Raw genomic sequence first — 72,089 nt, forward strand, 5'->3', positions numbered from 1 at the left:
TATTTTTAAGGAAGAACTACAGAAATTTCTTGATGCAGTGTTCGTATATCCCATATCTAATAGTGAATGGGTCTCTCGTTTGGTGCTAGTGCCAAAGAAAAATGGTAAGTGGAGAATCTGTGTCAACTATCGGGAATTGAACAAATCCACTAAAAAGGACCATTTTCCTTTACCTTTCATAGATCAAGTGTTAGACGGTCTGCCAGGGAAAAAAAACTTCTCCTTCTTAGATGGGTTTAGCGGGTACAATCAAATTCAAATAAGCCTAGAAAGACCAAGATCAGACCACTTTCACTTGTCCTTGGGGTACCTTTGCATATCGGGTCCTTCCTTTTGGTTTGTGAAATGCTCCAGCCACTTTCCAAAGAGAGGTATTGAGTATATTTTCTGAATTGTTTCATGATGCAGTAGAAATATACATGGATGATTTTACTCCTTATGGCTCTGACTTTTAGAAAGCTTTATCTAACCTATGAAAAGTTCTAGATAGGTGTATTGAGATGAACTTGTCCCTTTGTCCAGAAAAATGTGAATTTTTTGTGACTGAAGGAACCGTGCTAGGTCATGAAATATCTCATCAAGGACTGCAAGTGGACCCCAACAAAATTGCCATCATCCAAAGAGTGAGAGATGTTAGAAGCTTCCTAGTCTTAGCTGGATATTACATGAGATTCATTAAAGACTTCAGCAAGATACCCTCTCCTTTGTTTGGCCTCCTAGGCAAAGATGTTGAGTTCATATGGTCAAAAAACTATCAAGAAGCCCTAGATACCTTGGAGAGCAAGCTGGTGATTGCCCCGATTCTTAGAGGTGCAAACTAGGCCCTACCCTTTCACATTCACACAAATGCTTTTAACAAAGCAATAAGAGCAACCTTAGGACAAATTTATGGAAAGTTACCTTATGCCATATACTTTATAAGCAAGAACTTGTCAAAGGCAGAGTTAAACTATACAATGACCGAGAAGGAACTCCTAGCTGTCATCCATTCCTTAAACAAATTCAGACATTAAATCACCGCTTATCAAACCTTTGTGCACACTGACCATGCTACAATTAGATATTTAATGAACAAACCATATGTAAATGCTCTCATTATTAGATGGTTTTTTTTACTGTAGTAGTTTGATCTGACCATTATTGATAAGCTTGGTAAAGAGAATGTTGTTGTTGACATTTTTTCTAGAGTAAATTTGCCTACAGTTGAAGAAGGGATAGTGGGTGACCAAATGCTAGATGAACACCTATTTGCTATACCAGTACTCTCTCCATGGTTTTCTAATATAGCAAAATACTTGGTTTCAAGACATTTCTCACCACACCTATCCTCATAAGAGAAGAGCAATATAGTAAGGAAAATCGCCCCTTTCACCTGGATTGTGTTAGAAAATTATATATTACGGAGCAATGGAACACATAAAATATTGCAAAAATATAAACACAGAAAACACACAAAACAAGAGAGACATAGATATACGTGGTTCACCTAGTTTGGGCTACATCCACCCCGAACAGCCAGTCCTTCCTTTCTATTATCCATCAAAATGAAGAGACACAACCTACAGCAAATCCGCTGTAATATCCTCTGTTTTCTCTCACAGTCTCACCTCTCTGTTTCTCGCTCACAGAATACACATCTCTTACACAGCCTCAAATACAATGCCCTCATGCAAAGAGAGGGGTTGCCTTCTAGGGTAAAAAACCCTAAACTAAACATAAGTTCTACTGTCAGATCATCCACCTAATGAACGACCCAAATTGACTAGAAATTACGATACTTTTACAAGGCAATTTTACAGTTGTTTTTAGCTTCAGGGGCGCTTCCCTCGAAACCGCCCACCAGGGGGGGCTCCCAAAGGTCGCAGCTGCCCCCCCTGGACCCCCCCTGTAGCGAATATTTTACGGGTCGCGTTTACGCCCCCATTTTGAACTGGGGTCCAATGTGGAAATACATTTGAACATAGAAGATAATCAGGCTCCACACCCAACAATCTCCCACTTGGAGACTGATTGTAGCAACTCCACTGTTGCTCCATTTGCTGGACAATGACTCCTCTTTGGACCTGGTTGTTTCTCATCTTCATCGTCATCCTTGAAGACCAATTGAAACTAAGCATATTCTCAGTTTCTCCCTGGTTACAACTTTTGTTAGCATATCTGCAGGATTCTGGCTAGTGTGTATCTTTTCCAACTTCAACTCTCCATCTTCCAACACTGATCGTATGAAATGGTACTTGAGCTATATGTGTTTAGTCCTGGAATGAAATGCTGAGTTCTTTGCAAGATGAATGGAACTTTGTCTATCAGTGTATAACGTGCCCTTATCATGCTCCTTACCACATTCACCCATAAACCTTTGTAACCAAATCATTTCTTTACTAGCCTTTGTAGCAGCAACATACTCTGCTTCTGTTGTTGAAAGTGCAACAACACTTTGGATTTTTGAAACCCAACTGACAGCTGTTCCTCCAACAGTAAATACATATCCTGTAGTTCTCCTCCTGTTATCTCTGTCACCTTTCATATCTGCATCAACATATCCCTGTAGGGAAATGTTTGAACCACCAAAGCATAATGCTTGATTTCTGGTACCTTTCAAATATCTGAGAATCCATTTAACTGCCATCCAATGTTCCTTTCCTGGATTGTTCATGTACCTGCTTACAACTCCCACTGCATGTGCAATATCAGGCCTTGTGCAGACCATTGCATACATTAAGCTTTCAACTGCTGATGCATATGGAACTTTAGACATATAATCCATGTCTCTTGGGTCTTTGGGCACATTTCCTTTCTAAGCTTGAAATGGCTAGCAAAAGGTGTACTAACTGGTTTTGCATTGTGCATGTTAAATCTTTTCAACACCTTTTGTATGTACTCATTCTGAGACAATGTTAATTTACGATTTTTCTTGTCCCTAGTTATTCTCATACCAAGGATTTGTTTTGCAGCTCCCAAATCCTTCATTGCAAATGTATTTGCCAATTTTCTTTTGATCACATTTATTTCCTGCATGTTAGATCCTGCAACAAGCATTTCATCTACATACAATAACAATATAATATAGCTACCATTATTTTTCTTTTTCAAATAAACACAATGATCAGAGTGACATCTAGTATAACCTTGTTCATGTTGAGCCTCAAACCTGCACCTTCCTATACACCCTCTCAGCCTTCTTTTTCCACTTACTTCATCCACCAAGCTATTAAATCATTGCATTATAGTCTAAAAAGAGCTTTTTACATGGTTTTCTGACTATGCTTATGACTGTTGTTTGGTTTATATTTTTGTTCAGGCAGCTGCGGAAACTTGTCAGTTTCCACAGCCAGCACAAGTTTCCGTAGCCAGCACAGGATTCTGCAGCTATTTTGTTAAAATCTATGCTACAGGTGTCCTATGAAGAAATGAGCCACATGGGAAGGCTACAGGTGACGGGTACATGGAACGAGTCCCTTCAAATCAGCCAAATCATCCATAGAAGGTCACGATCAATAAGGGTCAAAGGCAAAGCAAACCAAGGAATTTAGCGGTGGCACATCTTTGTTTTGAGCACGTGAACGTTTACGTGGCACAGTCCTCAGCCCACGAAGACATCGGCACACCTGGAGATCATCCCCGTAACCTGAATCCAACAACTACCACTCCGAAGATTTGATAGACATGATGACAGTTACGCTAGATCTCGGTTGAGGAGATCTACGTGTCTTTGGCAACACAGTTAATAGCATAGGATTCAGTTAGTTAGTTTTAGCACTTTTTCATTATAAATAACACGTTGATGAATGTTGTGTAAAAGCTTTTGCGATGTAATTTTTGGAACTATTTCTATTAGCACCCCACTTTACTTTGTTTTTTATATGTTGCTGCTACTTTAATACATGAGAAGACTACTTTGCTGAGCTCGTTCTTGTGACTGTTCGTTGACTGGCTGAGGTGGCAGAGGGCCCCTGCGCACTAAAGCCCTGTATAGTTGTCATTTGATTTCATTATGTTTCTGTCTTCATAATCATTAGCTTGTATATAACATGTTGTTTAGATGTTTTTAAATTCACTACTGTTTACATGCTCACTTCTGTTTTTTATAGCTGTCAGCTGATCAATGCTTTTCTGCAGGTTTTCTTAGGCAGCCGGGAAAATTTTCATCTTTTTGATAACTATTGACATATGAGATCATCTTGTCCTTCCTGCTAACTTTCATTTTCTGAAGTTTAATTCCATCAATGTTCTTTTTCAAGTTGTGATTTGCTTATTTATTTTTTTGTTACTTGGACATCATACTACTCATCAGTTTATGGTTTCTTTCTATAGTCAAGTGACTCTATTAGTAAGAAATCAAAATATTACTTATTGTAGTGTGATTTAGTTATCATATTGCTTAAACTCATTCATGATTGCTTCCCACAAGGTAGATTGAGCTGAAGGGTAAAGGATCAGAAGAGTTGAAGTAGTGTGATTAGTTTCCTTTCTGCAATTTAGTTATCATATTGCTTAAACTTATTCATGATTGCTTCCCACAAGGTAGATTGAGCTGAAGGGTAAAGGATCAGAAGAGTTGAAGTAGTATGATTAGTTTCCTTTCTACAATTTAATTTCTTGCTATCTAGATATCATATTGCTTGACTTGTTCATGATTTCTTCCCACAAGGTAGATTGAGCTGAAGGGTAAAGGATCTGAAGAGTTGAAGTAGTGTGAATTAGTTGCTTTGCTTTTAGTTTGAGTTGCTTTAAGTTCAGTTTTTACTTTCTTTTTCATTCAGCAGCAAGGATACTCGGCCATTGTCATTAGTTCACTGTTTAATACATTTACTTCCTCTTAAGAATTGATTTCATTACAATTGTTTTAAAGCTTTCTTTTTGAGAACTTTGAAGTTTTGGAAAATCACTGTAGAAATCACCATCACCATCCATACTTAACTTTCATTTTCACCATCACACATTAGGGAAATATAAATCCAAAAACAAACTAAAAAACTCAAAAACGACAAAAGACTAAGGAAATGGTTGTCTAGTACATATAGTACACTTCACTTCGTCAGTTTACGAACCCCGGATTGACATTTTAAATAGCAATTTAGAACACACTAAATTGACCAAACATTTTGGCGCTGTTGCCGGGGAAGTGAAATTAGGTAGCCAATTTCTTAAAAAAAAAAAAAAACAAGAAAATTTCAAGGAAGAAAAATTGATAACCTCTCAAAGTATGCTCCCCTCTTGCACTTAGTGTGATCTGGAGGATCAGAAAAGAGAAAGTTATTGGTTTAATAGTTTCTTGAGTATGCTCTCTTCTTGCACCTAGAGTGACCTGGAAGATCAGAAAGAGAATTATTAGCCCGACTTGAAGAAAAAAATGACATGTATAGAGCAAGAGACTCTAGGGGAAGGTTTTTAGCTAAAGCCAAGAGTTCGATTTTTACAACTCCTTCTACTTCAAGGAATAGACAAGAGACACCTCCGTCATCTCCAACCTACACTCCTAGCCCTAGGATTCCTGGAATTCAAGAGACAGTAGTTGACTCTCCCACACCATCCATTGAATCTGAATTAGGAATAGATCCTTTCTTTTCTTCTACAAGGAGACACATTGTAATTGAAGAAGTAGAATCACCTGAGGAAGAAGAGGGAGAAATTATTCCTCGTTCGCCCTTAGTAGAGGAACCAAAGGACTCTGAAGTCTCTGGGGAAACTATCATGACAGAAGAGGGAGTAAACGGATTTGGTAGAGGTAGAGGTAGAGGAGGAGGAGGAGGAAATACTGGAGGAGTTAGAGGCAACAATGGGGGAAATAGGGATGGAGATAACTCATTCGGATTTCCTATAGTCGATGAGGATTCTCGCGCAACAATGAGAAATATTTCACCATCTGTCCTCCCAAACTTTCATGGGTTAAGAAATGAAGATCCTGAAACATTTCTATTTGAGTTTGAGGTCGTGTGTCGAACCTATGATTATCTAGAAGACTCTCAAAAACTCAAACTGTTTCCTTCAACATTGGAAGGAGCAGCTTTGAAATGGTTCATGGGATTACTCACTCAATCCATTAGGACTTGGAATGATATGAAACAAACATTTTTGGATAGATACTTGGAATATTGTATGCCCACCAATCACAAGGATTAGGTATTCAAAATGGTACAAAAGGAAGATGAAAACTTGGAGGATTTACTTGAAAGATTTCAATACAACCTGAAAAGAGCAAAAATGAGTAACTTAGATGAGGAGACCTTGAAAGCCCTTCTATTAAAAGCCATTAGAGATGAATGGATAGATATTTTGAACATGATGGGAAAAGGAGACATATCTCAACTTCCACTTCATGATATAGCAGAACTGTGTGTCCATCTCTCAAGAGGAAAATCTAAAACTGGAAAAGGGCCTAGAGATCCTTCTCTCATCAGAGCAAACAAATCTGCAACTGGATCAGTAAGTAGGGCTGAGATTGGCAACATGCTTGATGAATTCAAAATTGATATCTTAGGGAGTCTTAGTGAGCAACTAGACACTCTTAAGATCCACAATAAGCAGAAAGCAGAAGCTGAAGCTTTAGCCATCTTTTGCCCAAAATGTAGAAAAAACCATGTTCTCAGGGAATGTCCCTTAGATGCAAAAGTTGTAGAAACATGTGTGATCTGTTCAGAGAATCATGGGACCAAGGATTGTCCTTCAATTCCTCGGCTCAAAGCTGTCTTTCAAGAAGATCCAAATACAATTGAGTCTCTTTGTTTTGTTGCAAGGAGAGCTTGGCAGGGGCAACAAAATCAAGGGTTTGATAACTCTATGAACTTTCAACCCCCACCAAATTGGAATCCTTGGCAACAACCTTGGTCCCAACCTCAAAATCCTTTTCAATCATGGGTACAAGGTATGCAAAATCCTTATGGGAGATTTGCTCAATTTTATCAATATCCTCCATCTTTTCAAAACCAACAAGCTCCACAACTTCCAAATCAAAACCCACAACTATCATTGCCATATCAACAACAACAACAACCCTCTCAACAAAATCCAAATTCTCAACTCTCGCTTCCATTCCAACAAAAGTCAAATCAACTTCCTTCTCAGCCATTGCCAAACCCCAATAATAAAAACCCTCAAAATGCTTACATGATAGAAGGTCAACAATTTCCTGCCTATATGATTGTTCCTCTCAATGATGTACAACTCAGATCTGGTAGAGTTCTAGATAAACCTTCTATAGATGCCCAAAATCAAAGCATTTCTGAGGAAGAGTCTCTTGAAGCCAATAAGGGTTCTGAAGCATCTCTTCAAAACCCAAACACTCAGAAAGAAAAAGAAAAAGAGCTAACCCCCACAACTCCTATAGTTGAGCAACCTGCATCTTCATCCACACCTCCTTTTCCTGAAAGATTACAAATTGACAAAGGGGTGGAAAAACAAATCTTGTTTCCTGACTATAATTTTCTAGATGAATTGAAGAAAGTTTGTATCAAGATTCCCTTGTTACAAGCCATTAAAGAGATTCCTATTCTAGCAAAAACAATAAAGGAGTTGAGTCTTAAAAGACCAGGAAGGAAACCTAGAGACACAAGAAGAATCCACCTGGTAGGGAAAATTGCAGACATTATGATGGGAAAAATTACTATGCAGAAATATGTAGATCTCGGTAGTCCAATTGTCAAAACACATATCAATGGGGTTGAAATTCCAAATACTTTGATTGATTTACGGGCTGCTATCAACATTATGAGTAGACAGACTATGGAACAGCTCAAACTTCCTAATCTTCTCTTTACACCTACTTTACTGCAACTTGCAGATCGATCAATTATTAAACCAGATGGTGTATTAGAAGACATTCTAGTCTCCTTAGACTGTTGGGAATATCCAGTGGATTTCATGATTTTAACTCCCAAGAGTAATTTAGGAGGACATCCTCTCATCTTAGGAAGACCTTGGCTAGCCACAGCCGATGCTTTCATCAGTTGTAGGTCTGGGGACATGTATATTTCTGATGGTAATTCGACAAAGAAATTCAATCTGTATCCTCCAGCAAAAGCAATTACATAAATAGGAGATAATGAGTGGGTTGATGATGAAGATACTATACAACCTGTCTTTACCATATCTAAAGTTAGTGAAGATAGTCAAATTCTGAACACATTCAAAAATTTTGAAACATCTTCAGAATATGACCACACACAATTTCAGTTAGATTCCAACATTGAGTATCTGTCATCTAGACAAATGTCTCTTTTCTCTATGGAATAATTTGGTAGTTCCGCCATTGAGATCTTTCCAGGAAAAACATTGAATATCAACAAATATTTGGAAAGATCACAACAGGAAGAACTAACCAAAATCTTGCAAAAACATTCTACTGCACTTGCATGGGAGTATATCGATATGAAAGGTATTGACCGTAAGACTTGCATTCACCACATCTACATTGAGGAAAACAGTAGACCAATCAGACAACCTCAGAGAAGGATGAATCCAAACCTTAGGGAGATAGTGAAAGAAGAGCTCCAAAAGTTACTTAATGTGAACTTCATTTATCCAATTTCAGATAGCCGATGGGTTTCTCCTTTGGTTATAGTACCTAAAAAGAATGGTAAATGGAGAGTATGCATTGATTACAGGGAATTGTACAAAGCAACTTTGAAGGATCACTTTCCTTTACCCTTTATCTATCAGGTATTAGATACCTTAGCAGGCAAAAAGTATTTTTCATTTTTGGATGGTTTTAGTGGTGACAATCAGATTCAGGTAGCACCTAAAGATCAGGACAAGACCACATTTACCTTTCTATGGGGAACTTTTGCTTACCGAGTACTTCCTTTTGGATTATGTAGTGCACCCGAAACATTTCAAAGGGCAGTACTAGGAATATTTTCCGATCTAATCCATTATTGTGTAGAGGTTTATATGGATGATTTTACAGTTTATGGTAATTCATTTGAAGAGGCATTAGAGAATTTGGAAAAAGTCCTTATAAGATGTAAAGAAACAAACCTATCATTAAGTCATGAAAAATTCTTTATGATGTTTACTGAAGGGATTGTTTTGGGAGATCATATTTCAGGAGATGGGATTAAAGTTGATAGATCAAAAGTTGAGGTCATCTCCAAGTTTCCTATTCCAAATTGTCAAAAAGATGTTAGAAGTTTTCTTGGATTTACTAGATACTATAGAAGATTTATTGAAAACTTCACCAAAATAGCATCTCCACTCTTCTTACTTACAAAAGACTGTGAATTCAAATGGGATCCTAATTGTCAATCTGCATTTGAAACTTTGAAAACAATAATATCTGAAGCACCCATTTTGAGAGGTCAAAATTGGAAACTTCCTTTCCATATTTCTACAGATGCTTCAGATACAGCTCTAGGAGCTGTGTTGGGACAAAAGGATTTAGTTCCCTATGCCATTTACTACACCAGTAAAAATTTGACTCCCACTGAGTTAAACTATATTGTGACTGAGAAAGAGTTCTTAGCTGTTGTTCATGCAATCAACAAGTTTAGACATTCTATAACAGGCTATGAAACTGTTGTCCATACTAATCATTCTGCAATTAGATATCTCATGAACAAACCTGTTACTAATGGCAGAGTTAAAATATGGCTTTTACTTTTACAAGAATTCAATATTACTGTGTTGGATAGGCCAGGGAAACAAAATAAAGTAGTTGATTTCTTGTCTAGAATCCAAAATACTAACGAAGATTCTCCTGTAGAGGATAAGTTTCCAGATGAATATTTGTTTGTAGTAACTACTAAGACTCCTTGGTATGTAGATATTGCTAACTACTTGGTTACAGGCAAGCTACCTCCACATCTATTTCCTGGTGAAAAAAGAAAAATTATTCAGGAAAGCTCAAGTTATTCATGGATTTCTAATGAGTTTTTTAAAACAGGGCTAGATTGTATGATCAGAAGATGTTTTCGGGAAGACGAAATGCCTGACATCCTCAAGGCATGTCATGATGAACCATGCGGTGGACACTTTGATGAAAAAAGGACGGCCTATAAAATCCTTTCTTTAGGATATTATTGGCCTTCCCTTTTCAAAGATGCAAAACAATGTCAGAAGGTGTGACAGCTGCCAAAGAGTTGGGAGACCGACTCTTTCGAATGAAATGCCATTAAAACTACAGGTACTCATCGAACCCTTTGAAAAATGGGCTTTATATTTCATTGGACCCATTAATCCACCATCTAAACAAAAGAAGTATATATTGGTATGCATTGATTATGTCACTAAATGGGTAGAAGCTAAAGCATTGCCTTCTGCCACTGAAAGTTCAGTTGTTCAATTTCTTTTTGAGGATATTTTTACTCGTTTTCGTGTCCGGAGAGAAATTGTGACAGATCAGGGAAGTCAATTTACATCTAACTTGATGGAGAAGCTGAGGGAAGAATACAAAATCAAGCACAAAAAATCTACTCCTTACCATCTGCAAGCAAATGGGCAAGTGGAATCTACAAACAAAGTTCTTGAGAATATCATCACCAAAACTGTTCACCTACACAGAAGAGATTGGGCAAAAAGGCTCCCTGAAGCCTTATGGGCCTATAGAAATACATGGAGGAACACAACAGGACATTCTCCCTATGAACTTGTTTATGGGAAAGAAGTCCTGCTCCCCATTGAGTTTCAAGTCAAGACTTTCAAGATGGCAGTTCAGTTGGGGATGAATCTATCAGAAGCCCAAAAGCACAGAATGGAGCAGCTGAATGAGCGAGATGAGACCAGACAAGATGAAATTTTAAGGACTGATCTAGTTCAACGTCAAAGAGCTAAGTGGCATGACAGATATATCAAGGAGAGAAAGTTTCAGGAGGGAGATTGGGAGTTACTGTTTGATTCCAAGTTTAAAGACTTCAAAGGAAAATTTCACACTCATTGGCTTGGGCCATATGAGATTGACAAAGTCTTTAACAATGGAGCGGTAAGAATCAAGACCATTGGTGAGTTTCAAACTCCTCTCATTTTGAGTGGCCACCGATTGAAAATTTATCATAAGCCACTCTCAAAAGAGGAATTTGTCAAAATGTTTCAAGAGAATTCTGCAATAAGGCTGGTGGAGAAGAATCCTTCTCCCCCATCAGCCTAGCCTTTGTTTCTTTCAACTAAAAAAAAAAAAATCATATAGGCCTGAAAACCAATCATAGATTGGCAGTCTTATATAGAAAATATAGAGTGAAAATCAGGGACACCTGACACTATATTTTCCAAAAAAAAAATTCTCCTCTCCTTCTCTTGCCATCTTCACTCCATCTCATTTGCCATTTCACTTCACCTCCATCTCATTCTCATTTCCATTTCACTTCATTCCACTTCATTTTCATTTCATTCCACTCATTCCATTTCACTCCATCAATAAAAGTCCCTTCCAGGATTATTTTCATTCAATTAGTTCTTCTCTAACTATCTTTGTGCAGTTAAGGGGGTGCTGTCTCAGTTTCCGCAGCTGGAAATCGTTTCCACAGCTAGAAGCAGTTTCCGCAGCCAGAAACAATTTCCGCAGCCAGCATCACTCTGCTTTCAAAATTCACAGTCAACTCTTAGTGCCATAATCATGAAATGCAGGTGTAATTGAGCTAAAGACATGGGGCATCTCCAAGACATCAAAGAAGAGCAATTGGTTAGAAGCCTTGAGCTAGAAATGACAAAGTTTCCAAAGGTATGATCAAAAATCTTTATCAAATAACAATACAAGTCATAATTATGCATAGTTATTAAACCATAACAAGTTCTACTATGTGCAATGATTTGATAAGATAGCTCCACTACCACTCCTATTCCACGATATCACTCCACACACCTTGCATTCATTTCTCCAACGGTCTCATGATTATTACGAGTTTAAACTCAATACTGACTGCACTTCTATTTATTACCCGTACTCTTCAGACGTGACCTATTGTGTTACGACTCTTCTTAGCCGTAATTTCCGCAGCCGTCTGTTGAGACGTGTAAAAATTTCATACACAGTCACCCGATTAGAAAGAATCCCACCGTTATTCCACTCGTTTACCACTCTACTAATACCATACTCCTCGCATGCATCCACATTTTAAACTTGTTCACTGCTGCTCACCTTCTGTTCCTCCGGTAATTTGAGTACTTCCATTCCCTGTTCTCCATTTCCGACTGCAGTCACTACAGTCATCCTAAAACCCCGACTGCAGTCACTACAGTCTATCCTTAACCCTGTAACAGAGCCGTTTTTTTTTTGAACCCTCACACGCAGAATAACTCTCAGTTGGAATTTAAAACAGCAGATGGGAAAATTACTGAGAGCTGAGCCAGAAGGACCAAAATACTTGGAGGGTTGTCCTCAAACTAAGGAATTGTTGAAGAAAGCCAGATGGCTACGATTTATCCAAAAGTTTAAAGGGCATAACAAGGAGGTGATCAAAGTTTTTGCGCGGTCTTTTGATGGACAAACAATGGAGATTGGAGACCTAAAGTTTACAGTGACTGAGGCCACAGTAGCAGCTGCCACAGGCCTACCTCAAGAAGGTGAAAGGTGGTTTAAAAATAGAAGTGTGGACGATCAAATATGGAGAATCATGCTACAAAACCAACGTATGGATACCACCGTATTTACAAGAGGCATCCCTGTTCATGCACTAAAAGAGGAATGGTCTAGTCTACTGTTAGTCATCCAGAAATTTATCACGTGTGAAGGTCGTTTTGGTTCTATGTATATGTATCATGCCAGACTGATGATGAATTTCATAGAGGGTCACACTCTTAATTTGCCTCATTTTCTGCTATTAAGTTTGAAAAAGATGAGTTTTACAGTTCAAAAACACGTAGGCAACATTGAACCTCATCTTTACCATCATGGATTCATAAAAATTCTTATTGAGGGCCAGTTAAAGAAAAATAAGGATACTTGGGAGCATTTCTTGACAAGGAACTACTTCCAAGAGCCGTCTGAGGCCTCTGGAAGCAGTCCACCAAATATTCCAAGGAAAAGTAGGAGGAAAGAAAAGAAAATTACAGTCCAAGACTCCCCTACAATAGAAATTCAAGAAACTGTCCAAAAAGAAGAAGAAGATAGAGCTAAAAATAAGAAACAGAAGAAAGAAAAAGGCAAAAGAACCATTCAAGAAGTCTATCCATCCCCTGAGCAATCCATAGAAGAGGATTATCAACCTCTATCAGAAAGATTAGTACACCTTCAGGCTGCTGCTATAGCCAAGAGAAAGAAAAAAGGAAAACATAGTGCACAAGAGAAGAGTATTAGTCCATACTTAAGGAGGAGCACTAGGCTAAAAGGGAGAGGGAATAAAACCCAAGAAAAATAGTCTCACTTTATTGATTTAGGTGAAGAGGCACTTGAGAAATCTCCAGCTCAACCAAGCATTGAATCAAGTCCTCCACGTGAGGAAATCCCTTTTCGGCCGGAAAGAGAGAGCAGTGTTCCTCCTCCACCAGATTTTGAGCCTAGTTCGAGAAAGACACCTAAGGTAGATCCTAATCAACAAGATGTATATAACTACCTGGAATCCTTAAAACAATCAGCTGCAGGACCGAGTACCACTTTGCCACTTGATGCACAAGTTCAGTCTTTGAAACAGGAAGTATTTGAATTAGAAGTCCTAAATAGGCATATCAAATAGGAAAATGAAGCACTCAAAGAGCAGAGTAAGGTAGACAAGATTGTCCATGATAACACTATGCTCCATTTAGGACTGTGGTAAAAGAAAAATAGGAGGCTGAAGAAAAAGTGCAAAAAGTTAAGCAGAGCATTGATTAATCTCAAGTTCAAATGTCTAGTCAGGAAAACAAGGATGATGTTAGCATCAAAGAAGAAGAAAAGAGGGCTAGATGTCCTTGCAGAAGCCTCAGAACATATGGATTAGAGGGAAATAACTAAATTTTGGTTGCATGAGGACATGCAACACCTTCACAGTGGGGGTATGTTGAGCCTCAAACCTGCACCTTCCTATACACCCTCTCAGCCTTCTTTTTCCACTTACTTCATCCACCAAGCTGTTAAATCATTGCATTATAGTCTAAAAAGAGCTTTTTACATGGTTTTCTGACTATGCTTATGACTGTTGTTTGGTTTATATTTTTGTTCAGGCAGCTGCGGAAACTTGTCAGTTTCCGCAGCCAGCACAGGTTTCCGCAGCCAACATAGGATTCTGTAGCTATTTTGTTAAAAGCTATGCTACAGGTGTGCTATGAAGAAATGAGCCACATGGGCAAGCTACAGGTGACGGGTACATGGAACATGTCCCTTCAAATCAGCCAAATCATCCATAGAAGGTCACGGTCAACAAGGGTCAAAGGCAAAGCCAACAAAGGAATTTAGCGGTGGCACGTCTCTGTTTTGAGCACGTGAACGTTTACGTGGCACAGTCCTCAGCCCACGAAGACACCGACACACCTGGAGATCATCCCCGTAACCTGAATCCAACAGCTACCACTCCAAAGATTTAATAGACATGATGACAGTTACGCTAGATCTCGGCTGAGGAGATCTACGTGTCCTTGGCAACGCAGTTAATAGCATAGGATTCAGTTAGTTAGTTTCAACACTTTTTCATTATAAATAACGCGTTGATGAACATTGTGTAGAAGCTTTTGCGATGTAATTTTTGGAACTGTTTCTATTAGCACCCCACTGTACTTTGTTTTATATATGTTGCTGCTGCTTTAATACATGAGAAGACTACATTGTTGAGCTCGTTCTTGTGACTGTTCGTTGACTGGCTGAGGTGGCAGAGGGCCCCTGTGCACTAAAGCCCTGTATAGTTGTCATTTGATTTCATTATGTTTCTGTCTTCGTAATCATTAGCTTGTATATAACATGCTGTTTAGATGTTTTTAAATTCACTACTGTTTACATGCTCACTTCTGTTTTTTATAGCTGTCAGCTGATCAATGCTTTTCTGCAGGTTTTCTTAGGCAGCCCAGGAAAATTTTCATCTTTTTTATAACTATTGACATATGAGATCATCTTGTCCTTCCTGCTAACTTTCATTTTCTGAAGTTTAATTCCAGCAATGTTCTTTTTCAAGTTGTGATTTGCTTATTTATTTTTCTGTTACTTGGACATCATACTACTCATCAGTTTATGGTTTCTTTCTATAGTCAAGTGACTCTATTAGTAAGAAATCAAAATATTACTTATTGTAGTGTGATTTAGTTATCATATTGCTTAAACTCATTCATGATTGCTTCCCACAAGGTAGATTGAGTTGAAGGGTAAAGGATCAGAAGAGTTGAAGTAGTGTGATTAGTTTCCTTTCTGCAATTTAATTTCTTGCAATTTAGTTATCATATTGCTTAAACTTATTCATGATTTCTTCCCACAAGGTAGATTGAGCTGAAGGGTAAAGGATCAGAAGAGTTGAAGTACTATGATTAGTTTCCTTTCTACAATTTAATTTCTTGCTATCTAGATATCATATTGCTTGAATTGTTCATGATTTCTTCCCACAAGGTAGATTGAGCTGAAGGGTAAAGGATCTGAAGAGTTGAAGTAGTGTAAATTAGTTGCTTTGCTTTTAGTTTGAGTTGCTTTAAGTTCAGTTTTTACTTTCTTTTTCATTCAGCAACAAGGATACTGGGCCATTGTCATTAGTTCACTGTTTAATACATTTACTTCCTCTTAAGAATTGATTTCATTACAGTTGTTTTAAAGCTTTCTTTTTGGGCACTTTTAAGTTTTGGAAAATCACTGTAGAAATCACCATCACCATCCATACTTAACTTTCATTTTCACCATCACACATTAGGGAAAGATAAATCCAAAAACAAACTAAAAAACTCAAAAACGACAAAAGACTAAGGAAATGGTTGTCTAGTACATATAGTACACTTCACTTCGTCAGTTTACAAACCCCGGATTGACATTTTAAATATCAATTTAGAACACACTAAATTGACCAAACAGTGCAGACATAAACTTGTCAAATTTTAGATACCACTGTCTTGGAGCCTGTTTTAAGCCATACAAGCTCTTCTTCAACCTGCACACTAGTTTCTCCTTCCCTTTCACTTCATATCCTTATGGCTGCTGCATATATATCTCTTCCTCCAAATCCCCATGGAGAAAGGTTGTCTTTACATCCAACTGCTCAAGATGCAAATCTTCAACTGCCACTAGACTTAAAATAGTTCTTCTGTACAAACCCCTTCACCACAAGTCTAGCTTTGTACCTCTATTTTTCTCCATCTTCTTCCTTCAGCCTGTAAACCCATTTATTCTTCAATGTAGTTTTTCCTGTAGGCAACCTGACTAAGTCCCAAGTCTAGTTATGCATTAAGGAGTCCATCTCTTCCTCCATGGCTACCTCCCACTTCTTCCTGCTTTCAACCTGCATTGCTTCTTCATAACATTTGGGTTCACCAGAATCAGTCAACAATAAATAATATAATGAAGGACAATATCGTTCAGGGGTCTACATATCCTGGTAGATCTTCTAACACCACTTTCAGGTGTTTGGGGTGCCTGTTGTTGTTGTTGTGGTTGTTGATTATTATTATTTTCAGGCGCCTTTACTTTTTCAGTGATTTCATCAAGAACTGTGTATTCCTTGTTTTCCTTTTCCTCTTTCTTTTCCTGCAACTGATCCTTATACAAGACATTTTCATTGAATATTACATCTCTGCTCCTAATTATTTTATGATTTTCGTAATCATATAAGTGATAACCAAAATCAGTAACACCATATCCAATAAAGGTACATTTCTTTGACTTTTCCTCAAGCTTTGTTCTATTTTCTTTATCAATATGGACAAAGGCCTCACACCAAAAAGGTTTTAAAATAGAGTACTTTACATTTTTACCTGTCCATGCTTCCTCTAGAACACCACCATCCAAGGAACTTGAAGGCCCTCTATTTATTAGATAAACAACGGTATCTATAGCATCTGCCCAAAACTGTAAAGGCAATCCTGCATGCAATCTCATGCACCTTGCACACTCCATGATTTTTTTGTTCATCCTTTCTGACACACCATTTTCTTGTGGTGTTCTTGGAACTATCTTCTCTCTGTGAATTCCATGCTCTAAACAGTACCTATCAAACTCTTTGCTGCAATATTCACCTCCATTGTCTGATATAAGACACTTCAATTTCTTTCCCGTCTCAATCTCAACTAAAGCTTTCCATTTCTTGAAAGTATCAAATACATTAGATTTATTCTTAATACAATAAATCCATGTTTTCCTAGTTGCATCATCAATAAAAGTAACATAATAATGAGAGCCATCGAGAGATGATACATGAGCAGGTCCCCATACATCTGTATGCACAAGCTCTAATTTTTTGCTCTTCTTTTCTTTCCCAACTCTGAGAAATCTGACTCTCTTCTGTTTTCCATAAATGCAGTTCTCGCAGAAGTCCAAATCAACATTCTTCAAGCCTGGCAACAAATTCCTTGAGTGAATAATCTTCATCCCCTTTTCAGTCATGTGTCCGAGCCTATGATGCCATAACGCTGCATCTGCACCTTTGGAAGTTAAAGCATTAACAGAGTTAGAAATGTCATTGCATAAATACAATGTACCAACCTTTTCTCCTTTTGCTATTACCAGAGCTCCTTTGGTGACCTTCCAAGATTTATCTGTGAAAGTTGTCACACAACCTTCATCGCCTAACTGCCCTGTTGAAATCATATTTTTCTTTAGATCTGGAACATGCCTTACCTCCTTTAGTAGCCATTGGTTTCCATTCTGCTGTTTTACAAGAACCTTACCCATTCCAACAATTTTACAGGGTTTATCATCACCCAAACGAACTTGTCCAAAATCTCCCTTAACATAGTAATGAAAGTATTTCTTATCAGGCGTGGCATGGAATGAGGCCCCTGAATCTACCACCCAGGAATCGGTAATATTTTCGAAAGAAAGAATCAAAGCATCTTGTAACACATCACCTTTCACATTTGCTTCATGATTGTTTTCTCATTGTGCATCTCCTTCTTTTCCCTTCCGAGATCTACAGTATTTCTTTAGGTGTCCTTTCTTTCCACATTTCCAGCACACTATCCCTGATCTGGACTTGGATCTTCCTTTCCTTGATTTACTGCGATATCCTGAGCTCTTTCCTCTTTCCATTTTTCTTCCCCTAGACTCTGCACTCAAAGCATTACCCAATGTCTCACCGGAGCTTTTCCGTCGCATTTCCTCGCTAAGGATAGCACCGACAACATCATCAAACTTTAAAGTACTAGATCCAGACACAGAGTTACTAATGGCCATTACTAAACCATTCCAACTTTCTGGTAATGAGCACAAGAATAACAAAGCTCTAACTTCATCATCAAAGTTTACCCCTACAGAACATAACTGACTTGTAACAGTATTAAAATCATTTAAATGGTCTGCAACAGATCCACCTTCCGACATCTTCATATTAAATAACCGTTTCATGAGAAATACCTTGTTTGAGGTCGAGGGTTTTTTATATAGTTTCGACAACGCCTGAATCAAACCCTCTGTCATTGTTTCCTTCGAAATGTTGAAGGCGAATGATGCAGTGAGGCACAACCGTATTGTTCCGAGTGCCTTTCTATCGAGAATGTTCCATTTGTCATCTGTTATACCCGTCGGCATCTTAGTTTTTTTGCCCAATAGTAGGTACATATCTTTCTGATACAGATAATCTTCCATCTGCATCTTCCACAGCGAGAAGTTTTGGCCGTTAAATTTCTGGACCCTAAACTTACCATCTTCCGCCATTGCTCCAACTCGAACTAGGAACCCTTCTTTCCTGTGAGTTTATCAGCCAAATAGACCTTCGGATCTGATAGCAGTTGTTAGAAAATTATATATTACGGAGCAATGGAACACATAAAATATTGCAGAAATATAAACACAGAAAACGCACAAAACAAAAGAGACACAGATATACGTGGTTCACCCACTTTGGGCTACGTCCACCCTGAATAGCCAGTCCTTCCTTTCTATTATCCAGCAAAATGAAGAGACACAACCTACAACAAATCTGCTGTAATATCCTCTGTTTTCTCTCACAGTCTCACCTCTCCGTTTCTCGCTCACAGAATACACATCTCTTACACAGCCTAAAATACAATGCCCTCATACAAAGAGAGGGGTTGCCTTCTAGGGCAAAAAACCGTAAACTAAACATAAGTTCTACCATCAGATCATCCACCTAATGGATGGCCCAGATTGACTAGAAATTACTATACTTTTACAAGGAAATTTTACATCAGCTTTTAGCTTCATGGGCGCTACCCCTGAAATGCCCCGCCAGGGGGGGCCTCCCAAAGGTCGCAGCTACCCCCCCTTGGACCCCCCATGCAGCAAATATTTTACGGGCGGCATTGCCGCCCCCATTTTGAACTGGGGTCCAATGTGGCGATACATTTGAATATAGAAGATAATTAGGCTCCACACCCAACAGATTGGTGGCAATCTCTTCAAACTTGGCCCAAATCAGATCTTGAGAAGATGTGTCAGGGAGGAGGAAGTCTTTGACGTCCTCCTAACCTGCCATGACGGGCCTTGTGGAGGTCATTTTGCAACAAAAGGAACCACCTTTAGGATATTGCGAGTAGGCTACTACTAGCCCACTCTTCATCAGGATGTGAGGAGATACACGAGCTAGTGTGATCGGTGTCATAGGATGGGGAAACACACTCCAAAGGATGAAATGCCCATGCAACCTCAAGTGACCTTTGAGCCATTTGAGAAGTGGGGCATGGACTTTGGCCCCCTTCAAGGCAGGAGGAGTACATCATTGTGTGGACCGACTACTTGACAAAGTGGGAAGAGACAAAAGTAATCAAGGAAGTGACAGAGGAAAAAGTAGCTGAGTTTTTGAGAGAAAGCATATTCTACAAGTTCGGTTATCCGAGAGAGTTGGTCACAGACCAAGGCAGTCATTTCAATTCAACCTTGACTGAAGACCTGCTCACACATGATAAGATCAAGCATAAGACTTCCACCCCTTACCATCCACAAGCCAATGGGAAAGTGGAGGTCACTAATAGAGCATTGGAAGGGATCCTAACCATGGTGGTGAGTAGCAACAGAAAATATTGGTTGGACAGATTAGTTGAGACCACTTGGGCCTACAACACAACATGGAAGAGCACCACCAGGTTCACACCCTAAGAACTGGTCTATGGGAAGAAGGCTTTGCTGTCAATAGAGTTTGAATTCAATACCCTAAGGATGGCAACTCAACTGGACCTAGACTTTGGCCATGTACAGAACGAGATATTACTTCAGCTCAATGGATTGGATGAATACATATTGCAAGCCCTTCTCCATACATAGGTAGTTCAGCTTCAGAGAAAGATATGGCAAGACAAAAATATCAGGGAGAGGCAATTACAAGAGGGAGATTGGGTACTACTTTATGATTCAAGATACAAGGATTTCAAAGGCAAGCTGAGGACAAGATTTGAATAAAACAGTGATGGTAGTGGAGCATGTCTTAGCTTCCACTTCAACCACTCACTGAAAAAAAAAAAAAAGAGAAAAAAATAAGAACTCAAGTGAAAACATCCATGAGGTGTTTGAGTCCCATCATTGGGTTGGAAACCTCTTCTGAGGTGGCCTAGTGATGTCAACAATAAATAAAAAGAGGGAAAAGAATAAGATCCATTGGTGAAAACCTCCCTTGGAGGTGCCCAGGGAAGGAAATTAAGGTGAAAACCTCTTTGAGTCACCCTAGTTGTTTAAAAGAAAAAAAAAAAAGAGAGAGAGAGAAAAAAAATGAATTTTTATTGCATTGCAGGTTTGCAAGAGGACTACAGGGAGTAGAAGAAGGTGCCAAGGGGACCCTAACATTCATACCAGCATCCATCTCATCTTCTCCACACCTTCCTCCATAATTTTTGGCATCTCTTTCACTCCATTGTACCTTTTTCTTCCAAAACTATCTTTTCTACAGGAGGCTACGGTAGGAATTACAGAGAGCTAGAAGTGTCTACAGGAGGCAGTTTGAGGGACAAGAGAAACATCATGAGGAACCTAGAATCCCTATTACCATCTTCAAACCTCCTTGCCATCATTTCCAAGCCTGCATCACACTCCAAGCATCATTATTTTTTTTCCTTTCTAAGAAAAAAACACAGAAAATCCATATTTTCAGTTTTGAAAAAAAAAAACAAAAATAAAAAGAGGAAAAGGTACCATTGACCTTACCTGAAGCTTACCTATTATCCATCCATCATTTATCTCCACCTCTGGCATTATTCTTGAGCTCCAAGCACAGGGAAATAGCTAAATTTTCAAGGGGAGAAGCAACTATAGAAACTCCAGTAGGAATTCTTGTAACAGCTGATTCCATAGAAATCCAACACTAGTAGCAAGGGACAGCACATCTGAAGGTTGAAAAGGCACATGCAGCTTAGCTCCACCAAAAGAAGAACCTACAAAAACACAACACATCAGCAAGCAATGAAATCATGCATGAAGGGAAATGAAGGCATGAAGCAGAGAAAGCCACAACACCTCACAGTCGATGCCAGCAAATACACTCGGATCATGGGTAAGTAGCTAACTCACTCCTCTATCTGCATTTGTGTAATTAGAAATCATACGAAGGAAATGAGATGGTTGAAATCAAAAGAGGGAAAGGTGGCCAGTTAACTTGGCCACCTTTATTTAGTTGACTCCACTCAACCAAGATATCACCCACACGTGGGCACAATCAACTTAAGAAAAAGATGCCAAGGGCAGGTAGTGGGAGGAAGAGTTAACTCCGATGCAATAATGAGGGATGATTATGAGGAGGGGTCATGATGACCAAGCATGTGGGGACCAATGGTCCTAATCTGGGCAACGTACACCTTGCCAACTCAGCACTCATAACCGAAAATATCCATAAAAGTTAATGAGCACTCCTCCCTACCCATTCTCACCACCTTTTCTTCAGTTTTCTCCTTGTAACTCAGCCACATCAGTGTTCTTATGCCCCCATAGCCTCATATCCACCAACCTCCATTGATTTACACCATATTTTTCTCTCAGCATTTTCTACAGGAGCACCTATAGGAAATCTATAGGAGCTCCTACAGGAAATCTACAGGAGGGACAGTGGGCTTCTACAGGAGAGGAAGTGAGCCATTTTGAAGGGAGAAAACATGAGTTTTGGCACAAATTCTAGTTTGAAGAGGTAGGGTTCATGAATGCCCTCTGTTGAATATTAAAATGTGAAAGAATTTATCTCAAATTAAAGATGAAATGAGTCTTTGAGAGGGTAGAAATACATAAACCAATTTCCGTTTAAAAAAAAAAAAAACATAGTCCCCTTTGTTTTCCTACTTCACTCAAAATTTTGTCTCCACCTCCATATTTGGTTTTTCAAAAGAACTGCATGCACTATGACAGGGGGGTTTATGAGAAAAGAGCCCTCTAACTCCACTAAAATCCATGCACATCCTCAAGTGGTGGAAATATTTACAAGGGCAAACTGGATGAATTTCTTTAAGAAGTTTAGAGGGTTTGATGAGGAAATTGCCCATGAATTTGCTCTCTCTGTGGTCCCTCACACAAGAACTCATGCTACTATGACAATTAGAGGCCTCTCCATTGAAATAACCCCTGAACTCATCAGTAGGGTTACTACCATTCCTCTTGGGCTGCCTTGGAGTAAAGATGAGAAACCATTTGGCCAGGCTGCCAAGATTTTTTTTCAAAGATATTGAAACCCTTGTTGAAGACAAAAATTGAATTAAGAGGGCTAGTATACCATATTCCTGGGATGAGGTTAGTTACCAAGTGATCAAATACATTTCTTCTGAGGGGAGGCACAACATTGTTTATGGATATCATTTCAGAATCCTCCAAGATTTGAGATATGGCATGAATACCCCAGCATATCTAAAGCTCAGCATCCCTTACTTCCTCCTTCAGTTCCTAATTGACTCCAACACCAAGGTGCAAGTAGGAAATTCACACCAGCTAGCTCACCATGGCCCAATCAAGATCCTAGTAGAAGAAGCCCTCCACACCCTTACAATCCCTATAGCATGGGAAGTTTTCAGAAATATGGCAGTTGGGGATGACATCAAGGCATTAACCTATGATGTCAGTCCTACTGTCAGTGAGGAGGGAGAACAAGAAGGAGGAGAAGATGAAGCCAGTGGTGACATAACAGAGCAAGAAGGGAAGAAGGAAAGAAAAGAAATAGAGGAAGAGATAGTTGACGGGACAAAGCAGGATGAAGAAAAAGAGACAAAAGAGGGAGAAAAGGAGGCAGAGAGGGTAGAGAAGAGAGAAGAGTCCCTTGAAACTTGGGAAAGAGAAGCAACTTCTGCCCTCAGTACACCAGTAAAGCAGAAACAGAAGAGGAAAAGAAAAACTTCCATGTATTTTAGGGCAAGGAAGTGTACCTGAAATAAAACAGGCAAACCTCAGCCCTCATCAAAGACTCCCATTACTATTGAAGATTCAACATTTGCCAAGGTGAAAGAATCTCCTTCCAAGACACCCATAACCTATGAAAGGGGGACTACATGATCTACTGCATGGAAGGGAAAGTGAATTCTATAGGACCCCAAACCAGACCTACAGGAAGCTTAAAAAGTCATACATGAGACATTGTCTAGACTACAAGAGACACAAAAACATGAGGAAAAGATAGGAGGACAACTAGAGGTGGAAGAGGAGGCACAAGAGGTACAAGAACTTGACCCCCAACCTAATATTTCCTCCTATTACAATCTACTTGAGGGAGGCAAGATAATCCCACAGAAATTTGGAATTCCACTATTTTTCGAATTGGAAAAAGAAAGAGTAAGAGCACATAGGTGAATGCAGATAGCTAAGTCCAAAGAAGTTGAGGATGTTGGCCATATGGAAAACAAACTCAGGGAAATGGGCAGGGAATTGAGTGCTTTCAGAGACAGAGAAGCCATCACAATAAGCCAATTTGAGAATGAGAATGAAATACTAAGGAGGCAACCATAGGAGAAAGAGACTCATCTGGCATACATGGCCAACTTATCCATGGAAGCATTACAATGTAGAACACCAGCCAAATCTTATGGCCTCTATCTGAAGAATCAATGGCTTCAATTCCAAATAAAAACTTTGGCACAAAGAGGCACAATGCCTTTCCAAGACTACAGGTAGTTGATGGATTTGCGTGACCAAGAACCTTCGAGGAGAAAGAAAAGATGGAAGAGTGCTATCTACACAACATGGCCCTCACAGACCTAAATGTGTGGGACCCCAATGCTAAGCTAGGGGATCTACAATTAATGGCCATGGCATCATAGATGAACCATGAAGAATTGAGGGTAGCAAAAGTGAAAAGATTGTTAATAAAATAGCAGAATGAACCATTGATGATAATAGTTGAGCCATCAGATCCTATGGCACTCATTAGCACACACAACCTACTTTTTGAATGGCCCTCAGATTGCCCATAAATATCTAGCCAATCAAGAACAAGCCATTGCACACTTTGAAGATATGTTTAGGCTACTTGGGGAGGACTATGTGCATGCATGCATGAGAAGATGGAACACCCTACCCCACAACTTACATATCAGGGAATACCATTCCCCCATGAGGCTGAAGGAGGCATTGAAAAGATTTCCAATGTACAAGCGCTCCATGCAAAGGCTAAAGGTCAACTGGATTGGCCTCATACTGAGTCCTCCACTCATATTAGGCATGCTGGAAGGCAGAACAGAAGAAGAAGAGGAGGAGCAATGGAAGGACATAGACAGAAAGGCAAGATTTGATGGAGAACATGAGTAGACCACAGCAGAAGCCTGGGATGCTAGGCAAGCCACCAAGGCCATAAAAGATGAAGATATTGACTAGGTTGCTCAAGGGATGAGCAACACCTTCAGTAGGAGGTGATGATGAGCCTCATATATGGGTAATTATATGGGCTCATTTTACCTCCTAACCTAGTCAAATCAACCATTCTCTTAGCTTATTGTATAATTTTCTAATTATATTTATGCTTCTAGGGTGAGTTGAGTTAGTTATTATGCCACGTGGTCTAACATGCATTTAATGCAGATTATTGATGGATTTCGAGGTCAAAGTCAAGGATTTAATGGTCAAACTGCAGCAATTACTCAAAGTAGACAGAGGAGGGGGCTTATAGGATGGAACCCCCCTCATTTATTGCTCCTCAATTCGAATTCCCTTTCATTCAGCTCAGAGTACAAGTAGCTGAATCATGCATTAAGAAGGCAGTCGAGCAAGTGAAAGATGATTTATAGTTATCTCGAGTTTTGGGAGCCAAGCCTCCCTGATTTTAAGGAAGTTGTTGGTAGCTTTAGATGTAGAAGTAGAGAGGCCTAGGGCTTCACTACGGCTGGACTTTTTTATTGTCTAAACTCTGCTCAAATTTCGAGCTTACTATTTTGTGGCAATTTTATGTAATCTTGCTATTTTTTGATAATGAAGATGGAATCCTTTTTGAGCTTTACTTGTATTTGTATGCTTTACTTCAGTTTGTAGATTAATTTGTTGTTAGATGTATTCTCTTATGGTTAAGATTATGTTGCTTTTGATGATTTAGGAGCTTGCTTCCATTTATGCTTTCTGTAGCAGGTTAAGCAGTGATTAGAGAATATTGAAAAGGCTAGCAACAATGCCTTTGCCTTTCTTTTTCCCTCTAGGACCATGATTTGAGGCAAAGACTCTCTTGCTGCCCCAAAAACACAGAGTTTTCTCATTCCTAGGACTTCTAGTGTTTGTAGCTCTTTAGTAGGTTGATAGTCCAGTTTTGCTTTGCTTTAGATCTTCTTTATCATGCTCACTTCCTGATTTGCAATAGTTATTTTTCGTGCTTTCCTTTCTTACAAGGTTTACCATCACTTCCTTCTATACAACATAGTTTAGGCATTTTAGTGCAAAACTCTGTTTTTTCTAGGATGCATTGATTTCATTGGTTGCTTAATTTTCTTGGTTGACTGTCAGTTTCTATGCAGCAGATCTCTTCTAGATTGTCCTCATTCCTAGGACTTCTAGTGTTTGTAGCTCTTTAGTAGGTTGATAGTCCAGTTTTACTTTGCTTTAGATTTTCTTTATCATGCTCATTTCTTTATTTGCAATAATTCTTTTTCGTGCTTTCCTTTCTTACAACATTTACCATCACTTCCTTATATACAACATAGTTTAGGCATTTTAGTGCAAAACTCTGTTTTTTCTAGGATGCACTCATTTCATTGGTTTCTTAATTTTCTTGGTGGACTGTCAGTTTCCATGCAGCAGATCTCTTCCAGTAGTAGGTTCGCTTACCAGCAATCACACCCTTTATCTGATCCATGCCCTATAGGTCTTCCAAACCTCACCTTAATTATGCCTTAGTTTCCTTCATTTTTCATACAACTTCTTCCTCTCTCCTTAAGTAAACCCAATCATCATTCTCTCTCGTGGTGATTCATGGTAGAACTTAGGCACCGTAAGATCTCATTCCAACCTTCATCCACGTTTTTCACCCACTCTTACACCCTCAAAACAATGGAAATTTCTCTCGTCCTCCTCCTGTGGGCCTTAGTTTCCCTGTTTTCCTCCTGTAGTTTTTCCTGTAGGCTTCCCTTTGAAGGCTAAGTGTGGGAGAAGCCTCTAAAAGGCCACCTAAGGCCTTCTAAGACCCATCCACACCATCCTGCATCCTCCCAAGCTTCAAAACCACCCTTTAACACCACTTGTTTGCTCCCACACTCGCACACAATAAATTAGATGCATGTTAAATTCACATAAAAATCCAAAAATATTTTTTTTTCTTATTTAATTCCGGAAATAGCATGGTTAGATGTTGTTTACTTCCCTGAGTAGATAATGGCATTTCTTTCATGGTTTTCATAGTGTTTTTGGCAAAAGTAGAATTAGCTTCTTATTTAGGGTTTACTAGGTTTTGCTTTACATTCGAGTCTTTCTTCTTTCTGTAATTAGAATAGCATGTGTAGAGTAATCTTTCTTTCTTTTAATCACACATAGAGCTTCTTCTAAAAAGTATAGAAGTTGGCTTGAGCTCCTAATGATCTTTGAAAAGTAGTACTTGTGCATATAGCAACGACGCTTCCAAATTTGTTACGAACTACCAAATTAATAAAAGTAATTTATTACCATACTAGTTATATATATATAGATATATATATTGCATAAAATGATGTTTATAAATCCCATTTCTTTACATTACCTTCCACTCCATTATTAATATTGTTCATGAGCTTAGATGAACTTTTTTTTCAAATATGAGTTATTGAATATATTTAGTTAACCGCTTTATGATTGCATATATTTAAATACAAAATTTCCATATGTTTAACGATTTAAGTAGTCTCGCTGGACCGTCTTTAAAATGCTAATGTTCTCTTTCGTTTTTAAAGATGGGAAGTTTCAGTGCGTCTTTAATATAATATTTTTTAATACAATATTTCTTCTAGCCCCATACCAACTAACAGAGTTAAATATTTCTTTTTTTATATATGAAATATGGTTGTCATCTTTAAGATTTATCCAATAAGCTTTCATGCATATCAAATAAAATTTGTATCCATAAATTAGGCTTAGGTTTTTATTTTTCATTTTCTTTTGGCCACTTGGACTTCATTTTTTCCTGTTAACTTATATTTTAAATGTTTTGAAGTTTCTGAGTTGTTGAAATTGACCATTTTTAATATTATATCAAAATAAATTTCCAAGTTATATATTTATTTTGATTTTTGAATAATCATAACATATCTTCTAAAATATTATAAACCTAGTATTGCACAAGTTTTCACTATTATATTTTTTGGTTTAATTTTTCATTATCCTTAATTTCATATCATCCAAACACGCAGCTGCAATATTATATTGTACCATTCCACAATGCACTAGTAGATTAGGATATATGGTGTACACACTTAATACAAGAATTCCATAAAACAAGGGCTGCAAAGCCGTGGTAGTCCATGCAACATATACATTTCACAGAATAGATATTCATTTTTTAATAACACTCTTGGACCAGGTGGGATTCGAACGTGCGACCGGCTCAGCGGGGTAGATGGGCAGCTGGGCACCGTTTCCCACTACAATACACAATGTAATTCTCAAATCTGCTATTAAATATCGTCATTTCATTCCTTTTTACAGATAGAGTTGTAGTACAGGTGGAAGCTGCCACTTATAAAGTAGACACAAATTTAAATACTCCACTATGTCATTTGACGAAGAAGCAGTGACAATCTGGTGAGTGCTTTAAGCGAGTGGCAAAACAAAAACAAAAATATGGCAGTCTTTTTTACACATTAAACTTTATCGTTAAAATTCAGAAACCTCAACGGGAAGAGAAACTTATAGGAGTTATTGATGAAGCACCTCGTGATTGTTTTACATGCCAGAGAGTATCTCTACATAACATTCATATACATTTCATTACTTATTGATTAGGATTAAGCAAAATTACCAACATTTAAAAAAAGGAAGAACATAAATTGGCACAACCCCCATATGACCGCTGGGGCGGATGGCTTTCGCTCCCCCAGCGTGTTCGATCCCTGCGGAGGATCCCTCGCTTCGGTGTATATGTGACGGCTTTGCCATAAAAATCAGCTGGCTGCGGCCGTATTTCTGACTGGCTTCGACCGTATTCTGACTGCTTCGGCCATATTGTAATCTGAGGGCTTCGGCCATATATAAAGATTTCTCTCTGAACAAAAAAAAACCATACAACATTATAACTAAGGACTAATAGGAAATTAGATGCCCTGGTTAATAAGATAGTCACTAAGCGTCTCCACAATCATATTACATTCTCCTAGAGTCACAGGTTCAACATAAAAGCCAAAGATAAGGGCACATGTTGTCTACTTAATGATGACACGTGCAAATCATTTCTTCGCTTTGATGACAGTGTCGGGTTAAACTTGGATGACCATATACTTTGTTGCTCCAATATAGAGGACAATTGACTCAATGGATCCAGGCTCAACGAAATCATTCGCTTGTTGAAAAAATTATTAGGAATGACACTTGGCGAAGCTGATTTCGGGCAGTTCTATGACTCTTCGCAAATCTGATTTTGTGCAGCTTGATTTAACCGCAGCTCTACAGAGACGTAAAAATAACAAGTATTCACTCACGGCAAAAAAAATAGAACAAAGGTAGAACATAGTAAGTTTGGAGCAACACAATAAAAACTTAGGATTGAATTCTAAATCATGAAAGCCTATTGATGAGGTAAAGCTAAGGTTTTACAGTGATTTACACTTAGGCACAATAACACATAGTAAAACATAGTAACAATTTCCTCCATCATTTTCTCCTCAAAGGCTCTCTCTCTTTTTCTCTTGCTCTCTTACTTGCAAAATGACTTTTACTTACTTCTTTATCTCAAAATACAATTTTTACATTAATGCATGACACAGCAAATAATTAATATGTTGTTGTTGTTGAGTGTGATGAATAGCCCATATGTTTGTGGAGTGTGGGTTAAAGTCACAAAATGAATGCTTTTTTCCCATATCTATTTACCAAAATAAATTAAATGACTTAAATTATTTGTTGTGTTTCGAGATGGTTTCGTAGTACTTCTGTTCTAGCTTCAGTCCTTCCATCTTCAAACAGAGACACAACTTGCAAAAATACTTCTGATAAGTATGACTGTTGTCACGGTGTTTAATGCGGTGGTTGGAATTAATATCTCCAACACTCCCTCTTAATCACAATTTCCCCCATTGAAAATTCCCAAACAATTTTTGAGATAAACAAAACTTTCACGTGCTAATGGCTTTGTGAAAATATCAACAAATTGATCTTGTCATCTGCAGCTCTGCAACACAATTTCATCATTGATAATAAACTCTCTAATAAAATGATATTTAGCGTCAATATGCTTGGTTTTATCATTGTTAATCAACTCTATAATAAAATGATATTTAGCATCAATATGCTTGGTTGTCTTGTGAAAGAGATAATTTTTTGACAATGCAATTGCTAAGGTGTTATCGCAGAAAATAATTCGAGTTCCCTCTTGGTCATGACAAAGATCCGTCAACATCCTTCTCATCCAAATTGCCTCATACATTGTTGTTGTTGCTACGACATATTTAGCTTCTGTTGTTGACAGTGACACTATTGGATGCTTTTTGGAGGTCCATGAAATGGCTCCGAAACCCAAATGAAAAACATATCCTGACGTGCTCTTTCTGTCATCAACACTTCCTACGAAATCATTGTGAGTGTAACCAACCAGCCTGAAATCACTTCTTGTTGTCTACAAAATGCCATACTATTTTGTCCCATTGACATACCTTAGAATCGTTTTTGCTGCTTGCCAATTTGTCTCCTTTGGTGTCTCCATGAACATTGACACCAAACTTACTACATACATTATATCGAGCCTAATGGCAGTCAAATACATCAAGCTGCCTATGCTTTTGTATAATGTCAGATTGAAATTGTTGCTGCAATCTTCTTTGCTCAACTTCAACCCCATGACAGTTGGAGTTTGTGTGGGCTTGTTGTTCGACATTTTAAACCTTTCCAAAATGTCTGCCACATACTTCGCTTGAGAGATAAAAATGAAATTTTTTGTTTGCTGCATTTGTATGCCCAGAAAATATCTTAACAATCCCAAGTGAGCCATTTCAAATCCCCTCTTAATGGCTTGTTTGAAATTAGCGATGAGGAAATCATCACTGCCTGTAAAAATCAAATCACCTACATATAAGATGATAATGAGAATCTTACCTTTGCTCTCTTTGATGTAGAGAGTAAGTTCACCCTCACATTTGTTGAAACCATTGTCCAACAAGTAGGCATCTATCATGCAATACCATGCGCGTGGTGCTTGCTTCAACCCATAAACAGCTGTCCTCAACCAACACACTTTTTCTTCTTAGCCTTCTACCTCATGACCAAGCGGTTGCGCAACATACACTTCTTTTTTTAGCACCCCATTTAAGAACGTTGATTTTACGTCCATTTGATACACTCTCCATTTATGCTCCACGACAATCGTCAAAAATGTGCGCACTATCTCTATCCTCGCAACTGGCGTGAACGTCTCTGTGTAATCTCTGCCATGTTGCTGCTTGTATCCTTTGACAACTAGCTTTTCTTTCTGCCTTTCAATCTTTCCCTCAATGTTGCTTTTGGTCTTATAAACCCACTTCACTCCAATGACATGTTTTCCTTTAGGAAGGTTCACTAACTCCCATGTGTCATTCCATTCTATTGTTTCTGTTTCTTCCTTCATTGCCACAACCCCTTCTTCTTCTTTGACTACATCCTAAAAATGGATTGGATCATCTACATGACAAAACAAGACAAATAAGGAATTCAGACTAGCGCTACTATCAACTTCATCTTGCTCATAAATTTCATTTAAAGTTCTGAATTTTGGTCTTCTTGTGCTTGGTGAAGATGGGCTGGACATGTCACTTGGTGTTGCGCTTTGCAATGTGCTTGGAGAAGCACTTGCTTGGCTGCAGGAAGTTGTCCTATTAGTTGTTGATGATGTTGATTGATTCCTTCTTTGTTGCACTTGAATAGGAGTAGAAGGTGTCGCCGTTGAGGAATTACTTGTTGCTGTTAATTCCTCTTTGTCTTCACATGGTATACATGCTTTGACATTGACTGTCTTTTCTAAACTTCTATCCCATGCTTCCTCTTCTATAAACTACACATCTTTGTTGATTATGAACTTCTTGGTTAATGGATTGTAGAGTTTGTATGCCTTGGATTCATCATTGTATCCAACAAATATACATTTCTCCCCCCTTCTGTCCAACTTCTTCATCAACTCATCCGGGACATGTGCATATGCCACACATCCAAAACATCTCATGTGGGTGACAATATGCTTTCTTTCACTTGATGTTTCTTTAGGAACTATGTTCTGGAGGCTTTTGGTTGGACATATATTCAAGATATATGCTGCACAACTCACATCTTCAGCTCAATAATCATTTGGAAAATGCTTTGCCTTCCACATACTCCTTGCCATCTCCATAATGGTCTTATTTTTCCTTTCTGCTACACCATTTTGTTGAGGTGTATACCTTGTTGTAAATTTCTTGTGAATTCCATGCTCCTTGCAAAATTGAAGGAGGTCATTTGAGATGTATTCTCCACCTATGTCAGTACTGAGAAATTTGATGTAGTGTCCACTTTGATTCTCAACAAGGGATTTGTATTAGAGAAAGTGCTCAAACACTTCACTTTTCTGTTTTAGGAGAAAGACTCGTGTCTTCCTTGTGTAGTCATCTATGAAGGTCAATAAATAGTGGTTGCCATCAATTGATGGTGTCTACATTGGTCCACTATTTAGAGGGTGGTTGGAGGGCTTGGGTATTTATTCCTTTAAGTTGTACTTACAAAGAAATCCCCATTACCATATGCTGGGGTGTTTGGTTGACTCAAAACAAAGCCTTTTTTAAAGATAAACTCTTGGCCCCAAAGAACATAGCCACTGAAGCTTTAGCTATCCCATACCACTTTCCACATGGAAAAGGATTAACTCCTTCTAGGGTGATAATAACAGGAACTCCAGACTGCTCCAAGACATGGGATTTTTTTATGGAGCTTCAAGAAATAGAGGGTAGTCAAATAGAAAAAGATTTGTTCTTTTCCTTGCAAAATCACATTTCTATCAAGTCAAAATGGGGTTTGGAATAGGGAATAACAATTAGGATGAGATTATGAATTGTAAAAGATTGCTACATTTTTCTATAAAAAAACATTATACTTAGATACAAGTATATGTGTAAAACCTTCCTCTCACATCTACCCAAGAAATCGGCCATTCGGGGTAGGCATGCGATGAGAGGCCACTATGATATGAATGTACCTCCCAACTCACATTAAGGAAGTGAAACTGATGGGAACACACCATATAGAAATTTAATATCAGCCTTAGGACCCTCAAGAACCAATCAAACAATTCAAGTAGCTTTCCCTTCAGTACCACTAAAATTTTGGACAACTTAACCCTTAGTCGCTCTCATGCTATGGGCATGATAGCGTCCAGGGACCTCTAGGCCCTCTCACAAGCATCCCTACTAGTGTCTAGGGTCTACTTTCTCAGTTTTGTGCCAATGTCCCCTGGATTTGAGCAACTTTTTCAGGCCTAGATCCCAAGTCCCTACCCATAATTGAATGACACCTTTAGATAAATAAGGTAACATGGAAATAGAAATACTAATGCAAGTACTTGAATAATACCTTGACTGGACCCCTAGTAGCCATGACAGAAATTTCATCAAACTTATCATGAATATGTAATCTACATGTACAAATAATGATGTAACCATATGGGTCTCATACTTATCTGAGATTCACCATGAAGCATTGATGCCTCAACACATTAACTTCTATTCCATCCATTAGGTCATAGATACATTGTTCATTCATATGCAAGTAAAAACATGATTAGATCCATAAATAACTGTTGTCATAAAATATATAAGTAACCAGCATAACAGGGACAAAAATATCCATGAAATCATAGCCATGTAAACCACACATAATCAAGTATAATGCTCATAAAAATACACTAAGAAATAAACTTCCTTTAATGATGAAAATTTAAAACCGTGGATGTGACTTCCATGTTCCACGTGACCATGGAATGGTTGAGCCAAATATCCCTTCAACCATTCACCCCCATGCCATATTCCAAGCATGAATGTGGGACTCAAACCAAAAGATCCAACCAAGGCATACCGAGGCTAAACTACCTTACACTCATCAATAGAAACTAGGATTTACCGTAATCCTACCTCAATCACTATGCCAACAAAATTAACACAACATAACAGGCTTTTCCGTGATCTCCACCCAATCACTAGGCCAAATAAGCATGGATGCCACCGGATTTCTTAACCTAACCATGAGGAATTTTCTCGTCTCCTAGTCTCTCAAGCTTTACCTTCAATCCAAACCTAGATCACTAGGCTCTTAACTGAGAACCACTCTCTAGGTTTTACTGCATATCCCAAACCTGAGATTACTAGGCCCAACGAAAAGAAAACCACCTCTTGGCTCTTCCATAGATCTTGCCATTCACCGGCAAGGATTCCTAGGCCCACTAAGGAAACACAATCCTTGCTTTACCACAACCCACATTCTGTCTCAGGGGTCACTAGGCGAGTGGCTTTACCATGATCCACTGGCCAATTCAAGGACCACTAGGCCATGTGCTCTATGATTCAGATATCAACCTCACTTAGCTTCGAATCCATCCATTAATCCAGCTCAACCGAAACATGAGAACCCCATCACACCAAAGGCTATCTGGAAATGGCAAGGCTAGGCTAAAAAAATTGTTACACCTTGAAAAACCAATGCCATAACAATAAATGAACCACATGCAATGCCATGCATGTCAAATATAGCAAGGAAAATACCCATGAAAATCGATACCTGCAAAGAATCATGTTCTAGCTACTTGATCATGCACTTCCTCACTTGATCTTTGCTTCCTCTTGCCTTCTTTGTGTTTATTGATATCATGCATAACCATAGAAAAATCTTGATTCGGGAGCTGACACTGACCAAGAGCTTCCCAACTGATCCTCAGAATCCATTTTATCCATGAGGCCTCTATTTTCTTCATTTTCCATTATTTTCCTTCATTTTCCTCCTCACATGCAACCTGTGACCTTCTACCTTCTTTTTCTACTAATTTCCATTATTTTGATAAATAATTGTTTCAAAAATGCCATTTTTCTTTTCCAAAGCCTTAGCCACCTTTTCCAATTCCCTTAGCCATTAAAATGATGAACACCCACACTAGGAAATTTTTCCTACCATTCAGGGTAGAATACATGTACATGGATTTTTATGAGGGTTGTTACAAAACCCTTCCCCTTGGGGGAACATCGTCCTCGGTGTTCAATGACACCTATAACCAACAAGACTCCTAAAAACAAAACATACTGCCCATGGACCTTTATAACACATCTCGTTGTAGTATTTACAATGATCATCTACTAAATATGGAAAACATATTGTTTACTGGAACTTTATAACACAACTGATTATGGTAATTATAATAATAACCATATATACACACATACACATTTTCTTCAACCAGCCAGTAATAATATTGTCTATATGGAGCTTTATAAATCCAGCTCGGTACAATATTTAAAATAGTATGTATGCATATACACATATGCACATTTTCTCAACCAACAAATAAAAGGATATGATGTCTACATCTCTAACAAAGGAATCCAGAGGCTCACACCTCCACCCTCAAAGTAATACAAGGATTCAACTCCTTTTGAGGAAGTCTAGAATCTACTGCAAATTCAAATCTGCATCCAATATCCAGCGCTATAATCCCACACCACTTGTCCTCTTAGTGAATAGTTATCGATGCATTGTTCTAGGACACACTCCCAATGTGCATCTGATTCCATCTGGCAATTCTAATGACCAAACAAAATCCATCCCCAACTTTTCCTTCTCTACTACACAGTCCCTCGGGCAATCCAGTCAACCTCTTCTGTGCAGTCATTGACATTCCAAGTTCTGATGGCACCCCCATCTAGGAAATTCCATCCCTTGGAAAGGCTTCCTTGCATCGAAAGATACAAAAACCAAGGCATATCCCTACCTCAATTATGGTACTAGTAATAACATGCTCATGGCAATTAATGAACACTATTTGGTACTAGTGTCCCACAATGGCCCTGCTCCAGAAATTCTTTACATGCGTACTACTACATGTTCCGATTTCTTTCACTGTCACTGTTAATTCTTGCAATCAATTTCAACCACCCAACTGGGCATTTTCATGCTTTCTTGTACCAATAACATAACTTCCATTAGAATTAGAATAAATTGAAATAAATTCACATCATACCTGATTGGTGCCTCGTCAATAACGTACGCTTGCAATAATGTTTAATTCCTACCACAACAAGTCAAGCTAACTATTTGATCAAAACATCATATATAAACATATCACATCTGGTTAGCTTAAAACATAACCATCATAGATCAACATCATAAATCACATGTAACCATCATAAAACAAATCATATATCACATCTAATCATCATAATATAACATAATCATAAATCACATGCATAATAAAGCTGAAATAAAATACTGATACTAATCCTTCATCAATCCTTACTTCTACCTTTGTTCTTATTTCATACTCACACTAGATCGGTTGCCATACCTAGAAAATGCCTAGTGCCGTCTCCTTAAACATGTGCACATACACATAGTGTGCATCATGCACATAAAACTACACGTCATACAACATCATGCAATGTATGCACCTACACCTAACATACAACACATGTGTTGGAAATAATACTGAGAGGGGATCAGTATTAGTCAAGTCAATAATATTTTTCATTTCCATATTTTGATTTATATATGCTACTTGAATGAAGGTAACCCGCATGTACACGCAACTGTGTCTAAGGCAACTAATGTATATCCAACAAGCTTAAGATTTAGTTAATTCATCATATGTTTTTGCTTAATCAGTACTTCATTAACCATATAAACAGTAACCATGTGTAGTAATACTAGAACAAATAATCACACATAAGAAACACACATGAATACCACAATTTAAGGTGGAAACCAAATGCGGGACAAAAACCACCTGTTGATGTCTTCTTTTAATATAAGAAAAACCAGTTTACAATCTTGTACTTGTGCAGACTCATACCAGTATGTAGGCACCCACCTGTAGAAGGCTACAACCTTCTCTCGTTCTCCATATTCTACTAGAAGGGAGCTACAACCCCCTAGATCTTGTGCTAGCCGATCTGTTTACTAGTACATAGGCAACGACCTACTGAAGGCTCCAACCTTCACTCGTTTTCCAGCTATTATTGGAAGGGAGCTCCAACCCCCTGGCTCTTGTACTGGCCGATAGGTTTACCAGTAATAGGTGCTGACCTATAAAATGCTATGACCTTCTCTTTTCCTCCAGGGACCACGTTTCATAAATTTTGAAATTGGATGCTCCTGGTACACAACAATACTTATGAATGCCACGTTTCATCCAATTTTCATACTGGACCCATCAACAACATTCAAGCTCAAAGTCAATCACTACTGCAATACAACCATCAAATACATTTGCATTAACCAATCATTGAAACTCAACCATAAATCTCTGAATCACCCACAACTAAATCACTGAAGTCCCATCATCACTGAAGCATATCACAATCAACCAATCAATCTAAACATTTAGTATACTGTTATCAAAATACAGTCACCAGAACACAGAACAGGACCCATAATTTTGCAACAATAGCCAGATCCAACTACAACCTCAAATATCATCTCTCATAATGTATACGCTACTCTGATGAACCGAACCAGCGTGTATACACGCTTTTACCAAAGCCAACCTGTGTATACATCTGCAAATATTAATTCATAATTTTGCAGCTATTCCAGACTTCAATTATACCCAGATCATAACATTTATAGAATATGACATGGATCATTATTCAGATCTAGACTATACATGATCAAACCATATAACTATAATTCATTTCAAGCCTTAAGATCTTGATCCATCATTAGATCTTATCCCTCATCAACCGCTAAGGTTCATCCTTGGTTCAGATCAAGCGAAGCACCATAAACTGATAACCTACATACTAGATCTCACACTTCATCAGATATTCGATAATTGCACACTTTGGCCTAATGATCTTCTCCTCCTTATATAGCTTTAGGCCTTTCTCAATACCATGGATCAGAACCACTTAGGACTAATATCTTGGACCAAATACCTAGGGTCAATACCTCGGACCAAATACCTTGTACCACTACCATGGATCAAAATAACTTGGACCAAATACCTCGGACCAAAAACTTAGCTTTCCAACATATATGCACTTTTCCTTCTGTGAACGTGCATGTGTACATATACATTACTTGTTTTCGATGAACTTGTGTGTATATGCAGCTTGGTCAAGGTGAATCTATGTATACCTCTCCTTTTTCATTCTTTGTAGTCTAATATATAATTCTTTGTTGTTGATATGCTGCACTATGATCTTTCATCTAAGTGAGTTTCCATCAAGGACAACACATGTATCATAATGCCAAAAATCTCCCCCTTTAGACTTGATGGCAACAACAACACCAAGTCACTCTCCCCCTTTGACATCAAGGGCAAAGGGTGGACCAAGATAACTTCTCCTTAGTCATTCTCCCCCTGGGTACATGCTAGTCATGCTCCCCCTGAGACATGATGAATTCTCTGATTGAGCTGCCCCTTTGTACATGTTGAGATGCAAAGTTTGCAAATATTTCTAAAAGAATAACATGACTTTATAACTCAACTAAGTGACTTTGACCTTCCTATCACCAATGACTCATACATATATCAATCTCCCAACCAAGTGGGGATATAACAAATTTATACATGACTGAAATGTAGCAATTATTACATCATCCTTCCCATGCATAGTGGGGTTACAAATTACATCAAATGATAAAAAATGACTCATCAAATGACTACGACAGACAGAGACAAATCATTACATCATGTGTTTTTATATGACCTTTACATCGAATGATATACATGACATTTATAACAGAGACCAAATATCTAAACAAGACCATGTTATTCATCAACAACTATCACACACCATATATGATCTGCTCCATAAGCATCTGTCAACAACACCCAGACCAGTATCCTATATATGTCTATCATTAGTTTCGAAAATATCATCAACCTGTGACAAAGTATGTCTGCATATATCAAGTCATCCTCTTGATCCCATCAAGATCAACTTACTTCATTTCCCTAGTAGAAAGACCCTTATTATAACCTTCCATGAATCAACTGAGCATGTGTCATATCTCAAGCGGTAGAAAAAAGCATTCACATCATATCATATGTATGTGAAAACACCATAGACATCAGTTATGATCATAACCTCATTATCAACAACTACATGATCTTTTCACAAGCACCATCATTATATCATCACTATGGAACATCCCACATCTGATAAGCATCCACCATGATAATCAACTTTTATGTACTATATGCATCACCAAAAACTCATTCACAATCATCCATTAATTTGATCTAAAAACCAATTAGGTGATCCAAGCATTATTATGGGCAACTCATGGCCGTAACATAGCAAGATGTATCATTTATCCATATAAGCATCTTCATCATTGATTAGGTACCAAAGACTTCTAAACATAATGCGAACAATGCTTTATTAGAGGCATATCATGCTCTCCTCCTACACCTGTTCCACATGTTCACTGTCAGATCTGATCATTCCAAATATCAGTGAGAATTATCAAGGTATCATCATTAATAAGATATACATCAACCTCTACAAATCATCAACAAATTTTAACCATCATCAAATAGAGCAGATAAGTGACTGAACCCTATCAAACTCTTTATTCCTGAGTGTGTCCCACTGCTTTTTCCTTAAAACACCATAGACATGACTATGCAGCTTCTAACTCACGTATATACACAACTTGTCCTCATGTTAACAACGTAGAGAATAAAAATTATGAAGTCTCACACTTTAAGCTTCCTCTGAGTCTGTTATGTCTGTATACTCTACTACACCACATATTTTTGACTGTACTTCCTTTTTGTTCCATATCTTCAAGTGTGATGATGTTTTCTCCCTTTGGTAAGGTGGCCGAAATTTACTCATGCATTACTTTGCTATATGTTTAAACTTGTTACAAGCATAACATCTTACATGTTTCATATTCCTTCTGTAACAGTGGATGGCTTTGTGACCAAACATATTGCAAGAAAAACAATATCCCTTAAAGAACCTGGAACCTGATGATCTTTCTGTGTGATATTTTGAACCATTCTACTTTTGCATTTGGCTGCAACATGTCCAAAATTATGACATATAAAACATTCATCATTATTCATTGGAGGAAATAACCAACTATCAGTTTCACAGTTAGGAGTAAAAGGTTTTCTTTGAAGACTTTCTTCCCTTGGTTGTTGATGGGGTTAACCTCTCATCTCCTTGTTGAGCATTTCAGATTTTGCATTAGAGTTCCTTGTCTCACCTTATGAGCTAGATTCACCTTCAACATATTCATGAAAACCAAGACCAGTTTTGATGGTAGGAGACCTTTGACTACTAAGAATATTATCCAAAATCTTAGTACTGTCCTGAAATCATAACTGTTTATCCTCTTCTTCTAATTTACCTTTTAAGATACTTACCTCAACCTGATATTGCTCTTCCTTTTCCAGATATTTCTTCTTCAATAATTCTTCAGCCTTTCTTCCTTCTTCCATTTGTTGCCTTAATTTGAGAATCTCATTTTCTTGTTCTTCATCTGCTTGAGGTAGTTCTTCATTCTTCTTATTTTCTAGATCTTCTTTTAAAGAGAGGATCTCAGCTTCAAGACTTACATAGTAATTGGATCTGTCTTGAAGTCTCTTGATTATTATACTTTGATCATTTATTTCATTTGTTAATGATATCACTTCATCCTGCAACTTTTGACATTAATCTTCCTTTTCCTTATACTGCTTCCTTACTTTGTTTCCTTCCTCTAGCCGAGCTTTTAATCTGGTAAATTCTTCTTTGAAGGCACACTCCCTTTTGTTAAATAGATCTTGTTGATCTCTGATTTTATCTGTGAGTATTTTAACTTCTGTCTATATGTTTCTTTCACGATCACTTCGAATGTCTCCAATATTGCATGAAAAAGTAAAAGTATCACTAGAAGGAAAAAAAATTGTACTTGATGCTTCAATCTGAGGTGATTCAGAATCTAAATACTTGCTTCCACCTAATGTCCAATTGTCTCTCCTGTTGTCAATGTTCCTTTGAGTTGTCTTCTTCTTCTGAGGTGATTTCTTCTTTAGCTTCATTCCCATTGTTCTACGGACCTCCTTCAAGTGATCAAGCTTCTAACAAAGGACCTGCTCCGATACCAATTGTTGGAAATAATACTGAGAGGGCGGGTGAATCAGTATTAGTCAAGCCGATAATTTTTCTCATTTCCATATTCTGATTTATATATGCTACTTCAATGAAGGTAACCTGTTTGTACACACAACTGTGTTTAAGGAAACCAACGTATATCCAGCAAGGTTAAGATTCAATTAATTCATCATAGGTTGTTCTTTAATCAGTACTTCATTAACCATATAAATAATAACCATGTGCAGTAATATCAGAACAAACCATCACACATAAGAAACACACATGAACACCAAGATTTAAGGTGGAAACCCAATGTGGGACAAAAGCCACCTGCTGCTATCTTCTTTTAATATAAGAAAAACATGTTTACAACCTTGTACTGGTGCAGACTCATACCAGTACGAAGGCACCCTCCTGCAGAAGGCTGCAACCTTCTCTCATTCTCCATCTTCTACTGGAAGGGAGCTACAACCCCCTAGCTCTTGTACTAGCCAATTCATTTATTAGCATGTAGGTGTCGGCCTACTAAAGGCTCCAACCTTCACTCATTTTCTAGCTGTTGCTAGAAGGGAGCTCCAACCCCTTGGCTCTTGTACTGGCTGATATGTTTACTAGTACATAGGCATCGTCCTACAGAAGTGTTATAAACATTTTTTGGCCCTACAACCCCAAGCATAAAATGTCCATAAACCAAGGGCTCCTAAGTCCCTAAAAGTGTTGTTCTAACCCCTAAAGGAACAAGGTCAACTGATTACAGCTTCTCCCAGAAGTTCTCCATGAAAAACTACTCAGAACTGGTCAAAACTGGATCATTGCACTTGCTCCATGGCCAGAGTGCGATTCATTGCACCTTGTACACACAGGAAGTCCGTTGCATTTCAAAAATCCCTTCTATGGGGTGCGATGGATGAGAAAAGACAAGTGGCAGAGACAGTTTGCTTGGTGGATGATCATGGAATCTTCAAGAAACTTCTCCTGGGACACTTGCCTCTCAGAATTGCCCAAGGATGAGTAAGAGATCAATGAGATCTCCAAGTGGCATCAAGAACTATCAGAGGGAAGACACTAATCAAAAACCCAGAGCTGACTCACACCTCTACAAATATCTATATATAGATCTCTCATCCCAAAGATCCAGAGGTTAGAGGCTGGAATTTTGCATATTGTAAGGAATTGTTATTGGTTTCTAGAGACAAACATCAGATTGTTGGGTGATCTAAGCTTTGTTTGAGGTGAAGAGGGGCTTCTTTGCTGGGAGGTTGATGCTGGGTCGGAACAACTGGTTGTAACTCCTCCTGGATCTTTTCTTGTTTATCAATAAAAGCTATTTGAGTTTTCCTCCATGCTTTTGTATCATTGATGCTTGTTAGATTTATATGGTCAATTTACATCTGATACTAGATTGTTTGTGATTATAGATCCATGTCTTTCTATAGTGCTATGCTTCTGTGATCTTAAAGGTACCTTGTGAAGCTGGGCGTCCAAGGGAGCAGGTAGCTGAGGACTATCAAAGAAGAGAGGGATCGAATCGAAGGATTAGCGCAAGACAAAGGTTGGTCTTTCTGTTCCTCTCAATCTATAATTCATAAAGGAAAAACAAAAGTAGTTTTTCTATGTTTGCTTCTAAGGCAGCTGTCACACCTTAGTGGGATAGAGCAGTTCTATATAGACACTTTTCCCTGTAAAAAAATGGAGACTCCGCTGGGGACTTAATTAGTTTGTTTGTTTATCATTCTTTGTTGTTTGTTTCATAAACTTACAAGTAGCATTCGAACTGCATTTTCCATAACAAATGCAAAGTAGACAACTGCTACTTCAATCCATCTACTGGATCTGTTAATGATTTAAACAACTGATTCACAAACTATCTGATTGCCCTTGTGATAGCTCTTAGATCCTCCTTAGATCTACCCCTGATTGTTGCATTACTGATTGCTTTTTACTCGGCCAAAACCCAAGAACTGAACTGCAAACTGTGACCTGGAACCCGAACAGAGTCTCGTTTCTGGCCCAACGCAGGTATTGTTCAGAGATTCTGAATTTCAGCGCACTTCCCGAGTGGACAACCTGCGTTGCATTTCAGATTCTCTATGTTACAGGTGCGCTGATCAGACTAGCTCTATGTAGCTGTGGCTTCTGTGATTCATTCTTTCCAATTCTATTACTGAATCTTACTGCCTGTGATCAGTATATGTCTGTTTGAAACCCCTTTTCCTTGTTGTTATTCTGCCTCCTTTTTACAAAATAACTGTAGATGTTTTTGTGTGTTTGTTGAGTCATTTATAGTTCTCCTTTGCAAAAGTAGCATAGTCGTACTGTCGTCCTTTGATTTGAATCTGTCGCAAGTGTCAATTTTGATCGTAGGAAAAAGTTTGATTGCTGTTGACAGTCGATTATCCTGTTACTATTGCTTTTGGTCTGAATTTGTAATTTTCTAGTGTCAAGAACAAGTATTCAGTTCAAAATCGTAAGGTGTTGTAATCGTCTCCATTTTTTGATTTCGAAAAGAAGCTTGTTGATATTTGTCGCTTGAAAATAAATTCAGATTTGTGCATCAACATTCTTTTTAGCATCCATATACTAAGAAAGTCGAAAACAAATACATGCATGTGCATTTGCATATAGACAGTCTGATTGGCTTGATTTAGGAAAGTGCATTTAGAGTGTGCTCTTTGCTCTTTGTGAAAAGATTTTGTCTTTCTTTTCCCTAGTAGCTAGGATTTTCATTGCATAAAAGAGATAAAAAGTTTGTTTATCATCTTAGATTGCATTTTAGGAATTACATCTACATCTCATGGTGAACCCGAATGGCAAACTTCATAAACAAGATCAACTTAAAATAAATTCAATGAATCTAACAATGCTTTGGAACTTAACGCACAACATTTAGAAGCCTAGGCTAGAGACGTATTCGAGCATTGTAAATCCTGGTAACTGTTGTTCTCACTGATGGTTGGGTGATTCCTCCACTTTGAGACGATAAGTGCCAGTACGGACTTATGCTCCCACGTACCATCGAGTATATTTTGGGAGATCCCAATAGGCTTAATCCTTTATCCATAGGAAGCCGTGTCTGCCGCCCTATCGATCGCAATGCACTGAACACAACATTCAGGAAGATTGACTGCTGTACCATAAAAAGTATTCTGCAGTTTTGCGATTGGTTTGGTACTCCCTCTACCTAGATTTCCAGAGCAGTCCCTTTCGTTCCTTTTTAGACTCCTTAACGGAAAAGGTCCATCTGAGCACTTGTCACTTCAGGCTCATTAAAAATCGAAGGAGACTAGAGTCATCTTTTGTTTTTTCTCGCCTCTTAAAAACTCAAAAAACAAGTTGTGTCAAAGCGTCTAAAATTTATTTTAAACGGAATAATCATCACCTGTCCTACGTTGGTCTTAGAAGTTAGTCTCCCTTCATCACAAAGTTCTTGTAAAATCGCTAGAAAATCTTTTGGATAGACTAGATATGTCTGAACAACCGTCGACATCCAGGACTGTGTCATCCGATGCAGCAGTGGCGGAGCCTCCTGCTGCTACTTCAACGATGTTTGATGGTATACCATCTGTCCCAGCAAGTTATCAACAACAAGTCGGAGTCCAATCAGGGACTGTTTCGACGATATGGTCAGTTCCTATTTCTTCATCCGGAATAATATCCGGAAACTCTTATGTTGAGTCTCAACAAATTGATCCATTTGGAGGTCAATTTGGGCAGTCCGGCCCCCAAGGGCAAACAATTCCCTTGAGATCTGGATTTCCACCATATGGATGGCAGTATGCCTTTTCATTGTTCACTCCCAGAGAACAACCATATGGGAGTTTACAACAAAGTTTAGGTCAAACTGGAATTACATCCAACGGTTAGGTACCAATACTACCTCAGCAACCAAGGGTCGTATATTCAATGCAACCAGTCCACCATGTGTCGAATATTCTCACTATACCTGCTATGGTGACTGCATCGCAAGTACAAGCGCTACCTGTTGTATGTCAACCCCAAGTTTCTTAGGTTGCAATACAACAACCTCTTGTCTCAACGACTCAGTCACAACCTCAGGTTAGTGCCTCCTTATCTGGAGCGACTCAGGCTCAAACAAGTACTATGACTCCTCATCTTGGTCAATCATCTAGTATTGGACAACATCAAATGGTCCAACAACCAAGGCTGGTTCAATCTCAACAACCGCAATTCCAGCAATCATATCAAGGACCTGAGCAACAAGTCTTTGTAAGTAATGGGCAACCGCATTTCCAAAGCGGTTATCAACAACCATATTATAATGGTTATGCCCATCAACCTTGTCAAAGTTGCTAGCATCAAATACATTATGCTGGTATGCAAAGACCCACTTCTCAGGCGATTCCATCTTATCCTGGGTATGGTACGCCTAACCTGAATCAACAGTTGCCCTTTGTAGCAACTCTAGAATTACCAGATCTAAACCGGCTGACGAATGATCCAATTGCTTATGCCCCCTGGTGGCCAACGATTCCGCATAAACTTCCGTCAGATATTCCTAAATTTAATGGAAATCCGGGTGAAGACCCATCGAATCATGTGATGACATTTTATCTGTGGTGTTTATCAAACACCCTAAACGATGATTCGATTAGGCTTCGCCTTTTCCAGAGGATGTTAACTGGTCTGGCAGCAAAAGGGTATATCGAGTTACCCAGAGCTTCGTTTGACAACTTCAGTACCCTAGCCACAACCTTTTTAACCCATTTTCAGTTACCGATAAGGTACGAAACGGGAACAAAACTTGTTACCAAAAACAGACAACGACCACTCACATATCTGATCATATTCATGAGTGGCGACGTCGTCGCAGAATGGTAAAAACATATGTTCCTGATCAGCTGCTAGCTGAATGGTTTATCAAGTCATTATTACCTTCTATCACAGAAGATGTGGCAAAGGGAGGAGTCGTCACTGAAGAGCAAGTTATCGCTCGCGCGCAATATTTGGACTTAATTTACACTCAGTCTGGCACGCTCTATGATAAAATACCTGACGCTCCTAGACCGGAATTATCAGTTCCTCCTCCTCCTAAATCAAACAATGACTCTCATGACGGCAATGGCGTGATTGGCGCAAAAGACACGAAATCGACAAAGGCTACATCTAAAAAGTCCCGTAAGATTTATAGTCAAAATGCAAATGAGTAACTTCTTGCCTCGGAAGTAAATGCCGTGTCGACCGACAAGGGAAAACAACTAAAGCAACCAGGGGGCAAGAAGAAAAAGAAAGGGAGAAAAAAGAAGCAGGATGAGTTATCTCCTGAAAAACCTTCTACAAACCCTTCTGGGCAAAGGAAACCCCCTGCAGGGTGTCATATATGCGATGAGGATCATCGGACGAGAGATTGTCCACATAAAGCTGAAGTTAAGAAACTCTTTAAGAGTTCAAAAACCTCAGCAGTATTGACTGATCCGTTTCCAAACCCGGGAACCAAACTGGTTGCTAATCAAAATGCTTCTTGATCCCAAGTGCTTATGTTGTCTATCTCAAAGCAGCAAAATGATGCTTTCACAAGGAATAAAGATTACGGGAATCCACAGCTACTGAATAACAAGGCTAATGAACAACCTAGTAGTTCGACAACAACTTTGACCGAAGTTGTGCCACCCATCATTCCTGAACCAATGATAAAGCCACCAAAGGGAGTAGTACAAAAATTGACATTTAATCCTCGTGCAAAAGTAGCACATAATTATAATATAGTAGAGGACCTGGCCCAATTGCCGTCCGCTATGTCGACACTTGAGCTACCGCAAAATTGCCCCTCCCAAGAGCAAGCTTTATTATCAGCAATAGGTGGGATTGACCCAATGGATTCCAATCTTGTGGCCTTTGATCATACAGGAGATGACCCTCATTTACCAGCTCAACTAGCTTTCCTTATTCAAGTGAAATCCCTCAACAAAACTGTTCATCGAATAATTATTGATGAGGGGGCATCTACATGTATTATGTCGATGAGTTGCTGGAAAAATTTAGGCTCACCACCCTTGTCGTGATCATCAACAATATTAAAAGCATTTGATAGACGATCATACACTCCATATGGGATTTTAAGTAACTTGCAAGTTGAACTGGGGGGCAAAATAGTAGAAATTGATGTTGAAGTAATCGACGGAAACCTCGATTACAACATCCTACTGGGAAGGCCCTGGATATATGCCATGGTCGCAGTTGTGTCGACGTACTTCAGGAAGATTTCATTTCCCTTACAAGGAGGAATTACAATCGTCGACCAACAAACATTTCTCCCCAACAGTTCACAAGTTACGGGAAGCATTCCAATGATCCATGGAAGCAATCATTCGCTTCAAAATATTGGAGTAGGCCTCTTAAAAGACCCTGCCTTAATGGGTACTTTTGCCCTACCGCCTCCGAGTAATTTGGCAGAAGTGGCCATAGTGGAAACCTACAACATGAAATCTTCTATATCTAATGGATTCGGAAGATTCCTAAACATTTTATCGGCATGGATCATTGCCATTTTAGAAATATTGTAGCAATCAATTTTCTTGGCTTGGCGAGCAAACCCAAATCAATGCTCATCGAGTGTTCGGATAGATAGGTCTAAGGAATATGGCACCTCTTCAGATCCTTGGTTGTGTGTATATTCTACAGACAAAGGAATCATTCAGTCAATGATGATAGGAGAGGCACCATGGGAAGATTACCACCATCGCTCCCATCCTCCGGATTACCACGAAGATTATTCCAGCAACCTTAATCATCCATCATTTTTTTATTTGCTATCAAATACTGTAAATATGGTGGACTCTGAGGACGGTTCTTATCTCGTGTCGACCTCGTTAAAAAATGAAACAAGGAGTCATGAGGATAGTTCTTTTACTGTGTCAACCTCATTAAAAAATGAAACAAATCCCCTTTCCAAATCTCAAAGGTAAACCTTCATTCCAACCACCGAGTTGAATGCAATGAAGCTTGGGGGGCATGCACCTCAATTTGCGTTATTATGCTGGAGGCATACAAACTTATCACGAGCAGTGTTACGGCAGGGTTTAAGCTCATTAAAAAATAAACCCGCCACGAGAAATGTTACTGCAGGGTTCAACCTCATTAAAAAATAAACCTGCATCGAGCAGTTTTAGGACATAGTTCAAGCTCGTTAAAAAATAAACATAAGTCATGAGCAAATGTTTCCCCTCAGTGTTTAAGCTCATTAAAAAATGAACCAATTTCCTGGTAAATAACCATCGTGAATGTAGTACTTCAGCCGTTAAAGCCTTGGTCGTGTTTGCACCGTCACCTCCACTTTTTCATTGGCCGATCATTCACCTCCATTTGATTGTTTACCCATTTTGAGGAACAGCTGTGAAGAGTGATCTCACTAGCCATCCTTGTGACACTGCCGTGATTGGAAAATGCCAAACCTTACCTGGAATCAGCCGCTACCCGTTTTATCACTCGTTCCTCAAAAGATGAGTCTCCTTTAAGCTCTTTTCAACTGAATCGTAAAATATGAAAAGATTGTCGAGCCATTGGCCTCTCCAGCTCGTTAAAGGGACATGAAGTTCTATCCCTCCTCTAGATTTTAATCTTTTTGGACCTGAGGGATTATTACACAAAAAGATCGAGCGCTTGTTTTGTTCGGCTCGTTAAAAGTATCGAAAATTCATCCCTTCTGTATTATTTTATACTTTTACGGACTTAAGGGATTAAATGACGAAAAAGGAATTTTGGAGTTACCTTTACGTTCCTTTTCAGACTCTCTAAAATTGAAAAGGACCGAGTTATTTTTGTCATTAAACTCGTTAAAAAGATTAATAGTGACAAACTTGTCTATAGACGAGAACGAGTTTCACTATCGCTAGGCTCGTTTAAACATAGCGATGGGTTTGCCCAAAGGGGAAATTATAGAACAAGCATATGTTATCCTCCTCAAGCTTGAAAAAAATAAAGAGGCACTGGTTAGTAATGACTGGGGAAAATTGGGAAGAAAACTTGAAGAAACTTTGTTGGTGGCAAGTCGCTCTTGAACATGACACTTCCACTCCGTGTCCGAGTCGGGTTGGGTTGTTTCATTCACCAGTTACATCACCATGGTCACGCCATACCATCCACATTTGGGGTTAATGCTACCAATCCATCACATCAGTGTCGCTGATATGTTCAAGAGAAGTCATTCAGTGAATTCACCTGTGTCTCACCCACTACCATACATTATACTCCATTCTTTCATGACCGCCACCTTGAACCTTATATCACCAGATCATTTTCACCTCCATTAAAATCATTTGCTCCGTTCCGTGTCATTGACGTGGGATTCATTAAGGCCCTCCTGTGACGGATCACTTCTTGTCGACATTAGCTCATTATCCAAGAAGTTGATCAAGGAACACCCCATTCAGTACTTTGAAGCTTGCATGCCTCAATGGCAAGTTTCTCACTTCGGGCGACAGGTTTACATCAATGGCCTTCGACCGAAATATTTTGCCTGGTGTTCGACGCCAAGTCCTTTATTCACACCACGTAAATTGTACTGCAGTACCTTGAGGGTCATTATCATTATCGGTGATTCCTCTCGCGCTTGTTAACAACTTACATCATTGGCTAGTAATCAAGTGATGTCTTTCCATGTTCGACTTCAGAACATTTCTCACATGGATTGACTTGTACTCCAAGTGAAGATCAAACGAGATTGAAGACCCCGGATCTAGTTTCATCCATCCGGGCTGCGATATATATTCAGGGAAAATAATGACATCAAATGTACATCATTGCTGCACAGATAATCATCCAATCAAAAGGATGATGGCTCTATCAGAATCATCAGTCTACACTCAGACGATTGTCTGTCCTATGTACATGAAAATGAATTTATAAAGTTGAGCATGGGAATGCCCGCCTCAGCTAGATCATGAAAATATTATGAAGATAATGTATTGTATTGTATCTTATTACAGGTCTCCTCCCAGTATTGAAAGAACTTCGGATCCTCATAATAAAGCATTTCACCCGACATCAAAAGATTAATGACCTCATGCTTTAGGGGGTAACTGTTATAGACATTTTTGGGCCCTACAACCCCAAGCATAAAATGTCCATAAACCAAGGGCTCCTAAGTCCCTAAAAGTGTTGTTCTAACCCCTAAAGGAATAAGGTCAATTGATTACAGCTTCTCCCAGAAGTTCTCCATGAAAAACTACTCAGAACTAGTCAAAACTGGATCATTGCACTTGCTCCATGGCCAGAGCGCGATGCATTGCACCTTGTACACACGGGAAGTGCGTTGCATTTCAAAAAGCCCTTCTATGGGGTGCGGTGGATGAGAAAAGACAAGTGGCAGAGACAGTTTGCAAGGTGGATGATCATGGAATCTTCCAGAAACTTCTCCTGGGACACTCGCCTCTCAAAATCGCCCAAGGATGAGTAAGAGATCAATGAGATCTCCAAGTGGCATCAAGAACTATCAGAGAGAAGACACTAATCAAAAACCCAAAGCTGACTCACACCTCTGCAAATATCTATATATAGATCTCTCATCCCAGAGATCCAGAGGTTAGAGGCTGGAATTTTGCATATTGTAAGGAATTGTTGTTGGTTTCTAGAGACAAACATCATATTGTTGGGTGATCTAAGCTTTGTTTGAGGTGAAGAGGGGCTTCTCTGCTGGGATGTTGATGCTGGGTCGGAACAACTGGTTGTAACTCCTCCTAGATCTTTTCTTGTTTATCAATAAAAGTTATTTGAGTTTTCCTCCATGCTTTTGTATCATTGATGCTTGTTACATTTGTATGGTCAATTTACATCTGACCCTAGATTGTTTATGATTATAGATCCATGTCTTTGTATAGTGCTATGCTTCTGTGATCTTACAGGTACCTTGTGAAGCTGGGCGTGCAATGGAGCGGGTAGCTGAGGACTCTCAAAGAAGAGAGGGATCGAATCGAAGGATTAGCGCAAGACAGAGGTTGGTCTTTCTATTCCTCTCTATCTATAATTCATAAAGGAAAAACAAAAGTAGTTTTTCTCTGTTTGTTTCTAAGGCAGCAATCACACCTTAGTGGGATAGAGCAGTTCTAAATAGACACTTTTCCCTGTAACAAGAAGGCTACGACCATCTTTTCCTCTAGGGATGATGTTTCATAAATTTTCGGACTGGATGCTCCTGGTACACAACAATAAACATGAAGGCCACGTTTCATCCAATTTTCATATTGGACCCATCAACAACATTGAAGCTCAAAGTCAATCACTACTGCAATACAACCATCAAATACATCTACATTAACCAATCATTGAAATTAAATCATCAATATCTGAATCACTCACAACTGAATCACTGAAGTCCCATAATCACTGAAGCAAATCACAATCAACCAATCAGTACGAACATTTAGTACACTGTTATCAAAACATAGTCACCAAAACACAGAGCAGAACTCAGAATTCTACAACAACAACCAGATCCAACTTCAACCTCAAATATCATATCTCATAATGTATATGTTACTCTGATGAACCAAACCAGCGTGTATATGTGCTTTTGCCAAATCCAACCAGTGCATACATCTGCAAATATTAATTCATAATTTTGCACCTATTCCAGACTTCAGTTATACCCAGATCATAACATTTGCAGAATAACACATACATCAGTATTCAAATCTAGACTATACATGATCAAACCATATAATGATAATTCATTTCAAGCCTTAAGATCCTGATCCATCATTAGATCGTATACCTCATCAACTGCTAAGGTTCATCCCTGGTTCAGATCAAGCAAAGCACCATAAACTAATAACCTCCATACTAGATCTCACACTGTTAGGTCCCTATAATACCAGTGATTACCCCATTACTATTGTAGTTGTATCCCTTATTAATATTTTTGTGCCCTATCATCCCCATATTGTTATTACTGTGCCCCATAGAATCCCTCTATTGTTATTTTTGTGGATTTATATTATTATTGTTAGGTCAGCTGGGTTATATTGTGACTCCTTAGACTCCTATATATAGAAAGGAGGTTATTTAATTTGAATCATCAAAGAATCATTCATTTGTGTAATGTAAAGGAGGTTGCCCCCTCGTAGAGGCCGAATTCTAAGGTGTTGATCTATCTTTTCTATCTTTTTGTGAGCTGGTTTCATAACATTTGGTATCAGAGCTTTGGATTCTAGGGTTTCGTTGCTCCAAATAGGTCATCATGGAATTTTCGTTATAACTTTTTTTATGCTATGTTTTAGAAGCTAAAAAAAAGACCCATTTGAGACAAAATCGAATTGGAGCTCGAGTCCGAATTTTAAAGCATTTCGCGCTATATTTGCAGAGATATGATATGAGGAAGTTGGTCTTTTTGTAGACTCCTAAATTACATTCCAAATAGGTGACCTAGGGAAAATTGCCATAACTTTATGTTTGGGCATCAGATTAAAAATTCATAAGAAAGTACAAAAAGAGGACAGAATATAGTTTCTTGTGTATTTTTTTAGAGCCAAAGGTCAAAAAAGGGACATGTGGCACGTCATACAAGTTCGCTTTACTGAACAAGTCTATAATCAGGTCACTGTGGGAGATTTGGAATAACTCTTCCTTTGAGAATCCAATTGGGATCAGACTCATGGCATTGGAAAGAGGACACAGAGGGCTACTGCAGGTTGTAATTTTAGAACTGGATGATCCGCAATTACAAAGATACATTAGAGGCAATATCAAGCTCCTACAAAGTGAAAAAAGATGTGTAGATTTTTTTTAAATTTTTCTTAAGCTTGGTTTGAAAAACTATTTTGAAGGAATTCAAAGGGCACAGTAGAGCATTATTATCGGTAACTGATGCACCGAGGAAAGTAAATGCAAACACCTATTAAGCAACCTGAAATCTCTAGCATGACTCAAGAAGAAGAGGAAGAAATGCTACATGATATATCAAAATTACAAGGCCAAGTGCAACAAATTTCACTCTCACAAAAGCTAATAGAAGCTAAGATAAATGGCGTGGAATTTAAGATAAAGGGCGTGGAAGCTAAGATTGATGATTTGAAGATAGATTTGAAGACAGATTTGACAAATTTTCTACAAGAAATACTTACTAATGGTGAAAAGTTAGTAAAGGAAACTCATGATGCGAACAAAAGAAATGTTAATCATGATTTCATAGACTCTAATGTTGGATCCAAGACCCACCAGATTCCAAAAATCAATATGATGAAGTTTGATGGCAAGGATCCCGCAACATGGATATTACAAATGGAGCAATTTTTCGATCTCAATAATATGCAAAACACACAAAAGGTATGTATTGAAACTTTATATTTGGAACCAAATCCGTTTGTATGGTATCAATGGCTTTGCTCTCATATACAAATTATCACTTGGGCAATTTTTTCAGAAGAATTGACAACACATTATGAGGATACAAAAAGAAACACTTTTTTTAGCCAATTGATAAGTCTCAAACAAAAGGGTTCAATAATGGATCACATTGAGGAGTTCCAAAAATTGAACATAAGGGTAAAAAAATATTCCAGACGAGCATATGATTGATGTGTTCATAGGGACTTTAAAGGATAATATCCAACATGATGTTCGCCTTTGGGAACCTAATTCATTAGAGAAGGCATTCAGGTTAGCAAGAAAAATGGAAAGCAAAATTATGGCAACCAGGAAGCATACCACTCACAACTATAAAGATGGAAGTGTTGTTGCCCCTAGTCTTCCACAACCTATAAGGTTGGCACCACAACAATTGGAAGAAAAAAGAGAAAAAGGGCTTTGTTACAGTTGTGATAAGAAATACACTAAAGGTCATAATTGTGCTGAGAAGAAATTATTCTACATAGATTGTGAAGAGGAAGAAGAAAAGGAGCAAGAAAGGTCAAAAGAAGAGGATATACTCCAGGAACAAAGCCTAGATAAAGAATAAATGAATCCGACCATATCTTGTAATGCATTGGCTGGAATTACCACTCCTCAAACCATCAAGATAGAAGGACAAATCAAGATGAAAATTGTAATAGTGTTGATTGATTCAGGAAGTACCCACAATTTTATTCATTGTAAGGTAGCAAAAGAATTGAATTGCTTCCTATATCTAGCACCAGAGTGTCAAGTGATGGTTGCAAATGGAGGAACAATAAATTTCTCTAGAAAGTGCCATAATATCAAGCTATCCATGGGAGAATATGTATTGACTAGCCCAATGCTTTCCATTCCAATGGGAGGTGCTAATGTTGAACTAGGAATCCAATGGCTACAATCCTTGGGTACAATAGCTTTTAATTTTTAATAACTTTTCATGAAATTTTATGGGGAAGGAAAGGAAGTTGAATTAATGGGTATTTCAAGGAAACCAGGAAAGATAATCAGCTCTAACGTATGACAAGGCTTCTAAAAAAGGAACAAAGAGGTGTAATTGCACAATTATGTTCGCTAGATGTTTCCACATCGAAATCATCTATGTCTCCAGATCTCCAAAAAGTCTTGGACAATCATTCCAAGATATTTGGGACTCCCAAAGGTCTCCCACTTATTCGTGATCATGATCATGCTATTCATCTGATTCACACAACACTACTTGTACCATCCTATACATCACATTGCATAAACAACATGTACACTCACTATATATGCACAACACCGCATGTGCACAACCTCACAAATGCAACATGTACAACATATACAACATATGCACAACAATAGTACCACACATCCAAAACCACACTGTGTCTACCAAGCAACATTCATTTTAGTCTCTCTGTCATCCATGTTTATCATAAGATGCTGCATACCACACTGCTTTCACTTCGTTGATGTATCCCTCAGAGTTACCTGTCATAAAAGAAACATATTCATAATACAATCATATAATATCAATTCATATCCACATGATATTGACCTCATATATTTGTCATGACTACTCTTCCACTTGATTCCTCATAAACTAGGAACGTCTTTATGTCATTCACCTATGTAAGAGATCATTCCCCAATAAGGACGATTCCTGATGACCCTGTAAAACTGTGACATATATACATGGATACATACATACATGGATACATACATACATATACATAAAATTTAGCACAAGACAAGCATGGTCCTTCTAGAAAATGATATTCATAAATGCATACATGTATACATATAAACATCAGCATAATTATGATCACAACATAATTACAAGATATCATCAGGTATAGGTTAAGAGAACTTCTTTATTTGTGCACAGCATGCACAACATTGAGAACCATAGTTTCCCTCTTATCCAAGGCACATGCCACCTTAGATCCATTTACTCTACCTTTTTCAGTTACCTTTCTCATTTTTTTACTTCCACCATCCATTTACCACAATGGACCAACCGGTCCAACCAACTATCATAATCTCACCTTATGTTGCGCTTACTCATGCATGGTGATTCATATGAGTCATACATTACCTTTAGGTACCACATGACTATGCCTGAGATTCATTGACTTCCTATTTCAAAAACCAATTCCCAATAATCTCAAAACAATAAAGGGAAGACCAAGAAGAAAAATAAGAAGCAAACCATGGAAAATCAACAACAATATGACACCATAAACAAAGTGGCATGATCATGCACTAGACATAAAAAAATTTCAATCATGTGCAAGAAAATTGCCAAGAGGCCAAAAGCACAAGAATTTCAATAGACCCCATGAATCAATCCCCATGGTTCCCACTGAAATCTCAACTTGAGCCTTCTTCAATAATTCATGCCAATCTCCTTTCCATGCAATCCCTTGGATCATACTACCTTCAACACATAAGTGTAAGTGCATAAATAAATATATCAATACACTGGCTACCTTACTCTGTTGTTCCAAGCACGTTGCTTGCAACTGGGCACATCCACACCATCTCTCAAGGGACTCTGATTCCCTTGGTGGGATGGAGTGCAGGCAGAAAGAAGAAGACTTGGCAAACAACCAATTAATAATTGGAATAGGATGGTGGTAAAACTGAAAAATAAGCTTTTTCCAAGTGACTATCAACAAACATTATTTAGACAGATGCAGAATCTTAGACAGGGGTCTATGATAGTAAAGAAATACAGAGAGGAATTCTACAAAGTGAGTATAAGAGCAGGACAAATACAAGATACAGATGAGAAGGTTGCCAAATATGTTAATGGCCTTAGAATGGACATTCAAGATGAGATAAGTGTATTGTCTTCTAAAATATTAGAAGAGGCTTATGAGATGGTATTGAAGGTTGAAGAAAAACTCACGAGGAAGTAGTCTTCCAGAAATAGAGGTACTTTCTGAGGAAGGGGAAGACAAGGTGATAGAGGAAGATCTACAACACCTGGAGATGGAGCTAGCAGCAACTCAAGTTAACATGCAACCATAGGAGGTGATGCAAGTGGTAGAGGGAGTTTTTCCTGAGGAAGAGGAGGCAAAGGTAGAGGAAGAGAATTTAGATGTTACAGTTGTAACAAGCTAGGACAAAGAGCTTATGAGTGCCCAGAAAAGGTAGGAATGAATCCAAGGAATGCAATTGTTCCAAAAACTGAAGAGGAAGAAACAAATGTAATAGATGAAGAGAATGTTTCAGAGAAAGGGGAAGCTTTGATAGTCAACAAAATTTTGTTAAAACCAACTAAGGAAATTGTTGAACTAGCACAAAGGAAAACCTTGTTCAGGACTATGTGCAAAGATCAAGGGAAGTGTTGTCAGATGATAATAGACAGTGGTATTATAGATAATTTCGTCTCCACGAAAGTGGTGGAGAAGTTGAAATTGAAAACAAAGAAACATCCAACACCTTATAAGGTGTCATGGCTTCAAAAGGGATATCAGTTGGTACTGAATGAGAAATGTGAAGTGGAGTTGTAGATGTTATGAAACTAGCTCAAGAAAAGATAGAAAATATAGATCAACGCCTTAGAATTCAACCTCTTCAAGGGGGCAACCTCCTTTACATTACGTAAATGAAAAATTCTTGGATGATTCAAATGACAAAACCCCTTTCTATATATAGGAGTCCAAGGAGTCACAATATAGCCTAGCCGACCTAACAATAATAATATAAAGCCACAAAAATAACAATACAGGGATTCTATGGGGCACATTAATAACAATATGGGGATAATAGGGGCACAAAAATATTAATAAGGGGTACAACTACAATAGTAATGGGGTAATCACTAGTATTATAGGGACCCAACATGCCCCTATCCTTCAAAAAACTGTTGTCCTCAACGCTTGAGAAGTTGTGGATGCTTCTGTATAAAATTCTCATCCTCCGATGTGGAATCTTCAGGGGATAAGTTCTTCCACTTGATAAGATACTCCGAAATTGATCGATTTCGTAGCTATCGAGTTCTTGTTGTTGTGACTGCTTCTGGTTCCAATATAATTTTTCCTTCCTCGTCAAGTTCTAGCAATATTGTTTGAACTAGGAGCTTGTCGCCTATAGCCTTCTTTAAACATGAAACATGGAAAACTGGGTGCAATCGAGAAGCTGCAGGAACCTCCAATTTGTATGCCATAGTACCAATCTTTTGCAACACCTTGTATGGACCATAATAATTTGGTGATAATTTATTATCCTTCTTAGCTTGCTTGAGGGACATTTGTTTATATGGTTGTAGCCATAGGAATACCCAATCAGCTACATCAAAACTTCTTTCACTACGATGTTGATCTACCTGTTGTTTCATTCTATTCTGTGCCAACACGAGGTTATCCTTTAAGAGTTGGAGGACTTGTTGTTGATGTTCAATGTGATGTTCCACCACTTGAACCTTAGATTTTTCTCTTAAATATGATGTGATGGATGGTGGCTGATACCCATAAAGTGCCATAAATGGGGTCATTTTTGTTGCTATATGGAAGGAATTATTATACCACCATTCAGCCAGAGGCAACCATTTTGCCCATTGTGTCTGTTTATCAGATACAAAGCAACGAAGATATCCTTCCAAACATTTGTTTACTATCCTAGTTTTCCCATCAGATTGAGGATGATAAGGTGAGCTATGAGCTAACTGAGTACCAAGACAAGAAAATAATTGTTACACTAAAAAATGTCACCTTGACTACTTACAGTTAGTATGGCTCAAATCAACAGTCATGCTACCCTCTTAGGCAAGTCTTATGCCTCTGTTATCCATCTCAAACTTAAAGAAGAGAGAAAGTCTTGTAAAAACTATGTTTATCTCTGGGGTCGCAGGTTCTCTCTAGCCTTACCTGCGGGGACGCTGACCTTGTTCACAAAATCTGCATCCATGGACGCTCTGTATGTTAAGGGACAGGTGCGTCCCTCTGTAAAAGGCAAAATGCGCGAGTTTTATCTTGAAAAAGTTACTTGTGGTTACTTCTAGAACATTCTAGAGGTCGGTTTGATGAAATGGATGCGCCTCCAGTTGGTTCATGTATCTCTATTAAGGGGGAACTTATCCCATCAATAAGGGAGCTATCCCACCCAAAGAGGGGGATGATCCCATTGATAGTGGACCTGAATAACCTCTTTACAGCACTATAAATAAAGGCATTGAGCCAGAAGGAGAAGAGGTTGGAGCTATACATTTTCTTTGGGTAAATGCTGTAGGATTTAGGTCTTCCATTAAAGCCTTTGTGAGGAGAGATTGTCTTCACTTGATTCTACTTGGGAGAGGGTGAGCTTTGTCAAAGTAGAGGAAAACCCTTGATGGACCCTGGGAGGAACTTGCACAACACCAAGGCCAGGTTGTAAGAGTTTCTTTGTTTCGTTATTAATACAAACTGATTTATTTTTCTCAATAGCTTGTGTTAATGAGTTATTTCATGTGTTCCTTGGTCTGCATGTTGAATATATGTTTTATTATATGAAATGCAAGTGCTTGGTAATTGTTTGATTGTTTGTGGTTGCAGGAATTGACTTGAAGGAGGAGCTCATCCGGATCGTCAAGAACGGACTTCAACAACAGCGTTTTGGAATAAGGTAAGCCTAAACACTTGTAGTTTTCATGTTGTAAAAGGTGTATTTAGAGAAAGATCACTCCATTTTGTCTTGTTTGTCATTAGAATGTCTTAGACTTCTAGGAAGGTCAGTCGTGTCCGCACCCTTGACCAATTCCGTGTGACAATAATTCTGTCCAAAAATTTCCAGTGAAAATGGGATCTCTATCACTTACAATAATCTTTGGATTTCCATGTACCTTTTGAATTGTTTCCATAAATGCAATAGAAACTATACTGGCTTTAAATGGATGTGGTAATGCACAAAAGTGTGCATACTTGGTAAGCCTCTCAACTACCACCATGATGACACTCTTTCCCTCAAAATTGGGTAAACCTGTGATAAAATCCATTGAAACCTCCTCCCAACATTGGCTTGGAATGCATATAGGTTGTAATAGACCCAGTGTCTTAATTGTTTCAACTTTATTTTGTTGGAAAACCAAACATTCCGCCACAAACATTTTAATATCTGCTTTAATTCCATCCCAAAAAAATTCCTTCTTAACCCTGTGGTAAGTTTTCAAAAATCCTGAGTGCCCTCCTAAGGGAGAAGTGTGCAATTCCATAAGAATATTTTGTTTTAGCTAGGAATTCTTACAGAGGTATAAGTGATCTTTGTACCATAACGAATCATTTTTCCAGCCAAATGTATCATATATACTGGAATATTGTTGTAACTTTTCAATAAGTGCCCACACTTCTTCGTCATTCTTCCATTCCTCCCTTGCTCCGTTTATCCAATCTGGTTGGATAATAGAAATGGCGCACAACAATGCTTCCACATCCTCATCCTTTCTTGAGAGTGAATCTGCCACCACATTTTGCTTCCCTTTTTTGTAGATGATTTCAAAGTCATAACCCAACATCTTTGTGACCCACTTTTGTTGCTCTTCAGAGGATAATCTTTGTTCTAAAAAGTATTTAAGGCTATCATGATCCGTTTTTACCTTGAAGTGTCTTCCCATTAGGTAGGGTCACCATTTCTTAAGTGCATGGAGTATTGCCAACATTTCCTTCTCATAAATAGCTTTGTGTAAAAACTTTGCCTTGATTGGACGAATTTCAAAAGAAATGGGTCTTTCATCTTGCATTAAAAGAACACCAATTCCATTTCCTGAAGCATCAGATTCCTCAATAAAGGTTTTTGTGAAGTCCGGTGTAGCTAAGACCGGTGCTTAGCACATTGGCTTTTTAAGATGTTCGAATGCCTTTGTTGCTTTTGGAGTCCATGAAAATGCATCTTTCTTCAATAATGTTGTTAGAGGTGCTGCTATTCTCCCATAATTCTTAACAAACTTGCAATAATACCCTGTCAACTCGAGAAATCCTCGCAGATGCTTTATGGATGTGGGAATTTCCATTCCTTAATGGCTTTAATTTTGATAGGGTCTACCTTAACTCCTTCATGAGATACAATATGACCCAGATATTCCACCTCTTGTACTCCAAAGAAACATTTGGATCTTTTTGCATATAATTGTTTCTCCTCCAATAGTTGTAGCACCCTGTCAACATGTTCAACATGATCCTTCCAAGACTTGCTGTAGATTAGTATATCATCAAAAAATACTAACACAAATTTTCTAAGGAATGGTTTGAAAATTGAATTCATCAAACCTTGAAATGTTGAAGGTCCATTGGTAAGGCCAAAAGGCATGACCAAAAATTCATAATGACCCTCATGAGTTCTAAATGCTATTTTCGAAATGTCTTCAATCTTCATTCTGATTTGATGATATCCCGAACGAAGATCCAACTTGGTGAAGTAAATTGATCCATGCAATTCATCCAGTAATTCATCAATGACAGTAATGGGAAACTTATCTTTAATAGTGAGCTTGTTGAGCTCCCTATAATTCGGACACATGCGCCATGATCCATCCTTATTGTCCACCAATACAACTGGAGCAGAGAAAAAACTTTGACTTGGTTGAATTATACCAACCTCTAGCATTTCTGCAACCATACGTTCAATTTCACTCTTTTGGGCATGGGGATATCTTTACGGCCTGATATTTGGAGAAACACTTCCTGGAATCAGATGAATAGCATGATCATGATCACGAATAGGTGGGAGACCTTTGGGAGTCTCAAATACCTTGGAATGATTGTCCAAGACTTTTTGGAGATTTGGAGAAATAGATGATTCCACTGTGGACACATCTAGCGAACATAATTGTGCAATTACACCTCTTTGTTCCTTTTTTAGAAGCTTTGTCATACCGTTAGTGCTGATTATCTTTCCCGGTTTCCCTGCAATACCCCTTAATTCAACTTCCTTTCCTTCCACAGAAAATTTCATGAAAAGTTCTTAAAAATTAAAAGCTATTGTACCCAAGGATTGTAGCCATTGGACTCCTAGTACAACATCAGCACCTCCCATTGGAATGGAAAGCATTGGGCTAGTCAATACATATTCTCCCATGGATAGCTTGATATTATGGCACTTTCCCGAGCAATTTATTGTTCCTCCATTTGCAACCATCACTTGACACTCTGGTGCTGGATATAAGAAGCAATTCAATTCTCTTCCTACCTTAGAATGAATAAAATTGTGGGTACTTCCTGAATCAATCAACACTATTACCTTTTTCTTCTTGATTTGTCCTTCTATCTTGATGGTTTGAGGAGTGGTAATTCTCGCCAATGCATTACAAGATATGGTCGAATTCATTTCTTCTTTATCTAGGCTTTGTTCCTGGAGTATATCCTCTTCTTTTGACCTTTCTTGTTCCTTTTCTTCCCCCTCTTCACAATCTATGTAGAATAATCTCTTCTCAGCACACTTATGACCTTTAGTGTATTTGCTATCACAAATGTAGCAAAGCCCTTTTTCTATTTTTTCTTCCAATTGTTGTGGTGTCAACCTTATAGGTTTTGGAAGACTTGCGGCAACAACACTTCCATCTTTATAGTTGTGAGTGGTATGCTTCCTGGCTGCCATAATTTTGCTTTCCATTTTTCTTGCTAACCTGAATGCCTTCTCTAATGAATCAGGTTCCCAAAGGCGAACATCATGTTGGATATTATCCTTTAAAGACCCTATGAACACATCAATCCTATGCTCCTCTAGAATATCTTTTACCCTTATGTTCAATTTTTGGAACTCCTCAATGTGCTCCATTATTGAACCCTTTTGTTTGAGACTTATCAATTGGCTAAAAAAAGTGTTGCTTTTTGTATCCTCATAATGTGCTATCAATTCTTCCGTGAAAATTGCCCAAGTGATAAATTGTTTACAAGAGCAAAGCCATTGATACCATACAAACTGATTTGGTTCCAAATATAAAGTTGCAATACGTACCTTTTGTGTGTTTTTCACATTATTGAGATCGAAAAATTGCTCCATCTGTAATATCCATGTTGTGGGATCCTTGCCATCAAACTTCCTCATATCAATTTTTGGGATATGGTGGGTCTTTGATCCAAAATTAGAGTCTATGGAATCATGATTAACATTTCTTTTGTTCTCATCATGAGTTTCATTTACTACCCTTTCACCATTAGTGACCCTTTCTTGTAGCAACTTATTCATGTTTATCTTCAATTCTTCGATGTCTGTCTTCAAATCTATCTTCAAATCATCCATCTTAGCTTCCATGTCATTCATCTTAGCTTCTACACCTTTCTTTAAACAATCCATCTTAGCTTCTATGCCTTTCTTTAAACCATCCATCTTAGATTTTGTTCCTTTTTGTGCAAGGGAAAGTTGTTGCACTTGGTCTTCTAATTTTGATATATCATGTTGCATTTCTTCCTCTTCTTCATGAGTCATGCTAGAGCTTTCAGGTTCCTTACTAGGTGTTTGCATTTTCTTTCCTCGGGGCATCAGTTACCAATGATAATGCTCTACTATGTCCTTTGAATTCCTTCAAAATAAATTTTCGAACCAAGCTTAAGAAAAAATTTAAGAAAATCTACACACCTTTTTTCACTTTGTAGGAGCTCGATATTGCCTCTGATGTATCTCTGTACTTTCCAATCATCTAGATCTGAATTTTTGACGTGGAGTAGCCCTTTGTGTCCTCTTTCCAATGCCACTAGTCTGACCCAAATTGGATTCTCCAAGGAAGAGGTATGCGAAATCTCCCACAGTGACTTGATTATAGACTAGTTCAGTAGAGCGAACTTGTACGACTTTCTTACAAAATTTCAATCCGATCCCCAGAGAGAAAGTTATTATGCTTTTCCCCAAGTCACCTGTTTGGAATGTAATTCAGGAGTCTGGAAAAGACCAACTTCCTCAGATCATATCTCTGCAAATATAGCGCGAACAACTCTAAAATTTAGACCCGAGGTTCAGCGCGATTTCTTCTCAAATGGGTTTTTTTTCAACTTCTGAAACATCAGAGAAAAAGAGTTATAGAAAAAATGCCACGATGACCTGTTTGGAGCAGCGAAACCCTAGAATCCAAAGCTCTGATACCAAATGTTATGAAACCAGCTCAAGAAAAGATAGAAAATATAGATCAATGACTTATAATTCAGCCTCTTCAAGCAGGTATCCTCCTTTACATTACATAAATGAACAATTCTTGGATGATTCAAATGAAAACACCTCCTTTCTATATATAGGAGTCTAAGGAGTCACAATATAACCCATTTGACCTAACAATAATAATATAAAGCCACAAAAATAACAATACAGGGATTCTATGGGGCACAGTAATAAAAATATGGGGATAATAGGGGCACAACAATATTAATAATGGGTACAACTACAATAGTAATGGGGTAATCACTAGTATTATAGGGACCCAACAGTAGATGTGAAAATATAGAGACAAAATTCTGTGCGATGTGATGCCTATGGATGTGTGTCATATATTGTTGGGTAGACCATGGTAGTATGACAAAGGATCTATGCAGGATGGAAAGAATAACACATACAAATTCAATAAAGATGGTGCCAATCATACATTAATGCCACTAGAGGAAGAGGATACATCAAAGAAACCTGATTCAAAGACCCTTTTGCTGAGTGGAAAGGAGTAGTTGCAGTAGGTGGAGGAATATGAGGTAAGTTATGTGTTGGTTTGGAAACCCAGGGTAATAATTACTTCCACAAAAGTTTTTGATTTACCAATTGAAATTCAAGAGATGCTGGATAGCTATTGTGATATTATTGTAGATGATTCTCCTGATGAGTTACCACCCATTAGAAAAATTATTCATCACATAGATTTGATTCCAGGAGAAAATCTACCTAATAAATCATCTTACAAGATAACTCCCACAGAGATTGAAGAGATTAGGAAACAGGTTTAGGAAATGTTAGACAAAGTACTAGTTAGAGAGAGCTTGAGTCCTTGTGCAGTGCCAACAATGTTGAGCCTAAAGAAAGATGGAGGTTGGAGAATGTGCACTGATTCGAGAGAAATTAATAAGATAAAATCAGGTACAGATTTCGTTTACCTAGAATCAAATATTTGATGGATTGTTTGAGTGGAGCTAGATATTTTACAAAGTTAGCTTTAAAAAGTGGTTATCATCAAATCAAAATTAGAGAGGAGGATGAGTGGAAAACTACTTTTAAAACCAATGAAGGATTGTATGAGTGGATGGTAATGCCTTTTGGATTTTCGAACGCCCCTAGTACATTTAGGAGACTTATGAATGAAGTTATGAAGGAATTTATTGGTAAATTTGCAATAGTATATCTGGACGATATATAAGTTTATAGCAGATCTAACGAGGAACATGTGAGACATTTGAATTATGTCTTACAAAGGCTACAAAAAGAAAAATTACTGTTAAATTTAAATAATTGTTCATTCATGAAGGAGGAGTTGGTCTATTTGGGCTTCATTGTTTCTATTGATGGTTAAATATGGATCCAGAGAAGATCAAGGCTATTATGGAGTGGCCTTCCCAAAAAGTGTCTTTGAGGTAAGAAGTTTTCATAGTCTTGCTAGTTTTTATAGGAAATTCATAAGGAATTTAATAAGATTAATGCTTCAATAAATGGACTACTGAGGTAGAAAAGAATTTCCAGTTGTTGAAGAGAAAGATTACTAAGAAACCTATTTTGTTTTTTCTTGATTTTAATAAACATTTTCAAGTGAAGTTTGATGCTAGTGGAGAAGCCATTGGAGCTGTTTTGAGTTAGGAGGATAGGCCTATAGCTTATTTTATTGAAAAGTTGAATGAGACAAGGAAGAAATATTCTTCTTATGACAAAGAGTTTTATGTAGTGGTGCAATCTTTAAAAAAGTGGAGACATTACTTGATGTCCAAGGAGTTCACACTATATTCAAATAACCATGCATACATTATGCAACAACCAAATCTTAACCAGAGGCATGCAAAATGGGTAGAATAGCTACAAAGTTTTAATTTTGTATTAAAACATATAACTGGTCAATCAAACAAATTAGCAGATGTCTTAAGTAGAAAAAGTATTTTAGTTCAGGAAAGTCAAATTCAAGTGTTGGGTATTGATTTACTTAAAGAGTTATATGAGAAAGATCTAGATTTTAAAGAGGCATTTGAAGCTTGTAAGAATCTTGTTTTGTTCGACAGAAGCAAGTGGTTGGATTATTTCATGCAAGAGGGACTGTTGTTTAAAAGAAATCAAATGTGCATACCATGTTGCTCCATGACAAAGAATTTGATCAAGGAGAAACATAATGCAGGACTTGGAGGGCATTTCGGTGCTTATAAGACTTATGAACAGTTGAACAGGTTTTATTTTTGGCCAAAAATGAGGTCTGAAGTAAAAAGGTTTATGAAAATTTGTAAAGGCTGTCAGTACGCAAAGGAAAGGAGTCAAAACAGAGGTTTGTATGTTCGATTACCTATTCTAGATAGGCCTTGGGATATGGTAAGTATGGACTTTGTTTTGGGTTTACCAAAAAATCAAAGAGGAAATAATTCAATTTATGTAGTAATTGAGAGATTTTCAAAAATGCCACATTTTATTCCATGTTATAAAACCAGTGATGCTACTCATATTATTAATCTAGTTTTTAAGGAGATTGTAAGATTACATGGGTTACCTAAGAGCATTGTTTCAAACAGGGACACCAGATTTGTTTGACATTTATGGAGGACATTATGGAATAAGCTTGGAACTAAATTGAGTTTCAGTTCTGCTTATCATCCCTAGACTGATGGATAGACTAAAGTTGTAAATACAAGCTTAGGTAATCTTTTGAGAAGTCTTGCAGGTGAACATCCAAAAAAGTTTGATCAAGTATTGGCACAAACAGAATATATGTATAATGATTCTCCTAATAGGAGTACAGGGTAGAGTCCATTCCATAAAATTTATGGAATGCACCCAAGAGGAGTGTCTGAATTGAGAGATTTGGGACAAGCTGAGAGGAGAAGTGCTAAAGGAGTAGAATTTGATACAGAAGTTCAAGTAGTACATGAACAAGTAAAATAGAAACTACATGACAACAACATCAAATACAAGGGTAGAGCAAATTTGAAGAGAAGAGAAGTTAATTATGAAGTTGGACACCTGAGGAAGGAAATATTTCCAAAAATGGAGTATAATAAACTAAAGTTTAAAAGAATTGGACCATGCAGAGTCTTGAGAAAATTTTCTACAAATGCATATGAAATTGACTTACCCCCTGATATTGGAATATCAACAATTTTGAATGCTGCTGACTTATACAAGTATGGAAAGGAACAAGAAGATGATGCAGTAGAGGATCAAGAGGAACAAGACGTTGACTGGGTAAAACAATTTCCTATAGCAAAGGAATTGAAGCCACATAGGATTTTGGACAAGGAATCATTGAAGAAGACAAGAGAACAGGAGTATTTTCAATATTTGTTCAAATGGAATGATCAACCAATTTCTGAAGCTACTTGGATGACAGACTCAATGATGCAGAAGTTAGGCAGTTCTGTAGAAGATCTCATGGACAGGAGCCCATGAAGAATTTTTTCCTCAGGAGTCTGATGTAGGAGCATGAGGCTTGAAGGCAAAAGGCTTCAAACTTATTCCAAAAATAAAATAAAAAAGTTACAAGCAAAGGAGTGGGATCCTTTAGCTGTCAATTTACAAGCTTTCTAGATAGGATTTTGAGCTAGAATTTAGGGATTGAATGATTCCGTAATTAATTCAAGTAGTTTTGATTTAGTTAAGAGTCTTGAGGAGAATATTAATCATATTTGATATTGTTTAAAAGTAAGCAGATTCGATCCAATGTTTTAAGGATTTGATTGTTAGGATGGACTAGTACTTATGTAAGTTATGAATGATTGAAATAGGATTTCTGATTCGGCTTGTTTTTGGCCATATATGATAAAATTTGTAGGAAACATAACTCCATGCATTTCTATGTATAATTGTTCAATCCCGGGGGTGTTCCATCCCTCCATAGTGTCTTTGTGTATAATTGAATTTCCAGCTCAACTTGAAAATTTAGAGTTCTATGTGATCACATTTAATCCCTTTTCGTTGTATTTAACAACTGTACGGTTTGAAAGGGTGTGAATTCCTTAATCAAGGTAGAAGTGCCACACCTTTTCTTAACTATTGATTTCAATTTCAACACTTTGTGTCACAGTAAACAGCGGGGGTTGGCCAGTTATTAACCCCTGTGTGAATGAAAGTCCTGTGATCCATAGATTCTAACGACCATTGTTATCATATGGGTATCGGGCTTTAAAATGAGTGGACGTTAATCTAGGTACTGAACCGAGCTTTTATAAATTGGGTTTATAAATCTATCGGCTCTATGAGGCATGTATCATTGCACAAATCTCCATGTGATGTCATAGTGACTGTCGGATCACTTGATTGTTGACTGTTGGATCGCTGGTTAATATTGCATCACAAGGTACAAAAGTGAATGACCCTGGCTGGCAGAGTTTCAAAGTGCGATGTGCGATAATATTGCATCAAATCATTCATAAGGAAATGAACCCTGCCCAGTGAGCTTGCTATTGCGATATGTGATGTTTAGGAGTGTCGATATCTATCGAATCACAACATTCATAAGGAAATAAACCCTGTCAGTGAACTTGCAATTGCGATATGCAATGTTTAAAGGAATAGTAGAAGTGCTTGTCATAGTGGATGAATTTAGTGGTTCTGATTATTTAGTAGAATAGATAACTTTGGAGGTAGATGACTGAGACTCTGCCAGAAATCCAAGAGGAAATTCTGCCTGAACTTGAAGAATTTTTTTCAGGATTTGAGTGTTTTTCCATTACGCCTGCACCTCAGCCACCAGCAACCACGCTATGGTACTACTCTAGAACACCCTTCTCCCACATCTACCCAAGCAACCGTCTAGTCAGGGTAAACAAGAAACAATAGGCCACTATGGTATGAGTTTACCTCCTAAGTCATGTTAAGGAAGTGGAACCTATTATGAAACCAGTTCAAGAAAAGATAGAAAAGATAGATCAATGCCTTAGAATTCAGCCTCTTCGAGGGGTCAACCTCCTTTACATTACATAAATGAACAATTCTTGGTTGATTCAAATGACAAAACCTCCTTTCTATATATAGGAGTCTAAAGAGTCACAATATAACCCAGCTAACCTAACAACAATAATATAAAGCCACAAAAATAACAATAGAGGGATTCTATGGGGCACAGTAATAACAATATGGGGATAATAGGGGCACAAGAATATTAATATGGGGTACAACTACAATAGTAATGGGGTAATCACTAGTATTATAGGGACCCAACATGTCCCTCTCCTTCAAAAAAGTGTTGTCCTCAATGCTTTAGAAGTTATGAATGCTTCTGTATAAAATTTTCATCCCCCCATGTGGAATCTTCATCAGATAAGTTCTTCCACTTTATAAGATACTCCGAAATTGAACGATTTCGTAGCTGTCGAGTTCTTGTTTCTGTGACTGCTTCCGATTCCAATATAATTTTTCTTTCCTCGTCAAGTTCTAGAAATATTGTTTGAACTGGGAGCTTGTCGCCTATAACCTTCTTTAAACATGAAACATGGAAAACTGGGTGCAATCGAGAAGCTGCAGGAAGCTTCAATTTGTATGCCATATTACCAATCTTTTGCAACACCTTGTATGGACCATAATAGTTTGGTGATAATTTATTATCCTTCTTAGCTTGCTTGAGGGACATTTGCTTATATGGTTGTAGCCGTAGGAATACCCAATCACCTACATCAAATCTTCTTTCACTGCGATGTTGATCTACCTATTGTTTCATTCTATTTTGTGCCAACACGAGGTTATCCTTTAAGAGTTGGAGGACTTGTTGTTGATGTTCGATGTGATGTTCCATTGCTTGAAAATTAGAATTTTCTCTTAAATATGATGTGATGGATGGTGGCTGATACCCATAAAGTGCCATAAATGGGGTAATTTTTGTTGTTGTATGGAAGGAATTTTTATACCATCATTCAGCCAAAGGCAAGCATTTGACCCATTGTGTCTGTTTATCAGATACAAAGCAACGAAGATATCGTTCCAAACATTTGTTTACTATCTTAGTTTGCCCATTAGATTGAGGATGATAAGATGAGCTATGAGCTAACTGAGTACCAAGACAAGAAAATAATTCTGTCCAAAAATTTCCAGTGAAAATGGGATCTCCGTCACTTACAATAATCTTTGGCTTTCCATGTACCTTTTGAATTGTTTCCATAAATGCAGTAGAAATTTTACTGGCATTAAATGGATGTGATAATGCAGAAAAGTGTGCATACTTGGTAAGTCTATCAACTACCACCATGATGACACTCTTTCCCTCAGACTTGGGTAAACCTGTGATAAAATCCATGGAAACCTCCTCCCAACGTTGGCTTGGAATGGATAAAGGTTGTGATAGACCTGATGTCTTAATTGTTTCAACTTTTTTTTGTTGGCAAACCAAACATTCCGCCACAAACTTTTGAGTATCTGATTTAAGGCCATCCCAAAAAAATTCCTTCTTAACCTTGTGGTAAGTTTTTAAAAATCCTGGGTGCCCTTCTAAGGGAGAAGTGTGCAATTCCATAAGAATCTTTTGTTTTAACTAGGAATTCTTACAGAGGTATAAGTGATCTTTGTACCGTAACGAATAATTTTTCCAGCTAAATGTATCAGACATACTGGAATCTTGTTGTAACTTCGAATAAGTGCCCACAGTTCTTCGTAATTCTTCCATTCCTCCCTTGCTTCGTTTATCGAATCTGGTTGGATAATAGAAATGGCACACAACAATGCTTCCACATCCTCATCCTTTCTTGAGAGTGCATCTGCCACCACATTTTGCTTCCCTTTTTTGTAGATGATTTCAAAGTCATAACCAAACATCTTTGTGACCCACTTTTGTTACTCTTCAGAGGATAATCTTTGTTCTAAAAAGTATTTAAGGCTATGATGATCTGTTCTTACCTTCAAGTGTCTCCCCATTAGGTAGGGTCGCCATTTCTTAAGTGCATGGAGTATTGCCAACATTTCCTTCTCATAAATAGCTTTGTGTAAAAACTTTCCCTTGATTGGACGACTTTCAAAAGCAATGGGTCTTTCATATTGCATTATAACATCTCCAATTCCATTTCTTGAAGCATCACATTCCACAATAAAGGTTTTTGTGAAGTCTGGTGTAGCTAAGACCGGTGCTTGGCACATTGCCTCTTTAAGATGTTCAAATGCCTTTGTTTCTTCTGGAGTCCATGAAAATGCATCTTTCTTCTAATGTTGTTAGAGGTGCTGATATTCTCCCATAATTCTTAACAAACTTGCGATAATACCCTGTCAACCTGAGAAATCCTCGAAGATGCTTTATGGATGTGGGAATTTTCCATTCCTTAATGGCTTTAATTTTGCTAGGGTCTACCTTAACTCCTTCATGAGATACAATATGACCCAGATATTCCACCTCTTGTACTCCAAAGAAACATTTGCATCCTTTTGCATATAATTGTTTCTCCTCCAATAGTTGTAGCACCCGGTCAACATGTTCAACATGATTCTTCCAAGACTTGTTGTAGATTAGTATATCATCAAAAAATACTAACACAAATTTTCTAAGGAATGGTTTGAAAATTGAATTCATCAAACCTTGAAATGTTGAAGGTGCATTGGTAAGGCCAAAAGGCACGACCAAAAATTCATAATGACCCTCATGAGTTCTAAATGCTATTTTCGGAATGTCTTCAATCTTCATTCTGATTTGATGATATCCTGAAGGAATATCCAACTTGGTGAAGTAAATTGATCCATGCAATTCATCCAGTAATTCATCAATGACAGGAATGGGAAACTTATCTTTAATAGTGAGCTTGTTGAGCTCCCTATAATCCGAACACATGCGCCATGATCCATCCTTCTTGTGCACCAATACTACTGGAGCAGAGAAAGAACTTTGACTCAGATGAATTATACCAGCCTCTAGCATTTCTGCAACCATACGTTCAATTTCACTCTTTTGGGCATAGGGATATCTATACGGCCTGATGTTTGGAGGAACACTTCCTTCAATCAGATGAATAGCATGATCATGATCACGAATAGGTGGGAGACCTTTGGGAGTCTCAAATACCTTGGAATGATTGTCCAAGACTTTTTGTAGATCTGGAGAAATAGATGATTCCAATATGGAACATCTAGCGAACAGAATTGTGCAATTACACCTCTTTGTTCCTTTTTTAGAAGCTTTTTCATACCATTAGAGCTGATTATCTTTCCCAGTTTCCATGCAATACCCCTTAATTCAACTTCCTTTCCTTCCACAAAAAAATTCATGAAAAGTTCTTGAAAATTAAAAGCTATTGTACCCAAGGATTGTAGCCATTGGACTCCTAGTACATCATCAGCACCTCCCATTGGAATGGAAAGCATTGGGCTAGTCAATACATATTCTCCCATGGATAGCTTGATATTATGGCACTTTCTGAAGCAATTTATTGTTCCTCCATTTGAAACCATCACTTGACACTCTGGTGCTGGATATAAGAAGCAATTCAATTCTTTTGCTACCTTACAATGAACAAAATTGTGGGTACTTCCTGAATTAATCAACACTATTACCTTTTTCTTCTTTATTTGTCCTTCTATCTTGATGGTTTGAGCAGTGGCGATTCCCGCCAATGCATTACAAGATATGGTTGGACTCATTTCTTCTTTATCTAGGCTTTGTTTCTAGAGTATATCCTCTTCTTTTGACCTTTCTTGCTCTTTTTCTTCTTCCTCTTCACAATCTATGTAGAATAATTTCTTCTCATCACACTTATGACCTTTAGTGTATTTGCTATCACAACTGTAACAAAGCTCTTTTGCTCTTTTTTCTTCCAATTGTTGTGGTGTCAACCTTATAGGTTGTGGAAGACTAGGGCCAACAACACTTCCATCTTTATAGTTGTGAGTGTTATGCTTCC

Source organism: Pinus tabuliformis, chromosome 1_1 (genome assembly GCF_031772625.1).
Source record: "Pinus tabuliformis cultivar Carrire ecotype Pingquan chromosome 1_1, CPIR1, whole genome shotgun sequence".
NCBI lineage: Eukaryota > Viridiplantae > Streptophyta > Pinopsida > Pinales > Pinaceae > Pinus > Pinus tabuliformis.